General features: G+C 42.0%; 3 protein-coding genes across 3 annotated transcripts; 1 reads left to right on the plus strand and 2 right to left on the minus strand.

The window, feature by feature from the left end:
* Positions 1 to 665: 665 nt before the first annotated feature.
* On the plus strand, positions 666 to 39,812 carry tecpr2 (tectonin beta-propeller repeat containing 2). Its single transcript, XM_080751187.1, has 27 exons — positions 666 to 782; positions 1,664 to 1,770; positions 2,430 to 2,570; positions 6,001 to 6,129; positions 7,305 to 7,436; positions 8,165 to 8,322; positions 9,013 to 9,166; positions 10,852 to 11,004; positions 11,372 to 11,504; positions 11,849 to 12,081; positions 12,897 to 13,137; positions 13,692 to 13,914; positions 14,852 to 15,068; positions 15,483 to 15,704; positions 16,435 to 16,502; positions 18,015 to 18,130; positions 18,849 to 19,022; positions 23,451 to 23,631; positions 24,207 to 24,348; positions 25,677 to 25,917; positions 26,566 to 26,655; positions 26,750 to 26,847; positions 27,238 to 27,373; positions 36,068 to 36,216; positions 36,819 to 36,960; positions 37,621 to 37,770; positions 38,661 to 39,812. The coding sequence occupies exons 2-27, from the start codon at positions 1,690 to 1,692 to the stop codon at positions 38,807 to 38,809; spliced, it is 4,053 nt and encodes a 1,350-aa protein (XP_080607313.1). The 5' UTR covers positions 666 to 782; positions 1,664 to 1,689; the 3' UTR covers positions 38,810 to 39,812.
* An 8,471-nt stretch (positions 39,813 to 48,283) lies between these two features.
* Positions 48,284 to 50,452, minus strand: ankrd9 (ankyrin repeat domain 9; the record flags this gene model as incomplete). Its single annotated transcript, XM_080750853.1, has 2 exons — positions 48,284 to 49,319; positions 50,187 to 50,452. 2 exons carry the CDS (start codon positions 50,450 to 50,452, stop codon positions 48,683 to 48,685), a joined length of 903 nt encoding a protein of 300 aa, XP_080606979.1. The 3' UTR covers positions 48,284 to 48,682.
* A 19,729-nt stretch (positions 50,453 to 70,181) lies between these two features.
* Positions 70,182 to 71,018, minus strand: LOC308305649 (E3 ubiquitin-protein ligase MARCHF5-like; the record flags this gene model as incomplete). Its single annotated transcript, XM_080750481.1, has 1 exon — positions 70,182 to 71,018. The coding sequence occupies one exon, from the start codon at positions 71,016 to 71,018 to the stop codon at positions 70,182 to 70,184; it is 837 nt and encodes a 278-aa protein (XP_080606607.1).
* Positions 71,019 to 72,089: the final 1,071 nt, after the last annotated feature.

The following is a 72,089-nucleotide window of genomic DNA, read 5'->3' on the forward strand; positions in this document are numbered from 1 at the left end:
TGTTAATAATAACACAAATAAAAACTACTAAATACAGACTTTTATCCTGTTATCATAATTGTTCATATTAAAATCTATATTTTATATGGAGAGAATTGACAGAAACGCGTGGAGAAACCATGTCAAGTCAGTAGCAGTGGTGGAAAAAGTAGCCTGCTGCCTGCTCACAGACATTAGTGGAGTAAAAGTACAGTATTTGGCTCTCAGATTTTAGTGGGGTAGAACTTAGTAAAAGTATTGGAAATGGGAAATACTCAAGTAAAGTACAAATAACTTGTACTTTAGTAAATGTTACTTCCCACCACTGGTCAGTAGAGGTCAGTAGTGTGCGCCGTGGAAATTTGTTGACAACAATCGTCAGTGTGTACGTTCCTACAACATCCCTTTTAAAATAAAATACTCGCTGCTGTTGCATTTTAATGCTTCTTGTAAAAAGAAAGAGAGAGAAAATAGCTATTCGTCGACTTATTATAAGTATACGACATTGTCGCTATACTCGCTTGCCAAAAAAGAGAGTTTGCAATATTTTCTTTTTGGCAAATAAGCGACACCCTCTCGCCATGGAATGCAAATTCAGGTTTTATTTTCAAGTCCACAACCGGAAGTCGTATATACACCTAGCGTCGTGTGACTTGACAGCGTGAGCATCAGCATGAGAATGAGATGTTATTTATTTAATCCTCATAACAAAACGTCAAAAGGAGGCGATGTCGCCGACGGCCTTTTAAACGCGTGATATACATGCGTGTTGTGGCAACGGATAACTACAGACGACAGAAGCTGTGAGTCTGTTTATGTTTTATTTATGCAGTTACGACTGGTGATGGTTTCTAGCGTCAAATTCACCTGCTGATATTAAACCACAAAAAAACAAAACAAAGAAAACAAATACGTCTATGTTTTTGTACACTGCCCGTCCACAGCTATAATACACTTATTTAGTCATGCGAGGTAAACGTGGACAATAGGTCTGGTGGGCGTAACGTTTTGCTAACAAAAACAGCTGTTTGCCTTGGGCGTGTAGTAGAGAGATAGATCGAGAGAGAGCAGTCAATGTCACACTCGAACTGGAAACCTACAGAATTCTGTGACCCCCCCTGCTATTAAATCCTGATTATCCCATCAATATTATTCTTATGTATGACTATGAGAGATGCTGGTTTTATTGATTTTATATGACTTTGACATGAGAAATATACAATGCATGTCTATTAAAAGTAATGTCAGCCTTTTGAAACCCTCATCTAATTGAAAAATGTGATGTAATTAATAGTATAAAGATTATCAGGTGACGTGAGTGACCTGCTAGTACCATCATCTACGCATCTTTGTGCACAGTAAAGATGCAAAGTAAAAGTGACACCTCTGGAGTCACCGAATTGGACTAGTCACCATTTTCGGTGATACAGTTGAGCTGCCTACTTGACAGTACGTGACACTGCAGTGTAGAAAAGACTCAAGTGTGTATCTGTATTTAGACACATGTTAATCAATATATACTTCCATTGTGTTGCATCTTTTAAATTAACTGTTGACAGATGTAGCTAGGTGTATTCTTTTTTATCTTATAGATGATAATGACCTCATTCCATCTGTTAATGTTTTTTCCTCCCCATGAATCTATATTTATATATTTATTTATTTCCCTTGCTGAACCCACCAGTACAGATCCATTTGTCAACAGAACCAATGGCGACCCAGACCCCTCCTCCGTCGCTTCTGAGGGAGTTCTGTCCTCTGTACTACCTCCTCAATGCCATCCCTGCCAAGGTACCGGTGTCACTTGAAAGATAGAAGCGCTTCGCACAAACATTCGATCTCCCACATATAAACACATCACCAATCTCCTTTCAGTAGCATAGGCCTGTGTGCCTTCAGAGCTAAGGTGAAGCTAAAGAGTTGTGAATCTGTAATCACATTGCATGTAGTGTTAAATAAAGCTCAGGACGGTGATGAAGGTGAAATGGATAGCGTGAGGAATACTGCAGTGACATACAGGTTTCAGATGACTACATTTCAAATGACCATCTTGCACTTAGTACAGTACAGTGGCTTGAGTTATTTAGGGATTCAGAGCAAAGCCTTGAAACCTAATCTAATCTAACTGTATTTCTCTGTTGTCTGCAACCATGTCAATCCACTCTTGGGTTTTGAGCCGCTGATAGATGTGACTACATTAACAATAAAAGTAGTAGTAAAAATGTTATTACCAGTATAACAAGTTATTTGATGGTCTCATTACATTATTGAATGTGATGTTGTAATTGATTGTAATGTATTAGATTATCACGGTTCACATTCTATTTAGTGCAATGTAATTGATTTGAATATATGCTCTTTGTTGTATTGATTATGATATAATTGATTCTAATTTGGTTATTATGTTACTGATGATTGTTTGTTGTGTTGTGGTTTTGGGTCTGGATCAGATTCAGAGGGGGTTCAGGTCTGTGGTGGTCTATCTGACAGCACTGGACGTCACACCAGACTACATCGCTGTGGGAAGCAGCATTGGAATGCTGTACCTCTACTGCCGCAGACTGAGCACTATGAATAAATACAACCTGGAGGTGAGTTTGTTACTGAGGCACTGACTGAGGTGTCCTTGAGCAGGACACTCTCACATACTACGAGGGAGCTGCTCAGTGACCACCAGTAGAAGACTGTGGTTGTACTGGGCAGCTCACACACAGTGACCAGCAGTAGGAGACTGTGGTTGTACCAGCCGGGCAGGTCCTCATGGTCAACGGTAGAAAGTAACCTGCTGCAGCTCCTGGACTGGTTTGTCATCAGTAGAAGACTGAGGTTGTACAGTAGAAGCCTGCTGTTGTACTGGCGGCTACTGGTGGTCAACAGTAGAATACTGTGGTTGTGCTGTGGGCAGGTCTGAGGGGTCAAAAGTAGAAGACTGTAGGTACTACTGGACATCTTCCAGTGGTCAACAGCTCCCAGTGACCACCAGTAGAAGACTGTGGTTGTACTGGGCAGCTCCCGGGGGTCAACAGTAGAACACTCAACACTGGTTGTACTAACTAGTGGACAGGTCTCAGGGGTCACAAGACAGTGGTTGTAATGGACAAGTCTCTTTACCTTCCCCCTCACATCCCCTGTAACTAAGTAGGTGAAATTCTAAAGCCACTTATCCGTTTCCTAAGGACATTAGAGAAGACCCTGAACACATCACCTTCTGTCTGACAGCACCAGTACAGTGTCTAGATAATGTAGAAAGCAGCTCAGTGCTAATATGGATTAGAGATCTCGAATAGACATCGCCATGGTTTTCCATTTTAAGTGATACGAATATGCCCCACCCACTTTAAAATTATGATTTTGACTTTACTGCTTATTCTTTTTCTTTTGTATCCATTGTCTGTCTCACAGTGTACTGTAGGCGAGAAAGACTTTGGGACAGCTGAGAGGGAGACATAGTACTAGAGACAGAGAGTAGGACAGTTGAGAGGGAGACAGTGTGGTTCTTAATCACTCTACCATCAAAAGTATCATTGAAATCTTTTCAACCCTATCTCCATTAACTGTATGGGTCTTCACTAATGCTGACTGTTGGACGATAGGCCTACCATTTCTGTCTAGCCGCTCTGTGTCTCAGAGGTAGGCTGTAGATCAGGGATGTCAAACATACGGCCCGCGGGCCGGATCCGGCCTGCGAGATGATTCAATCCGGCCCCAGGCTTGTAGAGCATACATTTCTGAGCATTTAGGGAAACAAAGTAAGTCTCTAGCCCATTCCTGTCAAGAGTTATGATTGTTTTAAGAATTAACCTAACTAATGTCTCCCACCAGCTGGCAGTGATTGAGTTGATTGATTGGAATGTTAAGTGACCAGCTCTCTCTCTCTCTCTCTGAAGATGACAGCATTGCTAGGAATGGGGTGGGGGGTCTGGCTATGAATAATACCTGAACATACCTACAATATTCGAACTGTACTCAAAGATTACACATATTAGACATGGAAATTAATGTTGTTAAGAAAATAACTTATTTAAAAAAATATAATAATAATAAAATATAAAAGTTTTATTATTCAGATATTTTCTGAATATGCCATTATTGTTCATTACTTTTATTCTTTTTATTATAAAATACAATAAAAATTATTATTGTCCTGCATCAATAATATTTTTTTTAGCCATTTACAAATTATAGCAGAGACTATCAGGAATTGAATTATTCTATTATCAAATGGTTTATTCTTATTGGCACTTCTTAAAGGAGTAGTTCACCCCCAAAATGCCATGGAGCCAATGTAGACTCATTCCTAAAACAGAAATTTGATTACAATAAATGCATGTCTATTGATTCCGGATGGGGACCCAAATGCATTTGGGTCCCCATCCGGAATCAATGGGGGGAAGTGTACTATTATCACATTTTTGTCTTAGTAATGTGACAAATAAAATAAAAAAAATATATATTATTGAACTCAAGTCTCCATGGCGTGAGTAATCAAAGAAAAAAAAAGTCATTTTGGGGATGAACTCCTCCTTTAAACAAATAGCATCTCTCGTACCTAACTGCAACTGTATACCAATAATGAAAGTAGCTATTTTACTTAATAATGAACACAATTTGTAAAATTATATACTGCTAGCTATAGCAGTGGCTGAGACAACAGGAAGAAAAACAGAGCGAACATGTGAGCGAGTGTGCATGCCATCTTATCCGCGACTGGTTGCGGCCCTCATCAAGTCGCCTTTCATCCAATGCGGCCCTCACCCCAAAATGAGTTAGACACCCCTGCTGTAGATAGTAACAAAATGTAGCTGCTGATGACATATCCTGAAATGTAGTTTGGAATGTTCATTTTCAAGCTATCCACAGCAATATTTAAAGGACAACTTCACAATTTTTTGTTCATATAATTGGTCCTCAGTAATGTTCAAGATAAAATACCACGATTTCTTTCTACTCAGTCTGTGTCTTTTAGGAGAGCTGTGGGCAGTTCAAAAACCGGTCTGCCGGCGACATCATCGTTAGGCAGATGTATTTTATTTTTTATATTTAGATTTTTATTATCACGAGAACAATGGCTTCCATTATAACATTGCAACTTTTCAGTAATAGAAAGACTACAGTTTATATTAGCTTGGATTCCCCATCGATGATGTCACTGGCAGACGGGTAGTTTACCACGACACTAGCGCTGACTCCCATTGTAAGAATGGAATGCGGAAATGCTCATTCTATTCTATCTCAAAGTGATAGTTCCTCCTTTCGGTGCTTCGGCACCAATTGCTCCATGTGCTCCACCTTTCTTTGACTCTTTTTTTTAATGACATGCCCAACATCCGTGGCTCATATCAAGACGAACATTTGACGAAATAATTATAATTTCACTGTTATAATTATTAATCGTAATTATAATTTAAATGAGCTGGCTGCCATCAGTCAGTTTTAGGTGGCGTCCATACGAAAACGAATTTAGGTGATTCCGCACAAGTTCTTCATCGGTTAGACCTTTCTGCCACACAAAGCCGGCGTCTTGGGTGCCCGAATACGCACATCTTTGAAACCGTCTCCCAGAGTGAATCAATCTGAAGCCTGCGCCGTTGCGTCTTTGTATGTACAGCCAAATACACATAATTCCTGAAACTATGACGTTGCAGCACAACCTCTCTCTAACTGCATGCGCTGAGCCCCCCTCCCCTCCCAACAACAACATCAAACATGTTGCGTTTGTGCTACTGTATATGAAGAAGATGCTGCTACCTCTGTCCTTTACATAGAGATACGTTGTCATAGTTATAGGTTAGGTTGCTATTGTTAATTGCTTGTTAGGTTCATTGTTCTGTAAAATCAGTGTTTAGCCAATGTCACACGCATGAAGTATTTGTAACATATGTGCATTGTAGTGTTGTTCTTTACCTGCTTTCCTCTGTATGAATAAGTACTGTGTGTGTGTGTGTGTGTGTGTGTGTGTGTGTGTGTGTGTGTGTGTGTGTGTGTGCGTGTGCGTGTGCGTGTGCGTGTGCGCGCGCGCAGGGGAAATGTGAGGCGATCACTGCTGTGAAGCTCCTCAGTTGCTTTGACGACCTGGTTGCCGTGGGAACAGCATCGGGAAGGGTGGCTCTCTTCCAGCTGGTGTCTCAACTTCCTGGAAGGAACAAACAGGTGAATACAACTCAGTGAACTGGAACCGGGCCTGCTGCACAAGAGCTGGAATTCTAATACCACTGAGCCAATAAGGCTCTATTAGTATCAATTCCAGCCTGCTTGCTGAGCGGAGAAATGCAATTTTAATCTTTTAAAGGTTGTGACACAGGATAAAAATGCCTCAATATAGTCCGGCTGCCAACAGGGCTTTTTTGTCTTAAAGGGATATTTCACTTTAAAAATAAATAAATAACGTTAGTCATTTTATCGTCTAATCAGGCTTTTATGAACACCCTGAACGCATTTTAATTTGCTTGATTAAATATTTAGATATTTGATGTAAATGTTCCTTCCTCCTGCAGGACACCTCCCCATACACGCCCATTGTAACTTCAAACTCCATTTTAACCATGATAAATTCATCAAAAACACACATTATTTTTTCTTCTGACTCAGAATACCCTCCTAATACGTGAACAGGCCGTGTTTTTTCCATAACTTTTTTCATTTATTTTTAATAAATTCTTATTGTATTATTTATTTTCCATTTTCCCTAATAATTATTAAACGCCCCACACAAAATTGTGAAAAGTGATGACTCATCAATAAACCATAGTTTTGTGGGGCTGTTTTTAACCCAAGGAATGTTTTTCATGCCAAACAAATGCTTGTAATGGATTCAGAATAATAAAAAATCCCTAGTTTGACCCCTCAAATGCTACCTACAGCAGGTTTTTGGGGGTATTTCTTTCCTTTATAGTATAGTGTACTGTATAGTAAAGTGTATAGTAAGTACCCCGATAAAAGAAATTGCTCAATGCTGACAGGCGTTCAGCAGGTGGATTCATGACTGTATGTATATAGACAACATTTTAGGCCAATAAAAATAAATATATATACCAAATGTCACCACGTCAGCAGGACTAATATAAGGGAGACCAAATACATCCACCATAATAAGTTATATTGTCTACACACTACTACTACACATTACTGAAATGGAGTTCACTAAAAAAGTTACTTAATGTGGTTAACACTACTGTGTTTGTCTGTTTCATTAGATATTTGTCTCTCCATCTCTCTCTCTCTCTCTCTCTCTCTCTCTCTCTCTCTCTCTCTCTCTCTCTCTCTCTCTCTCTCTCTCTCCATCTGTCTTTGTCATGCTCTCGGTCTCTGTCTCTCCATCTCTCTAGTTGAGGCGTTTTGACGTGGTTGGTATTCATAAGAGCACAGTGACATCGTTAGCGTGGAGCACTAATGGTATGAAGCTCTTCTCTGGAGACGACAAAGGGAAGGTGGTGTTCTCTTCACTGGACCTTGACCAGGTAACCACAACACAATATTACACAGCACAACACCACACAACAGTACCACACCATGCCATGTTGTTGCTGTTGTCATCTTGAATTGACCAAACAAAAGCATAGTTATTTCCTACACAGCAGCAGAAAATAAATCCATGTTCAGATAGGATTGCTTTGGGTTACTTGTATGCACATTTTACCATGGAAAATTAGGGCAAATTAACGCCAACTAATGCATCTGTCATTACCGTGTTTATCTAATACCGAACAAGGAATCTCAATGAAGGCTCAATAAGGAATAATGCTGGGGCCTAGCGCCCGAAAACATTATGGAACTCATTATTATTATAATTGTATTCATTAACTCATTCGCTGCATTTTATAAATCTTTTTGAAGTGCCAGGATGCCCCCAGTCTCCATAGACTTCCATGTAATTCATAGTGCACGGATCATGCATGCCCATGCATAGATCATGCACCACGTGTGTGCATGCCGTTCACAGCTTTCAAACAAAAAAAATCTGGCATTTATGACCACCAGCCATTATGTTTTCTTCAAATGTAAACAAACATGGCTGCCATGTTTGAAAGATGAGGTTTGGATGGGGGTCAAACATGCAATTTCGCGATCGCGATCATGCCTAGTAGATAGAAGAAGAAAAAAACAACGTACGGGAATAACTCGGGAAACTCGGGAGGGGGCAGCAAATTAGTTAATATGTTGTATATACTGTATGTGTCCTCTCCAGGGAGTGTGTAACCCTGTATTGTTGCTGGAGGAGCCGTCGGGTGTGGTTCAGTTGGAGTACTCTCAGAAAGTTCTACTGGTCTCCACCCAGCAGAGATCACTGCTCTTCTTCACCCAGGAACACACGCAACAGCAGATAGGAACCAAGCCCAGGAAGAGGTGACATCATCATTAGACATCATCACCATATACATGTTAGGTTGTGAAGCAAACTTTCAGTAAATACCCTTAGTATACTATGTCTGTTTTTATATTTTGTTAGGATTTTGAATATATTTCAATATGATATTTATGATTTAGCAAATTACTGTCTACTTGAATTTCGTCTTGATTGTAAGGGTGAGCTGAAACGTATTTTCATAGCATTTAATTTCCGTACGGTGACATATTTCTTAGTGAAACATTAGCCGAACCTTATTGGTTAAACCACATGGAGCAATCTCCAGACCCTGACTGTATGCACGTCTTTTACCTGTCTATGAGAACTCACCCTTGTTGCACCAAGACTGTATAAGACTAAATATATCAATATTAAATTAGAAGTCTTAGTCAATCTTAGCACTGCTGCAATAATGTTCACAACCAAACTGCATGCAGGAGCTATTTGAACATAGAGTGAGTAAAACATATCTTGAAAACTACTGCCTGGATTGGCCTGGATTTATCTTCCACCTTCATGATCCCCACAAGATGATGACTACTTTTACTACATAATTTAGCACCACCATAGGCCAACATTTCTACTTGTAAACAAGATAGCTCAGTTTTGTTGTTGCACAGGTTCTCTCAGGTCTCAATCTCTCTTTGTGTGTGTGTGCGTGTGTGTGCGTGTGCGTGCATGCGCTGCAGTAGTGGACGGTTTGGAGTGTGCTTCCTGCCGGGTCTGTGTAAACAAAGTGACCTCCAGGTGTTTGCAGCCAGACCAGGACTGAGATTGTGGAGGACAGACATCAGAGGACTGGTGGAGGACACCAGACTGTTGAAACCACTCTTTAATATGGAGGTACTGTAGTAGATTGCTGTAGTTTAGTAGTTAGCAGCTGTTGTAGTAACAACAGTCAGAAATAAATAGTAGTAAATGGCATGAACCCTAGTCAACAAATATCATAAATAATCACTCTGTATACGTGGAGAACAAGAACAGTTAATATTAGTAGTACTTTACATCGACATGTGTCAACAAATTCAGATTTGTTGGTCTGCTCAAGCATTAGCATAAGCAGTATGCATTAATTACGAATCATCATCCAGTCACTCCATGGCATGGCTTTCCTATTCTACTACGAAGTTGAAACCCAAAGCCTGTCAATGTTTCTTGCCAAAAAGAAGCTAAAACATATTGCATCACAGCATGCTGTTAGCTTGCAGATTTGTTCTTTTTTTTTTGGCAAGAGACATTCTCATGCAGTGGAGTATAAATTAAAGATGGCAGTTTGTTTTTGAATGTAGTGTTCTCACTAGCTGTGTTCTGTGACTGCTGGTGGTACACTGTTTTCTGTCATTGTCTACTATACACAGCATGTAACGATACAAACGGTTTACTGTCAACCGACATGCACTGCATACTGTTAGTCGTTAATCCAACTTCTGAGTTTATCAAGTTAATAACCACTTTTATGGAATTGGCTTATTTTTTATTTATGATAGAAAATGAATGTCTACATTAAACTCCTGTTAAGAGCTGTATCAGATTGCATCATATCGCTTCGAATCACACTGAATCATTCTGTATTCCAATGTATTTCCCCCGAATCATATCGTATCATATCGTCAGATAAGGGAGACATTCCCACACCCTGCCCACACCCTGCCAGTCTAAATACATAAAACGCAGATGTGGAACTATACCATGGGGAGGATTGAGACATCCCTGGATAACTGCATCAGCTGAATGTCTATTCCATCCCATAATAGTCCTATAATGGCCTGATTGTGTTGTAAAGCACTTTGGATAAAAGGCTTAAAGGGTCTTTCTGTTTGGTGACACATTGATTCCTTCTGTATCACTGTCTGTCGAATGACACCCACCCTCTGTCTGTCAGTCTGTCTGTCTGTCTGTCTGTCTGTCTGTCTGTCTGTCTGTCTGTCTGTCTGTCTGTCTCACTGTTCTGTCAGTCTGTCTCACTGTTCTCTCTGTCTGTTTGTCGCTATATGTCTGCCTCACTGTTCTCTGTCCGTCCGTCTCACACTTGTCTGTCTGTCTGCCTTTCTGCCTGCCTGCCTATCTTTCTCACAAACACAGACAGAGAGAACAGTGAGACATACAGAGTTTATCGATTCCTGTGGAGAAATTCAGGCGTTGTAGCAGCTAACAGCAGTAAGGTTGAAAAACAGGATAGGTATTAGGTACAGGTACTGTATGAGTGGAGAGATGAGTATAATAAACAATCATAAAATAGTCCATGTGCAAATGCACCAGAGTCGAGCATGCACCAGAGTCGGTAATCCCAGATTGGGGACAGGGTTGGTTTTGCCTGATGTCTACTGGCACAAAGGAATGATCATGTTGCTGGGTTGAATGTGCTCGGTTCAGGATGAGAGCATTCACAGTCCTCCACACTACAGCCCCCTCCAGATTGTCCACTTAAACTCCCAACTACGGAGCTGGAATTCCTCTTTATCAGTCTTTATCGGTCTCTACCAAGGTATTTGACTGTCTGTCTTTTTTTTGTCCCCTTCTCTGTCCAGATCCCTCAGGTTGAGTTGTTCCCCAGACCAGGTCCAGTGGGGGGATACAGGCCCAGAGAGAGACAGCTGGGTCTCTTGTCTTGTTTTCTCAGAGACGGCTGGCTGCTCAGCTGGAACGAATACAGTGTTTATGTACTGGACTGTGTTAACCAGGTAATGATAATGATAATAACTACGCACATGCCTCAACTATGTCCATTGCTTAAACACTTAAAGCTGCAATCAGCAAATTTATTTAGTGACTGCACTTGACTAATCGTACGATAAAAGTAGATTTCATTGTGGTTTAAGGCCCCCTTTTGGCTAATTGGTGTGTGAAGTCAAGTTGATCAGTTCTTACCTTTCCCCATGACAAACCATTCAACAACAGCAGAACCAAACACCATCGGTAGAGGTAATAACAGTGGGCTGCTGGATGTAACACTTACAGGGTTATGTGTATGTATTGTATATTTGTCATATACAGTACCTTAAAATCAAAGAATGTGTTGTATTTGTAATATGCTGTGTTGTGCTGTAGGTGATCATCGGGGCATTGGAGAGCTGTGGTGACATCGTCTCAGTGTCCTGCTGTGAAAATGAAATCTTCATCCTGAAAGGAGATAGAGACATCGTTAGAATCTCCAACAGCCCTGAAGGATTGGCATCAAACTGTACGTACTAGCACTACTAACACTAGTAGTAATACTAGTACTGTCCCTATTAGCCCCAAAGAACCAGTGAAAAGCCTAGAGGAAAGGTCCTACAATAGTGCTAATACTACTGTTGTACTGTTGCTGTTGGCCTAGAAGGAGTAGTATCAAACTACCTTCACTGTCTACCACTATTATTATTAGTACAAATTCTAGCATTGTTGAAGGACTAGTAGTACTAATAGGAAGTATTAATACCAGTGCAACTATTATGGCTATTTATGATTAATGCTACCGCTACTGCTACTCTTCTTTGCAAAGTATCTCTTTCACCTCTCTCCGTGTGTCTCTCTGTCTCTCTCTAGTGTCTGATCTCTCTCTCCGCCTCTCCTCCCCGTCCACACCCACGCTCGTCCCACCCACGGGGTCTGTGGAAATGGCTCAGCCAATCAGAACCATGGCCATCATCGTGGAGCAGGGGGTAGGGGGGAGACGGGTGGTCGAGGGAGAAGAGGAGGATGATGATGAAGAGGAGGACGAGGAGGGACCGGTGGAGGAGGTAGAGGAGGCAGGGGAAGAGGAGGATGAGCAGGTGGAGGTGAGTGATGTGATGGAAGGGCGTCTGGATGGAGGAGAGATGGACCAGTAGTTCGATATGCATACCCCCATTTGATAAGATTATTGTTTATAAAAGCTTTATGACACTGAAAATCTCCACCTATAATAAGGACCCCAGGTTAAAACACTTGAATGGTTAATCTTTCTGGAAGAAAACATAACTTTCACATTCCCTGCCAGGAATCAGAATCAAGACTTATGTAGCAGAATGCCAGACTTTTCTTACCTTATAACGTGGGCGCGTGCGTGTCCATTGTGCACGATCGTGCATGGATCATGCACCACACATGTGCACGCCGTTCACAGCTTCCTAACAAAAAAAGAATTGTTTGCAAATCGGTGCCTCTGTTCCAGAGTTAGCCGCAACTGTGCAAACAGGATCAGGAAGTTGATAATCGCTTATGTCCCACCTCCGCCGGAAACGGAAATGTGTCAGTTTCCGCTGGAAATCGGAAGCACTTTTTTAGGGCGCTTAGGAGCCAAAAATCTGAAAATAAAAACTCTGGAGTCTGGACCATAGGCCAAATCTCTGGAAACTCGTGATCGTTCCGACACATAGTTTGTCAGAAAGAATGTTAATGATCAATGACCTGCTTGATTCTCGATCCCAATACTGTTAAGTTAGGCCAGGGGTGCTGATATGAGTGACATATGGGTAAAGTACGTCGTGTAGTGCATCCGGCTTGCTGTATTTGGGGGAGGGAAGCCGGGTAGCGAGGGAGATATTTGTCGCTGTGGCTCTTATGGGCTGGGGCGTGTTCAGCCATGTTGACCAATGTATGTCTGTTCCTCCAGGCCTCAGAGCGTCTCTACCACAGACCTAGTCTGGCCACCACCGACTCCCGTAGTCGCAGCAGCTCCGTCACTTCCTGGGATAGCGTCCACGGCCATGCACTGATGACCGCTTCCTCTACCACCGAGCAGTCGGAAATGACGGCCAGTCGCTACAGCGCCCCCCTGGGACACGAGGAGCTACAGCAGGAGCTGGTGGTCAAAGCCATTAAAGTCAGGAAGAAAGCCAAGAGGAGACGACAAGGTGGGAGACAGTCGTTTAACCAGTCAGTCAGCCAAGTAGTCTACTAGTTAGACAGTTAACCTGCCAGTCACTAAATCAATTATTCAACTTCTTTGGCTGTTTAACATTCCAGTCACTCATCAACCAGTTACCAAGTCAGTCGATTCCTCAACTAGTTAAGCAGTTAACCTGCCGTCTCTAAGCAGTTATTCAGTTATTTAGTTAGCCTTTAGCTTAGTTAGGCTTTAAACTGCCTGTCACTCAGTCAGTTATTTAAACAGTCAGTTATACAATTAACCAGCCACAGTCAATCACCTAACCATATTATGTTGCCATTCAACTAGTCAGCCAGTTGGTCATTTAGTTGTATAATCAATTAGCCCCTCTATGAATCTCCTTTCATGTTGATAAAATGTTCCTTGTGAATATAAAGATGACATCTTCATATCTCATCAAGATTACAATGATTTCAGGTCATATGTGCGTATCAGACATTATAATGATCAGGTTATATACAGTACTGTATGTAGTATCTGACTTTATAATGATTATTAGGTCATGAATGTATTTGACAGACAGTTCCAGCGGTAACCGACTGTCAGAGAGCAGCTGGTCGGAGTCCAACTTCGGCCTCCAAGATGGCGGCTGCTACAGCGATGGAGGGTGTAGCGGTGGAACCCCACAGAGTGACCAGACGCTGTCCGACCTGCATGGCCAGGACTCGCCGGACCTGGACCAGAACCGGAACCAAGACGGCTCGGACCAACAGGCCCTGGACCACCCGGCAGAATCCTTAAGGTCTTTGCACACTGCTGCGTTTTTCGGGCCGAATATTGGAGTGAATTTCGGATTGCGTGAATAAAAAAATCAACCTCAGGTTATGTCAATCACGTTTGCACACTGCCGCCCGTTTCTTTTTTATTTTCGGACCAGGGTTGACTTTTTCCGATTTTCGCAGCTGTTGCACTGAGTCCCTTGCTCTCTCTCTCTTTCCTCTCTCTCTCCCTGGCTTACGGCTTTTGGATTTCCAAAACGCAACGAAAACACGCAGTGCAGTGTGCAACCACCTTTAGACCTAGTAAGGGGCAAGGAAGAAATTCCACTTGAACAATTGTTTTGATATTACTCCTTCAGATTTTATCCCAAAAATCACGCAAATAAGTACAAAGTATCTCTATAATATGCATGTGATCAAGTCTGATCTGTCTGGTATTTCATTTTCCATCCTGATTGGCTAACATTGGCTTCCAAAGTTTACAGGATTGGTCCGTTTTGAACAAAATGCTTCAAATCATGAATGCTGCGTGCGATTTCCGTGAAATGGTGCACACGCATTCCCACATTGGCAAGTTATAGCACCATCAGCAGGTTGACTTTTGCAAAACACATTTTTGGCCTCTAATCATCAATGCAGAGTCCGATTGCCGTGCAAGGGTGAAAAAGACATGGCACCCTTTTCACATTGGCCTATTATAGTGCCACCAGGAGAGGAGGCCACACTAACCTACCTGACCTGGCGGAGACCTGTGCTCGAAGAACACTGCTTCTAGTTGTTTGATTTAATACTGAAAAAGGTCCTCAGTGACCAAAACCTTGCTTCTCTCTCAATATATGTGCTCCTGGACATATTTAATAATATTAATAATATGAATTTAATATTACAATGATCCCTGATATTCTAAGTACTAATCCTATTCTGTGCGCATGTATGTGCGTGTGCGTGCGTGTTATGCAGCTCTGAGACCTCTCCCCCTTCCCTCCTCTTGTCATCGGACCCCATGGCGGACAGCAGGGCGGAGCCCCCCACCCCAGACGTGGACCTCCTGTTGGAGTGCACCTTCTCCTACATGCACAACTCAGAGGAGACGCATGACGGACAGGAGCTGCAGCCAATGGAAGAGCAGGAAGATGAGTTCCTGAGCCCTCTCATTGGTCCAGAGGAAGAGGATGAGGTGCGTGCGTGCGTGTCTGTGTGTGTGTTGACAAGTATGTCAACTGTAATTGCGACTGTCAGGTTGCAGTTAGTATGAAAACGAAGAAAGAAGTTATCCTGCGCATTTTCCCTCAGATCAATTGTGCCAACTGCGACGACGACAAGTTTGTGCCGTATTTAGAAGCTCTGTTGACCTGACGGTCGCTAATCGCCATTGTTTACTTGTGTATTTAACAATGTTCTGCCTTATAGGCACATTGTAATTGGCTGTTTTCCTATTGTCTGACTGCACTGGCAGTGTTCATATCCTTTTGTACAAGGTATTCTTGTACTTCTGTTTAGGTGGACATAAATATGAAGTCTGTGTGTGCGTGTGCGTGCGCGTGCGTGTAAGTCAGTACGAAAGTTAACTGACACTGTTTTTTGTGTCCAGGATGAGGACATGGTGCCCCCCAGTGGAGTGGCTGACCAGATGTTCTACTCCACTGTGTCCTGTCTGGACAGACAGCCCAGTAATGTGTCCAGTGATGAGGAGGACATATACGGGCACGCTGCAGTGCCAACTAGTGTCAGCGTAGGAGACGGCCTGAGCTCCCTGTCCCTCCAGGCAGACAGACAAACGGACGAGGACAAGACAAGACACAAAGCAGACCAGGTCAGAAGAATTATATGTAGCATAGCAGTGTAGTGTGGAGAAAACAGCACAAAACACTCGCCCACAAAACACACTTCACCCTATTTCTGCAGACCACTCGCCCCCCAGCAGTTCTTGTACTAGAAAATAGAAATAAGTTTAGGGTTACGCATAGTTTTACTCAGGTTAAGTTTATAGAGTAAGGTTCTGTTTTGGCACAGTTTTTACTGTGGTTCTTTTTAGGAATAAGGTTGGTTAGTTTGACCGAAACTAGAAGAGATCTGAAGGGTCAGGAAGTGAAGAGAGAAGAGAGAAGTGCTGTGAGATCGATAATCTCACAGCACTTTGTGACACGTGATTGTTTTTTAAATCTCCGTCATGAGCAGACAATGAGTTGCACAACAATGTGCGAACACAGCAGCAAGATTTGTGAACTTGTGTGATAAAAGAAGGTTAGCCAATGGAATACAACAGCCATAAGGACTACTAACCATTGAGTATCCCCAGTAGACCTCTAGACCCACTGCACATACAGTATAAACAGAGCTGCTACCTTTAAACACATTAAATCTAAGGCCTTTTTTTGGTTATACTATTTAAATAGTTTTGAGAAAAATGATGCTATTTGTCTCAAAGTGACTTGCTTTGGCAATATAAACATTTGTTTTCTCATGCCAATGAAGCTCCTTTTAATTTGAGTTGACAAATGCATGAATTATGCAGTGATACCATCTGTCCTCTCCTCTCCTAGATGGCTGAGAGTTGGATGGGTTATTCAGGTCCAGGTTGTGGTATTCTGAGTCTACAGGTGACAGACCGGTAAGTTGGTTATTATCCTCGTTAATGAAACTAGTTTGATTGGTCAAATTGGCAAGTACGGGTCATGTTCTACTTGCCAACGGTCATGTTTACTTACGTATGTTTGCATACAGTATGTACAACCCTGGGTTGGGTACAGTGTAGCGACGTGGGCATGAAATGAGTTAGGGCAACCAGACTATAGTACTTTCTTCTTCCATCCATGCTGTTACATGATGTTACTCGCATTTACAAATTCCTTTTAATCCCTCCCTCGCTTACGTTGCTCAGCTGGTGCATTCAGAATCAGTGACGGAGAGAGAGAAGCAAGAGGTATCTAGAGAGAGCCCTTTGAACAGAGCGTGAGAATGTTCAGTCGTGACAGATGGGCTTTGTCTCATTCTGTGTGAACAGTGAACAAAACAAGGCTGTTTGCTTCCCAGTCCTTAATGTCACACCAAAAAGTAAAGCAAACCCGGTTCTAGGACACGGAAAGCTAAACCCACTTGCCCAGATATTGTTTTATACTTCCCTCTGAAATCAGGCAACTGTTAGTGCCAACCTCTGGCATTTATACATAAATGATGACCAGCTCAGTGTCCTTGTGGTTAGAGTGTCCGCCCTGAGACGTGGAAGGTCGGGGGATCGATCCTCGGTCGGGTCATATCAAAGACTGTAAAAATGTGACCCTGCTTGGCACTCAGAATCAAGGGTTGTATTGGGGGGGTTGATCACCACTACTGATTCCCGAGCACGGCACGGCTGCATCTCACCACTCCAAGAGATGGGTCAAATGCAGACAACAAATTTTGCTTACAGCAATGTATGTGACAATAAATATTGTTATTATTAATTATTATGATTTGATTTTGATTTTATTAAGGATCCCCATTAGCTGTTGCCGTAGCAGCCAGCTAGTCTTCCTGGGGTCCACACATAAAAAACATACAAGATTTTTACAGTTACAAATGCAATATTATTAAAAGTCAGTACTCAACACAATACATAATGAGACTAACAAATAATATAAATGAAGTTACATTTTAGAAAAGAAACAGAAAAAAAATAACAATCAAAAAGAAGCAAACAAAAATTACATTGTTAAATAAACTTTAAGATTCCTTTTAAAAGCGAATTTACTGTAAATACAGCAAAGGTTTGGAGGCAAGTTATTCCACAGTGTCAGTGATCTAAAAATAAAAGTCCTCCTTAGAGCATTGTTTTTTGGACTTGGTAATTCAAGCTGCCTATTACTGGCACCTCTAGTGTAATGATTATGTATAGTATTAGTTAAAATGATCTGTTTATGTATAAACACTGGAGTTTTAATGCTCATAACTGACTTGAACAGCACAAGTGTATTACAAGTCAGCCTATTTTTTAACAGTAACAGTACAAGGTACTGTCCAGGTTTTATTTACAGTAGTATAGTGACTGTACAGTGTTTTATGTCTGGCTTAATGGTTTTACGGTGTGTCCAGTATAGTTACTGGTTTTATATCCAGTACAGTGACTGGTTTCTCTGTGTTCCAGGTATGTGTGGTGTCTGGACTTTAAAGGAGGTTTGTTCTGCAGTTCTCTGTCTGATGGAGGCCTCAACTGGCAGAGATTTGAAGACAACGTTCACCAGATGGCACTGTCCCCCTCAGGTGACACAGATACCATGCTACATTATCAATGCATTAACCTGATATTTGGTGTAGAGCATGAGTCTTCAACAGGGGTCTCCTAGGGGGCCCACAGAGTTATATGCAGGGGGGCTAGAAAAAGTTTGTAAATATACATCAACAAGTATCTGTCATTTTAGTAAAGATTATGTGTAAGAAAAACTATACAAAAAACTAAAACATTGAACGTTCATAACACTGATGATTGTGCTGTCAAACAAATCTATGAAGACATCAAAGCCTCAGCATCACTTGGAGGAAACCCATTGTCACTTAAAAGAAAAACCTGTGAAATATGTCCAAGCTGGTCTCAAATCTCTCCTGTATTAGACATTAGACATTATTGATGAGACAATCAGATGGATATATGGTTGAGCTAGCCTCAACCCTAGCTAGTAAGCCCTATCTGCCTTAATACGGTACATTATAATTTCCCTCTATAACAAAGATGTAAAATTAAAAACACCTCAAAAATACAAGGGGAACAGCACCTGTCGCAAGTTGATGTAATTTGACCATGACATGTACAGTATACATCTGCTGCTATGCTCTCGCACCTTTATATATTACAGGTACCTCAAGTACTGTGTAAATATATAGATATTTCATTTGTTTCTTTGATTGATCTCTCTACCCCCTTGCCAACATTTTCATTTTACTGTAAACCTGTGATTTGACAATAAATCTGTCTCCCACCCAGGCCAGCTGCTGTGGAAGGTGGAGCAGAGGTCCATGACGGCGTATGCCTGTGGGAAGGTGACCATCAAAGGGAAGAGGCACTGGTACAAGGCCATGGAGCACACCGCCTTCGTCGCCCTCAGCGATGACACTGCCTGGATCGTGAGGACCAATGGGGACCTCTACCTACAGACTGGTACGACTGTGTGTGTGTGTGTGTGTGTGTGTGCGTGTGTGTGTGTGTGTGTGTGTGTGTGTGTGTGTGTGTGTGTGTGTGTGTGTGTGTGTGTGTGTGTGTGTGTGGGAGATAGGGGTGGGCGATATGGTGATAAATATCACTGAGATGATACAATGTCACCACGATATGCCTTTTCGAGATATCGTATATATATCGTGATACAATGAGAGAGCCTTATAAATAATCCTGTTGAATTGTTAATACAGAGATTCATTGCAGAATTAATTTAAACCTGCATTTGTCTAAATCAGTAGTTCTCAAACCTTCAAATATCATATATCTGACAGTATACAAATGAAACCAAATGGACAAGGAACCCTGAGAGTCCCTGGACCCCACATTGAGGACCACTGGTCTAAATGGTCTGTTGCTCCTTTTTCTTTTAGTCTTTGTTACGTTGTACTGTAGGTGGTTGTACTGTTAAATAACTTGGAAAAATAACCATAAAAACCAACATGAAAAAGAATCGTGATAAGGTATTGTGAAACAGCATATTTTGTATTTGTATTTTTAATAACAAAATATTGTATTTTTCCATATCGCCCACCCCTATTATGGGAGAGGGGATGGTTGTTGAAACGTGTCTTTGCGACCAGCAGGGGTCCTCAGAGCTCTCCTCTGGTCCACAACAAAAGCTGGAGGACCTTGGGTGGCCACTAGCTAGGGAAGTGGTAGAAAAACACAAACTCAATGAATTCAACTGAAATACATTCAATCTACACGTCGTGTTGCTGGAAATCCAATAATTGTACCCTCCTATATAATGTAACCATCACAATCTTGAGTCTATAGTTTAACTTGTAACTTCTTCTACTACTATTGCCATTGCTATTATTACTACTACTACTACTACTACTACTACTACTGTATATCTATTACTATTACCACAACTGCTACTATTACCACTACACCTAGTATTATTAACAATGATAATTGCATAGCAATTTCACAACCAAAGTTAAAATAATTAAATCTGCTATTTTCTCAGCTATTTCAGCATCTGTATATGTACATTTAGTGCTGACAATATATACAAATTATGAAAACCAAGCTAAATCAAGTTACGTCCAACCTACATTTTGCACGTTTCGGTTACTTCATAAAGTCCTTATTCTATTTTTGACAACTTTTTCACATTCACATTATGAGCTTGTAGATCGTCTATTTTCGCCAAAGATATCTAGGGTAGAGCCCTTGGGAATCCAGTCAACCAAATACAGGGCGGGAATCCGGTCAACTAAGTATAGGGTTTAATATGGTAGCTTTGTCAGCAGGTCGCATACTAATATGTCATTATATTTTGGATGTAACTCCCAGATATATCCGTTGTAAATCAGGTTTCATAATCAGTCAACTGCTGTCACCATGAAAGGTTGTGTTTGGGTTTGGCACTGATATTATAGTACTGCTTGTATAAGGAGGGGTGTGTGTGTGTGCGTGTGCGTGTGTGTGTGTGTGTGTGTGACTGTGTGTGTGTGACTGTGTGTGTGTGTGTGTGTGTGTGTGTGTGTGTGTGTGTGTGTGTGTGTGTGTGTGTGTGTGTATTACATAACTAATAAAGGCAGGGTGACTTGGAGCAGCTGTCTTGATCCACCCTGTACACACACACACACACACACACACACACACACACACACACACACACACACACACACACACACACACGTAAATAAAGCACACAGTGTGCTCTCCACTGACTTATAAGTTTGTTGTATGTTATGTTGTGTACAGTATGATCTTTCTTTATGTTAATCTTCAGATACGATATGAAGTAATTTCTGTGACACCGTGTTTGTTTGGTCACAGAGGTGAAACGGGTCACATTAAACAATTCTGGCTCGTGACCAAAGAATCTGACTTTGACGTTATTATGGAACAAAATGTAGATTGGCTTGGCACCAGGCAACACACACACACACACACACACACACACACACACACACACACACTGGCATTTACGTGTGAGTGTGTCTTTGTGTGCTTGGTGTCTGTGTCTCCAGGGGATTCACAGCAGTTACATCAAAACAAACTGTCTCTACTGCCTAACGCTCAAACCGAGTCTCTGGCACGCATGCACGCGCGCGCGCGCGCACACACACACACACACACACACACACACACACACACACACACACACACACACACACACATACACACTCGCTCTCTCTCTGAGGGCACAGATGCATGCATACTGTACACACAAAAATGAACTACTCATGATATCTACCCTAGACATAAACACACTCAAAGGTTATGCTAAAAGGGTAACGCAAAAAAAAACAGGTACAGTACATGTTTCCATTGTGGTCCATTGTACTCAATTCATCAGTAATAATCAGTAAAAACAGAGCGGACCAAGTAATGACTCCTGAGGGCCCACCTAGTCAATGAAGTCTATAGGGTTTAAGTGGTCAAAGAGCAATAAAGAATAGAAGGAATAAAATGTCAGTTCCAACGTTGTGTACTCGTTCGAGTTGCACACCATCAGCAATGAATTGTATGTCGTCATTTGTGTTGAAGCTTTTATATGTCTCAATACACATTCATAATGTGTCTATTGTCATGGCTTTACTCATCTAAAACAAATGTCTTCATTTTATTTTATTTATCCTTTATATAACCAGTGTAAAACTGCATTAACATTGACATCTCTTTTTCAAGTGGTCCCGTGGCCAAGAATGCAGCATATAGTAGTTTCACATAAAATGTCACTGTAATAATAATAATAATTGTGACAATTTAAAAACATGATCATTGCAAGCAGGCAAGCAGGATTCCCGATTTATAAAGCAATATTGGAAAGATCTTCTAACCTTTTACAAATCAAGTCTTAATTCAAATAGTGTCACAACAATTATGCATCACGTAGCTTTGCCATGTGAGCTATTTTCACATTGTCATATGTTGGTGTATACATTGGTCTTAAGTGCCTTATCTTACATTATGTGCAAACTTGCAGTACCAATGTTTTTGTGCCCTTCTGTACACCCATGGGTGTATTCTATTCTAATCTGGGGTGTGGTCTGGTGAATTGTTGATGAAATCTTGGGTGGAGTGAGAAAAGTCAGAAGGCAATTGCGTCTTTGACTGTTCTGACCTTGACTAACGACTAAAACCCAGGCCCCCAGTGCAGTATTGCCCCCTGCTATTTATAGGGTACTATTAGATAATAGAGTGAGTGACGTAAATCACTATATTGTGATCGTATAGTAATTGCTATAGTCCAGGGATACTCAAACTTCTGAACCGGTGGGCCACATTACAAAAATGACAAGGGGAGTTGATAAAATGACATTACTTGATAACTTTTTACTTTATTTCCATATAACTCGAGACAAGTGCAATGCGCATTATTTTATGGCTTGGAATTCCATTTATATTCTGTCAATGACAACACTTGTAATCAAAGTAATTTGCTAAATTTTCTCTCTTTTTAATAATTCTGTGAAATTAGCATATTCCACAAAAACACCAAAACAAACTAGTGTACGTTTGTCTGCTATTTGTCTTGGTTGATATCTGTCTGCCTGCTATCGAGTGGGATAACATTAAAGATAGCTGAGCACAACTCTCTTTCATTTGCTTCACAATGTTATTTATGATGTTGCCACATTCAGCACAAATGGCTTTTTACAGAAAATAAACTTGTGAAAATTGATAGCTAAGGAAAATATAAAAAAATAAAAAAATCTACTTAAAATAGATTACCCAGACTGTTTAGCTACCAAATGGCTAATGATGCAGTTGTTAAGTAGAGGGTCTCTTCATTTGAATTAGGCCTACAATAACATTTTGGGTATGCTAATTAGTCTGGCACTGACGGGCAGAGGCAGAGCCACTGGTAAAAAAAAGAGAGAGAGAGAAAGAAAACGGCGAAAATCTGCGTTTGGCCATTATCTCAATAGATGAGCAGGGAAACAAAATACAACCACCCCAAATTAATGATTGTATTATATTGTATTAACATACTCTACCATACAGATTGGACAAAATTAAGATGTATTCTTAAAAAAAGTTACATATGTGCCGCTTTAATGATTACTATCAGAATATAGAGCTATTTAACAGTTTTTCAATAACAAATGACTTACTCTACCTTTAATATAGCCACCCTTTATAGTCAATTCAGTATCAATATGGCAATGACACGGATGTATTAGAACAGTTGAATTCATTATTTACGTTTCGTCACTGTCCGGCAGAAACCTTGTATCTCCAAGTTTCAGATTTGCACATTTTTGATTTTGCACGTTGTGTGCATGTAGATCGGCTATTTTCTTTATTTTAAATCGTTTTGAAAATAACAAAGGAAGGTTTTGGACATACATGGTTTGCACCCGTCAACAACGATTTTCTCTCTTGTCTCTCTCTGTCTCTCTGGTGTAGGTCTGTCAGTAGACCGCCCGTGCGCTCGCTCAGTGAAGGTGGAGTGTCCTTGTGCGTTCTCTCAGGTGTGTGCGGTCGGGGGGGTGGTGTGGGCTCTGAGTGAGCAGAGATCCGTGTTCTACAGAGAAGGACTGACCAGTTACTGCAGCGAAGGAGAGATGTGGAAGTACGACAAGATCAGGTACAAACATGACTTGGCATAAATGTATCCACGGGTTTCCAACGCCCCATAGTGCATTGCGCAGACGTTGTACCGAGCTTCCGGCGCCGCAGCCGAGTGTGATTTACAAGCTCACAACGGGCTGCATCTGCGACGCGACGTGAGCTTGTATGTCTGCTGTTAAACCGGAAGTGTGGTCCAAATAATCTCCAGTAAACTCCCGCGGAAACAGTTGGATCTAACAGGCAATACGTCATGATATACAGTATGGCTCCGGTCAGTCGGTCTCACATACTGTATGTGTCTGAAACGGACTCATCCTGTTCCCTACCGTTCTGTGTGAGAAAAGGCCTAGAGTTTGATGCTGCACCATGACCATCTAATTGTATTGGCGGCATTGGGTCACATATATCACCATAGTATGTATTGTGTGTCACAACATACGTATAAACAAGGTCATATAATACTTTATATCACAATATCTATGGACAAACCTTGATGTTGATATCTGACAATACTGTAAACAAAGTGTGTGTGTGTGTGTGTGTGTGTGTGTGTGTGTGTGTGTGTGTGTGTGTGTGTGTGTGTGTGTCCAGTGAGGCTCAGGGATTAGAACCTATCTGTATCTCTCTGGGTGAGAACGAAACAGCCTGGGCCCTGGACACCAGTGGCAGTCTGTGGTTTAGAACCGGCATCTCCCCCATGAAGCCACAGGGTCAGGATGACCACTGGTGGCAGGTAGGCTGCTCTGTCTGTCTGTCGGTCTGTATCTCTGTCCGCTCGTGGACTTGTCTGAGTGTCTACCTATCTGTCTTTATACGTTCTACCTGTCTCTATCTGACTGTAAGCCTTGCCGAGCCATGAGGCCCATATGATTCGGCCGAGCCATGAGTCTCATAGGGCAGGAGCCTATCTCCTGTTTCTGTAGCGTGAGGCAGCTTGATGTACTGTACAAGTACACCCCCTGGACGTGACGCTAGTATGTCGCAGGGATTTACCCCCAATCCAACCCTTGATGCCAAGCAGGGAGGCGCTGGGTCCCATTTTTTAGAGTCTTTGGTATGACCCGACCGGGGTTTGAACCCCGATCTCCCAGTCTCAGGGCAGACACTCAAACCACTAGGCCACTGAGCTCTATCTGACTGTAGATCACTATAGCTGTCGCTCTACGTGTCCACCTCTCTGTCACTCTGGTCCATCAATATATTTTGACTGGTCGTTTTCTCTATCTGTCTGTCTGACTGTATAACAGGTACTATGGATGGGACGATAAGTGATATTATCGTGATAAAAAAACACTCAAGATAAATCGTATTGTGGAGATTTAATTTATTGTGAAATCGTCCTCCATCATACACTGGGATCAATTTACCTTTTATTTGCCGAGCTGCATATCCGGTACCACTTAAACCCTCTATTGGTAAAACGTACTTATAATAAACATACTTGATACAATCTTTTTTTCACTCTCTACCAAATCTCTTTGTCAAAAAATAGCCGCTCTACAAGCTCACACCGCTTCGTAGATCTTTTATTTTTGAGCGGTGGTCACACCGTCTCCATAGCGTGGCCGTGTGTGTAGGTATGTTTGTTTGTTAGTTTGTTTGTATGTATGTGGGTGGGTCTGTATGTAGCCTCAAGCCTGTGTAGTACCTTTTCTGACCACACATGTTAAGGGAGGGGCGCTGTTGTCCAGGCCACACACACACACACACACACACACACGGGGGGGGGGGGGGGGGGGAACCACCGCTCAGTTCACACGGGTGTGATTTTTGGCAAATGTTCCACCCCAGGATAATGGATATTGGGGATATTTTGATTATCGCGATAATATCGTAAATCACAATTTCTTTGTTCACAATAATCGTGATATGAAATTTTCATATCGTCCCATCCCTAATAACGGTATGACTGTATCTCTGTCTGACCGAAGATCAGGATAACTGTCTTCACTGTAAATCAGTATGATTTTGTCTGACTGTCTCTGTACCAGTTTCCGTTTTGTGGTGACCGACCTTCCCTTGTGGGATCAATAAACATCTGTATATCTTGTGTGACTGTAGGTCAGTATCACGGACTACGTGGTGTTTGACCAGGGCAGTCTGTTCCAGACGTTACTGGCGGCGACGCAGAGCGTTGCCACGGTCACGCGTGCGCCCGTGGAGCGCGTGGCGGAGTGCCTACGCGTGGCCTTCCTCTCCCAGCATGCCCAGTGCCAGCCCAGTCTGCTCGCCACCAACAGCACCGGAGTGTGGATCGCATCAGGACGGAACCACTTGCACGTTGCCAAGGGCAACCTCATAGGTGTGTGTGTGTGTGTGTGTGTGTACTGTATGTGTGCACATGCGACATTGCCAGGTTATTAGGATAACATATTAGTTCATCTCCATTGGTTGAAGTTGATCTCCCTTGTCTAATATTAGATATTATTGTCCCTAGTGTCAACCTTTAGGTAGGACGTCTACAGGTTGACAACACCGTCAAATTTAGATTATAATTACCCAAAGAGATATTAAAAATAAATTAAAAAAGCCAGCTCACGTATTAGGGAGTAGTATGAGTCAACAGAAAAAAAGAATGGGTGTTTTCAATGAATCTATAATGGTTAAAATGTAGTTTGAAGTTAGAATGGGTTTGTATACTGTAGGAAGGGAGCGTGTCTGATAAAAATGTATATTAAATATTGAAATACTGAATCAAGCAACTTAAAATCTGTCCAGTGTGGTCACAAAAGCCTGATTAGACGATAAAATGACAAAGGTGAAATATCCCTTTAATTGCTCTTAAATCGCTCAATGGGTTGGCCCCCCTTTATCTGTCACTATAACCCAGTTAGAGCTTTAATTGGACACCTAAAACCATTAAACAGTTGGACCTCTGCACTTTAGGCTGAGTAATTGAATTGATGGATTCAAGTAAAGCATTCCTGTGTGTATGGTTTGTGTGTGTTAGGTACATTCTGGCAGAACGTGGTTCCCAGGGGAACGGTGTCAGCCACTAGATGGGTCTTTATCACTTCATCATCAGTACCTCATAAAGAAGGTAATACGCACACTCGCACACATTCAGAAAGTGTCATTATTTGGTATATAGAATGTCGAATGACTTGTGTACGCTTGCATGCGTGCTTGTGTAGGTACATTCCTGTGGCTCGCTCAAAGCAGGAAAGATCTGTTCTGTGTTTGGGACCAGGATGGACAACTAAGACCAACTACTGTACAGCTACCCCCTGAGGTACACGCACGCACGCACGCACGCACGCACGCACGCACGCACGCACACACACACACACACACACACACACACACACACACACACACACTACTAAAGTTGAACTCCATAGACAATGCTTTGAACCTGCTGTTTTCTCGTCACACAGAAGAGGCATATTGCTGCTTATCTGAATTCAGCGCAACACATTGAATGGCATTGGTGCTATACAACAGTCATATAGCACCCCCAGTTTAGGAACCAACATTTCACCTTTGAACCTTGTTTTAATACGAAATTGGGCAAACTAAATTTAATGCCTGCAATTTGGGGGGTCATGGCTTGAATGCTAGGTATACAGCACATCAACCACCCCAAATAATTACTCATGAACCAAAATGTCTTTGTGTATAGGTGGAGTTGGTTCAGTTGGCATCCTGTGCTGACGCATTGTGGGGTTTGGACACACACGGTAGAGTCCACATCCGCACCCTGTCGCCTACCTGTCCTACAGGCCTCCAGTGGACCCTACTGGACCTCAACCAGCTAGGTAGGAGTCTGTCTGACACACAACTGCACAACACTACACTACAGTACAATACACACCAGTACAATACAATGCAATACAATACAATACACACCAGTACAATACAATACAATACAATACAATACAATACAATACAATACAACATGTCCTATGATGGTGTCTTATTGAAAAGTTTCAGCTGCAACAACATGCCCAAAATATGTACACCAAGGTTAATGTGATTAACGTGGACGCGAAAGTGGTACACTTTTGACAAAGAGTCAGTTGGGCGATATTTTTGGTTTTAAAGACAACGAAAAGGGGGCGAGTTGAGACGGTACACTTCAGTTGTTTTGTTTAGTAAAAATCTATTTTGCTGCCAAACTTCCTTGAGAGTTGTTTGGACAAAGAAACTTCATCCGTGTTTGGACTGACCTGTATCTGCGAGAGCTAGCCTTCATGTCTGACCTACTTAAACAGAACATAGTGTCCAGTTCCCCTCTGACAGCTGTGTTCCTAAGACCGGACCGGTTCTAGGCCACTTGCCAATCTGCATGTTTGTTTGTCTGTCTGTCTGGTACAGGATCACTTACGCCAGTTCTGTAGCATTCAGTATCTCCACCGGCTGTACCGGTAGCTTCGAAAACTAGGACTAAAGGTCCTGGTAAGAAAACCAGAGGTCCTGGTAGGATAGACAACCAGCAGTTCTACAGGACCTGGGAGGACAGAAAACTATCATTCTAGAGCAGGGGTCTTCAACGTTTTCAGGCCAAGGACCCCTTAATTGAGAGACGGATCAAGCAGGGAACCCCACAACCTTTTCATAGATTCCATATAGTTTCATTGTTTGACAGCTCAATCATCAGTGTATTTTGGATTCATGTCAATTGGTGTTTCAGATATTTAACCACTTGAACCGTCGAAACTTAATAAACTTGACCTTTCACTCTATACTTAGTCTGCTATTTTTCCTTTTCCCCTCTACACCAAAGCTCTTTGTATATAAAATGTATATATAAATAGCTGATCTACAAGCTCACAACGCCTAGCAGTGTGAGGCGTTGTGAGCTTGTAGATCTGCTATTTTTGGCTAAAGTTCTCTGAATATGGACGCTAGGGTTCAAGTGGTTAATATAAAAAAAGAGAAAAAAAGTTTCTATCACTCAAAGATTTGGAGGACCCCCTGTAGTAACTCTGGTGACCCCCTAGGGGTCCCGGACCCCCTGTTGAAGACCCCTGTTCTAGAGGTCCTGATGAGATAGAAAACCAGCAGTCTGGTCTCGGTCAGTGAACTTATCGTTTTGTTTTTAGAGCATCTTTGTATGTAGGACGCACACAGAAAGCTGCTCTTCCTAACATTAGCGTGGACTTTTGGCAGATGTAGGTTGAGCCATGTCTGTGAATGAGTACAATGACTACCATCATTCCAAGAAAGCACAGCTGTCAGAGGAGTGGAGAATTATATGTAAAATAACATTTTAATTACAGGTAAATAACAATAAATGCTGATCCTTCACTGTCATCACTGATAGAGCACTGAGCAGGCAGGCCGGTTTATTTGTAAAGTAGGCAATGGTATGTGTCCCATACCTGCATTCAGCCGCCTTCTTCTTCTTCTTCTTCTTCTTCTTCTTCTTCTTCTTCTTCTTCTTCTTCTTCTTCTTCTTCTTCTTCTTCTTCTTCTTATTATTATTCAGTGATAGCACTGGACTTTTAACCACTTTCAACCTGCCATCCCTATTTTGGGCATGCCATTATGGTCGGAAATGTTTCAAACATTTTCACAAATGGCAGCTCTATAAGCTCTTTGCTTGTTGTAGTGTTTTCTTTTGTTCCTGAGTTCTCCTACTATGTATTCTATGTATTCTTAACATACTTTTATCACATTGTAACTGTTGAAAATTGAAAAGTGCAACATTAAGTTAAAGCTGTACAGTACTTCCTTAAAGAGCAGTCCCTCTAAAGTCTACACGCTGAGGGTTGCGACTATAAACTGACAGAATAGGAACATTCCCAGTTCTCCAGTGATGTCATACTAGTATGTAGTGCACAAACTGGCCTACATACTGAATGGACAGGAGCCCTATTTACGCACACTGCTAGAGCATGGACCTGTATGAGCTTCTCCTCCTGATTGGCTGAAATGTTGCAACCCACCTGAAAATGTATTTTCTGATTTATTAAAGAGCTACTGTAGAGAGAAAGAGAGACTTCTGTTACTACACACACACTCTATGCTGTAACTATGATTATGATTGATCAGAAATAGTGTATTTCCCTTTTAACCAAAAACCTTTTGTTTTATCCAAAAAAATATTACTTACTTACACATAATGAATACATAGACTTTTGATGCCATTACTTTGTTTATTTTCTCAGGCTTATGTTTCCGGTCTGCCCCTGCCAGGCCAGACTGTAAAATATTATAACATTGTAACTTAATGTTTGTCCTAGTGACTGTTATGGGAAGAAATATATTGTCCAGATGAAGATGAAGATGAAATGTCCAGTTTTATTTAGAGGCATAGCAAGTTAGCATATGACAATGACAAAATGTCATGTGTCCTGCACCATAATGATGTCATGTGTTTGTTCACTACAGCTGGTCACTCTGGCTGCACCATAACGATGTAATAACATTCCTTTATTATATCCCTTCCCCCGTGGCCATGTGCCTTTTTATACACACGCACACACACACACACACGCACGCACGCACGCACGCACGCACGCACGCACACACACACACACACACACACAAACACAACCCAACAATGTTGTGATGATAACATGATCCAGAGGAATACAAGAACTCTGGTCTAATCCGGGACCTTGGAACGGGTCGCCACCAGGGGTGTTCCTAGACTTAACCTCTGTAAAACTAACCTTATTCCTAAACTTAACCTCGGTGAAACTATTCCTAACCCTAAACGTATTCCTAACCTTAACCTCTGTAATACGAGACGGGCAGGCAGTCCACGAATAAAATGGAGTGTGTTTCAGGGTGAGCGTTCCGGTTACCATCCAGAGAGGCCGAGAGAGGTAGGGTGTGTCTCCTGGTGGAGATTTGCACTCTACTGAGCACAGCTTTCTTGTTAATCGTGGAGTCGCAGTGGTGTCGCATTTAGAATGAAACCCTGCAGATCATGTCCGTCCGCCCGTCACGCTCCTTATATGACCAAGACATCTCCATATATGGAGCTGGCCAATACCTCTACATCTGACCTCACGGACTCCGGATATGGATATATTCAATTCAATTTCAATTCAAAGGGCTTTATTGGCATGAGAAAACATACGTTTACATTGCCAAAGCAGAAGTGTACACAATACAATCCAATCAGAACAAAATATGTACATGATATGTACATAATATGATATAGCTGACCTGTTCTGACATCACTATGATGACTCGACCAGCCAGATTAATAGTTTAACTCCTGCTTCTTAACTGTGCCGTATTAAGAAGCTCTGATGTTTTCAGCGTCTTACTGGTGTAGTCGCAGTGTTGTGTTGTGTAGGTTTGTGTTGCTGTTTGTGTAGCGTAGTCTGGTTCTGTCGGGTCAGAGTGTTTATGTTTAGATCGGTTGACCTAGAAGACGCAAAGTACTGGAGTCAGCACAACTCTGTGTGTGTGTGTGTGTGTGTGTGTGTGTGTGTGTGTGTGTGTGTGTGTGTGTGTGTGCGTGTGCGTGTGCGTGATGTATTAATGCCTATGGGGGGCAGGGGTTATTTAAGTTGGATTGACAGCGGGTCCTTGCATAAGAGTCCAAGATTGTCCTCTGCTTGAAGTAAGATGTCAGGGGTCAAAGCAGGCAGAGGGTGTGTGTGTGTGTGTGTGTGTGTGTGTGTGTGTGTGTGTGTGTGTGTGTGTGTGTGTGTGTGTGTGTGTGTGTGTGTGTGTGTGTGTGTGTGTGTGTGTGTGTGTGTGTGTGTGTGTGTGTGTGTGTGTGTGTGTGTGGAGTCACAAGACCAGAGTTTCCACAACAGATGACCTGTGCAAAATGCACTTATGCACTTATACAATGTGACAGCGTTGTTGTGTGTGTGTATCTTTATCCACTTTCCTGATAAAAGAAGTCCTTGAATACTTGCGTCAATGCCTTTGAGTGTGCACGCGTGTGTGTGTGTGTGCGCGGGCAGTGGGCACGCACATTTTTTAACTGTTGCTGTATGCAAATGATAAGCAAAGTTTGCCATGCCTTCGGCTATACATAGCACGCATTACATCAGTAAGTGACACATGACACCACTTGATTGACAGAAACTTCAATATAACTATGGGAATTGGGAAGCAACAAATACTGATAAAAGGTTTTAAACTATAGGTTTGAAATGTTTAGCATAGTATTTCTCCTCACCTAAAATGAAAATTTACAGACTAGCCTCTCCTACGCAGAGGGTTGGAGCGACACACCCACCAGCTGCAACCATTTAGAGGTGAAGGCAATCCACTGCTTCCAGTCCCGAAAAGAAACCAGAAAGACTGCTATTGGCCGCAAACGCAGTGAGGGCAGGTCTTCACTCGGTAGAACCAATAGCCCAAAGCCCTATAGAAGCAATAAGCATACCCTACTTTCATTATTGTAAAATGAATGGGACCATAATTACCGCATATCATGATTATGTAATAAATACTATTAACTAGCATGTTGTTTACTAAGGAAATAAATTCAAGTGTAAAGTGCAGCCAAAAGCTTGTTCACTTGTTTTAATGGGAACTGCACTCTTAAGAGATTCTGAAAATGGGCTTCAAATACAGATGAGATTTCTTGCCGCCGGAACTGCACCTTAAGGCCTCTCCATACTTAGACCGAAATGTTCGGTGAGTTGTGTTTTTTTCCGACGTGCCAATTTCCGAACTCTCGTTCGGTCCAATGCTTGAAACGGCGGTTTCGGTCGAAGTATGGAGAGGCCTTTACACCTAACCGGACCAACATTGCTTTAACCGACCAACATTGCTGTGCTCTCACTACTGGGGTGAAAAAAGGAATTCTGTTGCTTGCAGCCCATCTGCCTCAACGTATGGCGTGGTTTGCGTTCAGACGTGCTGTTCTGCACACCTACAGTAGTTTGTAACGGGTGGTTATTTGAGTTACGGTTGCCTTTCATTAATTTTTCCTACAGAACTGCTCTTCGTGTCTTTTTCTGCAGCATTCTCTGTAAACTCTAGAATGGTTGTGTGTACCAGTAGATCAACAGATTATGAAATGCTCCTACCAGACTGTTTGGCACAAGCAAACATCACACATTCAAAGTCACTTAAATCACCCTGAGTATGAACAACAGCAGATTGTATTGATCATGTGTTCATGCCTAAATACATTGAGTTGCTGCAAGGTAATTCGCTGATTAGAAATCTGCGTTGACGGGGCATATCACATATATGCTCTAATGCAGAGCGCTGCAGGTTCGAATCCCAATCCCGACGCATTGAAGTGAAATAAAATAAAGTGCCTTTATTAAAAGCTTCAAACTGCATTTCACATTTCAGATTTACTGTAGAGATTTTTGAGTGGCACTAGACTAGAGGAAAGGCCATGGGGTCACCAGGGTCAATACAATACACGCTACAATCAGTAGGATGAACCCTAACCCTTAGATTATGAGATCTGTTATGTTGGATCATTTGACCGACAGTCCATCCAACTGAGTGACTAATACTAGTTGTATGGCAGCTAAAAAACTAATTTGAATTCCACTACATCTCGTGCACAAATAAACCTTTATTATTGTTGATATTGACAATGAGGGAAGGTGACATGCCGCAAAGACTCTCAGGTCAGATTTGAACCCGGGCTAGCTGCAGGAAGGACTATAGACATATTTATTTGGTGCTGTATTCGCTCTTACCAGGTGAGCCACCAGGCGGCACTCCACACAATTTCAGTTTAGATTTTTAGGTGAATGATAGATAAGCATTTGAGGATTCTAAATCAGCATATTTTCTTTTTCACCTAAGCCAGTCAGATGTTTGTTTTAGCTCTGCTGTTGCTCCAAGATGGACCCCACTCTTGCACTGGGTCACATATTAGCCACTGTAGTGCCTCATGTCAACTAGACTAAATGTTTTTCATTGTTGCATGACACCTTACACTACAACCATTAAAGCCCAATTAAAACATTCGACAAGAGCCAGTGTACAAGTTAACAATGGACCTGTCCAACCTGTCCCTCTAGGAGGAGACCAGACATGACATCCCTGCTACTGCACAGTGCACACACTTCTATAGTGTACAGCTGTGTGTACAACACATGGGGGGAAAAGTGGGACTGAGTTACCAGGGGCCTTAATTATTTTATACTTTAGCTATTGAAAAATAGCAGATGTACAAGCTCACAGCTTGGCACCGAGTGCCACGCTGCGAGCTTGTAGATCTGCTATTTCTTTTAAAGTTGTGAAAATGTGTGCAAATCTTTGAATATATGTATCTTTCAAGCGAACAATTTTGCTTCTGGGGGGTCCCTGGCTGGAACTAAATCATTTGAGATGGGGGTCCGTGGCCAAATACATATCCTTTTGGGGGGCCTTCTCATGAAAAAGTTTGAGCAACACTGACATAAAAACATAGGTTTTTCAAAAAAGAAAATAGCAGATCTACACTACAAGCTTGCAGCGCGACACTCGGTGCCGCGCTGCGAGCTTGTATATCTGCTATTTTTCAATAGTTAAAGCACATAATGTGTTCCCTGTCTAAATGCTTTAAACCCCCTCCTCCCCCCATGAAGAACATTCATGGGGGGGCCCGCAGTGAATCCTTGTACCCAGGGCCCAGAATTTGGTGCGACGCCCCTGGTACCGGTACAACGTGTTCTTGGATGTTCCCCTCTGGGACATGTATGAGTTACATTTTACATACTGTACATGCATACACAAACGGACACTCGGTGTATGTACAGTACTTATGTGTACACCCACATGCGCACACACACACACACACACACACACACACACACACACACACACACACACACACACACAAACTCCATGTGCTCGTTCTCCATGTGCTCGTTTAGCCTCTTTACTACTGACGTTTGACTACAAGTGGTAACACTCGCCTACGTGCATTCCTGCCTCCTGTGCGTGTGTGTGTGCGTGCGCGTGTGTGTGAGCGAGTGTGTGTGTGTGCGTCATAGTGTGATATGATACAGGGTAGTGAGGGCCTGGTTGAGGGACAAGAGCTGTTTTTAACCACAACTCATGACTGACCTACACACTGGTCAGCTGTCTGTCTGTCTATCTTATCTGTCTGTCTGTCTGTTATCAGTGTAAACATGGGTCATCCAGTTTAGCAGATTGTCCATTTTCTCCAGAAGGTTGTCGGTTCTAATCCCCTAACAACTCCCTGATGCTACTGTGTACTGTGCTGTAAAGTAACTAGGTACATTTACTTAAGTACTGTACTTAAGTACAATTTTGAGGTATTTGTAGTTTCGCAGAAGTATTTCCAATTTACATTGCTTTTACTTTACCACTACATCTCAGATCCAAATATTGTACTTTTACTCCACTACATTTATTTGAAAACTTTACTTACTAGTTACTTTGCAGATATACATTATTATTATAATGCGTCGTTGTGAGCTTGTAGAACTGCTATTTTCAAACAGTTTGTAAGTACATTTTGATGCCAACACTTTCATACATTTACTCAAGTACATTTTGAATTCCGGACTTTTACTTGTAACAGACTATTTCTATATTGCAGTATTGATACTTTTACTTCAGTAAAATATGCAAGTACTTTTACAGTATATCATCATGTTAACCTCTTAAACCCCACCAAATGACAGTAGCCAAAAATCTACTAGCTCACAACAACACTCTGCATTGTGGCGTGTTGTGAGCTTGTAGATCTGCTATAATTAGCTGCTTTTGAAAATAGGGACGCCAGGGTTAATGTGGTTAGCTTAATAACTTGTACCCATTCATATGATGGTGTCGTGCACCGAAAATAGACGGCCTGCATTAAGCTCACAGGTGAAATGTGAGCTTGTTGATCGCTATTTTTGGTAGTATAAATCAAGCTTGAAGTAGTTTGTCATTTTGTTTACATAATAAGGGGATCCAGATTCAGAATCAATCGTTTTTCAGCCTACTTTTAAAATGAATAGAGGTGTAAAACATCTTATCTCTGCCATACGTTAATATTGACTGTTTGTTTTCAGTAATTCCACTATTAATACATGTGTTATTTAATTGTTCAGGTGGAGTCTGGTTGCAATGTTTTTCCACTTGCTAAATGGGCTTCAACGTGGTTGCTAGCAAAACATTTCCAATCTAGTCAATGAACATTATAATATCTCACCAGAGCCTTGTCTCCTTTGTCTCTCCTACACTAATCGTGACTTCGCTACCCATTCAGAGTGTCCAAAGCTGAATAGGAGGCCTGCTAGTAATCGGAAGGTTCCCTTCCGGGTCAGAAGTGTCCCTGAGCAAGCATTTAACCGCTCCCCAGGCGCTGTATTAATGGCACCTGCCCACTGCTCCTAAATAGTTAGGATGGGTTAAATGTGCGAATGTCCTGTGACAAAAAATACCCCAAAAGAGTGGGGACCATATTATTACAGTCTGTCTCTCTCTTACACTGTCTCCCTCTCAGCTGTCCTACTGTCTGTCTAGACAGGGAGGTGGAAGATGAACTGTTGTTCTTTGTTGCTTATAACCCACATTCTAACAACACATGTTCTGTTGTATACTCTCCTCTCCTCTGCTAGGTCCAGTCCGTCTGGTCAGTCTTTCGTGTGGCAGTCAGAACGTGTGGGCCGTGGATGCACAAGGAATGGTCTACTTCCGGGTCGGAACCCAACCGTTTAACCCCAGCATGATGCTGCCTGCGTGGATCTGCATAGAACCCCCAGAACAGGTATCAACACACACACACACACACACACACAGGGGGGCACGGTGGCGCAGTCGCCTCACAGCTATAAGGTCCTGGGTTTGATTCCCGCCGGGGGAATGCTGTGGGGGCTGGGGGCGTGTTCTCTCTTCCGCGTCATCAGCGCCCACACCATAGGTATTCTCCCCGTGTCTCGTAGGGTAGGTACCCTCACAAAAAACATGCTGTAATCCTGGTCTCTATAATGCCTCCACTGGCCAGCCGGGGCACCTGATGGAGGGTAAAGGAACTGGTTTGAATAACGTGTTCCTTCCACGCGCTACGTCCAGCTGGGGAAGCTCCCCCCTGTCAGGTGTTAAGAAGCGGTATGCTCACTCCTCATGCTCTGAAGGAAGCATGAGCTCAGTTCGGGGGCCTTCCCAGGTTGGCAGAGGGAGAGCAGCGCCCAGGATTACAGCTTAGGCAATTGGCACTCTAAAAATGGGTTACAACATTATGGGATAAAAATGTAAAACACACACAGTAATGTCTAATTTATGCCTCGTCACGACGTGTCACGCCCGCAAACTATAACTCTGGCTTAACTGTGACTTTACTGGTATTTTCTTTGTCTTTTTTTTGTTCAGCCGGTGGGCATCCATTTTGTGAGTGTCCACACCAGTCCTAATGACCGTCTCCTGTGGGGGGTGGACAACAGAGGCAGCGTCCACGTCAGGACGGCAATCAGCGACGAGATGCCTGTAGGGACAGACTGGGAGCACGTACCAGGTACTGATACTGCTATACTACTGCTACCACACGAAAAAACATGGAGATACTTGGAGATACAAGGTTTCTGCCCGACAGTGATGATATATATATATATACAGTATATATCTATGTGCAGTCTATCAGCCAGTCAGCTGGTGGTCAGTGTTCTACCCGTATAATATATATCTATATCTACAGTATGTTCAGGTTTATTAGCCAGTCAGTTGGTAGCCAGTGTTCTATCTCTATAATATACTGATCAAAAAACAAATATAATATTGTGTAAAAGTACATTTTCTTGAAATGTTCATATATTCCAGATACAAGGCACATTCAGTGAATCATTCCAAACCTTTTTTGTTAAAAGTTAGATTTTTTAGGCCATACAGCTCATGAATATCAAAAGTCCATATTTCAAAATATTACAATATTACACAAGACCACTCAAAACAAGGATTTATAATAGAGAAATGTCAACCTTCTGAAGTCAGAGTTGCTTGAAGTCCAGAGGGAAGTTCCTGCAGTCAGTTATTATTTGGGGTACTATGGCATCTGCAATGCTTTTTTACACAATATTATTTTTTTATTTTTTTAGATGGATCTGTGTATCTATGTGCAGTCTATCAGCCTGGTGATCAGTGTATAATCTGTATAATATATATCTATATCTATGTGCAGGTCTATCAGCCAGTCAGCTGGTGGTCAGTGTTCGGACGGTTTGGGTTCGTTGTCCCAGTGGGGAGATCGCTCGTCGCTATGGCATCACTGACAAAAACCCTGCAGGAGATTACTGGAAGAAGATCCCCGGAACAGCTCACTGGCTGACTGGTAAGAAGCCCTCCAAGAAGGAAACACCTTACTTTTTACATAATGAACACATGCCTGTCTATGACCTTTTGTACGGAGAGTCTGAAACTGCTCACAACACAACGCTGTATTACATTTTACGTTTGTTTTTGTGTTAAAAAAAGGTCAGTGACCAATCAGATATCTAAATGCATTCACATGATTACGTAGCTGTTGATACAATGCACGCCAAGGTAAAGAAAAATTGCTTCCAAAGGTTCCAAGAAACGCTTGTCAGAGAATAAATAAAGGTAAAGACAAACGACAGAGAGAGGCCTACTGTACATTTCTGAAATATAAGATGATGACATCTTGTTTGCTCTGAGGATTAACTTCACCTATTCAAATTCAGTGACTATCACAATCTTGATGTTGTTCTTCTCAAAGAACATATACTGTAGGTGTGAGCTGCTTCTGCATACGATTGTCCACTAAATGTCAAACTGTTCTGTTCAGTTAACAGGCATTGTAGTACAGTGTGTGATAAATGTGTTTCTTGTTTACTGGATTTGCATCTGTGTCACCACTTTAACCATTATTTCATGTTTAACTATTAGAAAATAGCAGATCTACAAGCTCACGAGCTTGTAGATCTGCTATTTTTGAAAAATCTTGAAAATGTGTGCACATTTTTGTATGTATATATTATATATAAAGCAGACATTTGTAACACAAATCCCTCTTTCTCTTGGTCCCTGGAATTAAATATTTTCAGAAGGGGGTCCGTGGTCAAATACATATAATTCTAGGCGGTCCTACCACTGACAGAGAAACAGGTTTTTGAGAAAACTGTTGTGTGCATTGTCGTTTGTTACGGCGTGTGTAGAGCGTTGCTGGGGTTACAGTGTCTTGTTGTGTGTCTGCCACCGCAGTGACTCCCGACGACGAGCTGTGGGCGGTGACCGTGTCGGGCGGCCTGTCTCACCGCCTCACCAAGTCCCTCCCCCACACTGCCAAGCCCCTCCCCTCCACCTCCTCCCTCAGCGCGGACGACTTCGACGACGAATGGGAGGTCATCTAAGCATGGGAAACAACGGCGACGTCCCTGCCTGCCAACACCCACCCCCCCTCCTCCCACCTCCTCTATGGATTAGAGGATTTATAACGTTACTGTTTTGACAGTGTTAATAAGTTGAACGAACAAAGCCAACGCGTCTGGGAGTGACCGGCCAGATCATCATCTGTCTACCAGTGACATCACATCATCCTCTAACCTCCCCGCAAACACAATGTCCTGCTGTACTGTCCTTACCATTTTGGATCCCCCCCGGTTGAATTAAGCTGAACAAAGTGAAAGGTCAGTAGTAGAAGGAAACCGTGTTGAATTGAATCGCTGTTTCTCAACGACCAGAGGTCCAAATGGACCCTTATAAATCTGTAGGTCTGTAACTCAGAGAGTGTACAATTGGAACCAAATCGAATCCATTTGTACACTCTCTAAATGGGGTTCCTTGGCGTAATGCGTATCAAACTGGGGGTCCTTGAAATAAATAAAAAAGTTAGTGTGAATCACTGAATTAAATCACCCCTCTCAACAGCCAGCGACATCACTTCCCATATTGGAAAACAAGGTCAATTCCGTGATATGGAAAAGTTTCCATGTTCCAACAAACGCAGGATACTGTAGCACTAGGACCAGTCCACTCTATTTGGGAACTAGTGGACACGTGTGGGACTGCAGAGACAGCGACAGGAGGTGTCGGTGGTCGCTCAGACCGATCTACAAGCTCACAACGCCGTAGCGTATTGAGCCGCATCATTGAGCTAGCCGTGTTTATTTTAAGAACGCTGTATTGACTCATGCTGTTTCGTTTACGTCGTCGCTTCGCTGTTTGACATCTTCTACTTCTGACCGAAGTGGACATCGCCTCTCACCCCCCACTCTTTGCATTGCTGTTGCTGTGACAAGTGTTTGTCACATCGTCCCAATTACCCCTCAGACTGGGATCAGTTCGCTTTCCCTTGTTCTATAGAGCATCGCAGCGGAAGTTGATTCCTGGGGTCACTACGTCATTCCCCATTCATTTTCGCCATAGACATTTACAAAAATATTTATAACAATTATGTTAAGCCTCGAACCAAGCCATCCAGGATGGAGGTGAATCATGGTCATAACCTTTTTTTCTATGAAAAGAACATTTTGAAAATCGCTAAACAAAGGGTAGTTATTAAATGTAGTATATCAAATAATGTAATATTAAAATATGTTTTCACATAGGATCAAAGGTTATATGGTCATGATTCACCTCCATCCTGGATGGCTTGGTTCGAGGCTTAACATAATTGTTATAAATATTTTTGTAAAAGTCTATGGCGAAAATGAATGGGGAATGACGTAGTGACCCCAGGAATCCACTTCCGCTGCGACGCTCTATAGCCCACCTACTCCTTCTGCGTAGATGTAGTATTCGACCTAGGCCGTGGTTCTCAAAGTGGGTTCCTGACTCCTGTGCAAAATGAATACATACTTTAAGTTTAACCACATTGGCGCTGCTATTTTTTAACATTTCTTTATACATTTTGAAAGTATTATGCTTTTTTTTTAAACAAATCTTCTCTTCTGGTGGTTCCTGCCAGGAGCGTCCGCGGCCAAATACATATCAATTTGGGGGCAATGTTATAATAATTTTGGATTTTTCACTATAGTTTAGTTTTAGTTAGTTTTGACAAAAAAAAATCTAATTCAGTTCGTTATAATTCGGATTTTGCTCGTTTTTATTTGTTTTTATTTTTTTGACAACTAAAGTTAGTTTAGTTTTTATTAGTTTTAGTGTTTGTTTTTTCATACTTTGTGTTATTAGTTGAAAATGTTTTTTTCAATTTTAGTTTTCGTTATTTTGTTAGTTTTCGTTAACTGTAATAACCTGTTTGGGGGTCCTTGACATGAAAACGTTTGAGAACCACTGAGCTTAGGAATCCGGCTACTACTTCTTGGAATAATTCATTTGATATGTCTATATTATAAATTGTAGCGACTGGCAAGATTAGGCTACTTCATTTGGCATTTATGTGGGGGAACAAAAAAGGTATTAACACACCCCCCTTACAAATAATACATTTTTGGAGCAGGCAACCTGACAACACTAGACGCTAGCTAGGCTTACACAGGTGCTGCGGAAAACCTGGTGATTTGAGATGAATTATCCCCCTTTATTGTTTCTTGGCGTCGCACGTGGGATCCCCATTTGGATTACTATATACTGATTAGAAGGGAAACAAAATGGACAGCAGATTGAAACTCTGGGATTTTAAATGACAAGAAGAAGGGATGTAGGTTTTATTAGGGTGCACTTTACTCCTTTTAAATGGATAGGAGCTGTATATAGTGAAAGGCGGGACCAATGTATGGTACATGATTGTTTCTGCTGGTGTATGAGTTTGTACAGGAGTGTGTGTATGTGTGCATGTACGTGCACTCAAGTTGTGAAATTCAAACCACTGACCTCGGTGCCATCTCTGTTTTATCCTTTTTTGTTTTTAAATATCGATTACTCCTTCACCTGATAACCTCATTAGTTGTAAAGGCGGTTTTCTTTTTTATTTTCATCTTGTTGGAGCAAATTATTGTTCATAATTTCTGTTTAGCACTTTAGCAGTTTTAATTGAGACGTCAGCTGACTGGCTGCAGAATGGTCTGAAGCTGGTCTGAACACTAGGAAAATAGGGATCCGATCTACATGCTCACAACATGTGTGAACTTGTAGATCTGCTTTTTGGTGCGCAACGCCAGTGTGCAAACAAAGCCTTTCTCTTCCACAATCTTTGAATGCCGCAAAGATAATTCCAGAGAGGAAAGTTATCTTCTGACATGTTCCTCTTTCAGAATTTTGCAAAGTTCATAAAGAGTTGAAATAAAAAATAACTTTAGGAATTTCGATCTCTGCTAAGAAGCTTGCCAACTAACTAGGTTTAAGCTCATTTGTTTTCAAGTCGGGTTATTTGCGAGAATGCACAAGGCGAAACGGAAGTTGGGAAATTACTTATTTTCAGAGCTTGTGAATTACAGACGGGTCGGCAGAAGCATTTGAAAGTTGTGGCAGTGCCAACCTGTCTGTCTTGAGAGACTACTGTAGCAGGGACAGGACCTTTTAACTTCAGAATTAGTTTTTTCAAGTCATTTTCTTTCTTAATTTCATTATTTTTACCATGTAGTTCATGTCATGTTCTCTCCCTCTCTCACCTTTACTTGACTTAATCCCGCACAGTTCTGGTTATATAATTTGTGCTGTGGTTCTGTGCTACCTCCAGTGCTAGCTACACTAACTAACCACTGGCATAACAACCAGAGACAGCCAATGTCTCTTCATATCAGGAATCTTTGTACAATAACAACATACAGTAAAACTCCTTATAGGACAGAATATGTACAGTACAGTACAGTTGCACTCCCAGTGTGAATAGATTGTGGTTAGTGCGTTTGCTTTGCGAGAGCAGGAATAGATGTGGTGGTAGAGAAAAGATTGCATTTGGTCATATATCCATTATCATATATCCCAGGTTGTTTTTGTAAATGAGAAATGGTTCTCAATTAACTGGTTAACCACTTAAAACCTGTTTTATAGTAAATGTATCGATGGTATACTGTCAGTATGAATCTGTTGTATACTGTAGGTATAACAGAATTACATAATATGGCATACTGTAGTTAAGAACATATGGTATAGGCCTACTGTAGGTAAGGACATATGGTATACTGTAGTTATATACAGCAGTAGCTACTTTTGGCACAGGTCACCGTTAGGGTTTAGAGAGTTTGTTTCAGTAAAAATAACAGCTGTAGGGGGACCTGGTGGCTCAGCCAGTTTAGTGCAAATACCATATGCTTCTAGTGAGCGCCAGGACCCGGAGTTTGACCCCCACCTTGTTGTCTTAAGTGTCTTTCCTCTGTCTCTGTACGCACTGTCCTATCTGAATTAAATCATAGAAATGCAACCAAAAGAAATAACAGCCTTAAATGAAAGAGATATGAGAGATATACTGATGTACCAAAAATACAGAACATCAAATTAACTCAGTCAGTCACTTAGTATTATTTGTCTTTTTATTGATGTGCTTTGTGCTCTGATTGTAGATCAGTACAGTAGCTGTTGTTTGACCCTCTCCTGACCTGTTTAGGTCAGTGTCTGTGTCACCGTTGGGTAAGGCCTGATTTATACTTAAGAGCACGTCCACACAAAGATGATTTTAGGTGAATCGTTTAGCCCTTTCGGCCACACGGGTGCGAATACGCAATTTTTTAAAAACGGGTCCCAGAGTGAATAAATCTGAAGACGCCACCCTGGCGTCTCTGTGTGTACAACCGAATACACAAACATTCATCACTCTCCTCTTCTCTCTTTTTGGTGCTTTGTGGCAGTTTTACAGCACCACTCACTGGCCTGGCATACTGTATTTACTACAGTGGTTTTGTTGCGTTCTCAGTGGGTTCATGTGGACACATGCATTTCCTGAGACGATTCTGTGTCTACGGTAAATGTTTTGAAAACGACTCAGTGAATCGTCTTTGTGTGGACGCAATCTTAGTTTCACCGCCGATGCTGTGCATTCGAAAATAGCCAGTCTACAAGCTAACAACGTGTAGCAATTGTGCACTGAGCATGTAAATCAACGTAAATGTGGCGCGCAACCAAGTTCAAATCAGGCATAACCGACCTGAGGCAACATCTTGGAGAGAATTGTCAATTTATTTGATCACAGATGTGTATTTGGCTTCACTGGTCTTATCTACTTTGCTACAAAACATTGTCCAAGTTGACTGATCAATACGAAAGATTATTCATATCACTCATCAGTTTGATTGTACGTTTGTATTACCTAACGTTAAGATCGATCCATAATATGATTGATCAACAGATCAACATACTGTAAGTGATCATCAGATCAATATCTGATGATTATTGGTTACACTCACCGGCCACTTTATATATTTGCCTGTCCAACTGCACGTTAACACACATTTCTCATCACCCAATTACATTGTAGCAACTCTTAAATGCATTTAGGCCTGTAGACATGATCTGCTGCAGTTCAAACCTAGCATCAGAACGGGGAAGAGAAATTATTTACGTGACTTTGAATGTGGCCTAAAACTTTGATACAAGGCAGGATGGATAAATTCCTTCATGTTGTACGCTCCAAATTCTGACCCTACGATCTGAATGTCAAGACAGAAACAGAGACTCATCAGACCAGCCAACATTATTCCGATCTTTAAATTCCTTAGCTTGGTGAGCCTGTGTGAATTGTAGTCTCAGTTTGCAGTTCTGTGCTAACAGAGTGGCACCTGGTGTGGTCTTCTGCTACTGTAGACCATCTGCCTCTAGGTTTGACGTATTGTGCCTTCAGGGATACTGTACTGCATACCTCGGTTGTAACAGGTTACTGTTGCCCTCCTGTCAGCTCAAATCAGTCTGGCCATTCTCCTCTCACCTCTGCTATCAACACGGCATTTTAGGCCACACAATATAGAGGGTATGCACGTGACATCATCATCATACCCGGAAGTTATGCGAGAACACCTACTGAGTGGCAAAAATCTACTTTCTGGTCTTGACAGCCCATTCATCCAAACAGAAAAGTCCTATCTGAGTGCATTAAATAACATTAAGCGACGTTAAACTCCCTTTGCCGCTCACTTTGCCACTCGATTTGCCACTCACTTTATGCATGCACATATTGCTGCTCACTGGAAATGTCGCAACATTCTCTGCAAAACCTGAACTGAAAATCCTTTTCAGTTTCTGATATACTCAGACCAACGTGTTTGGCACCAAAACCCATGCCATATTCAAAGTCACTTAAACTTCTGCCCCATTCTTCTGATGCTCAGTTTAAACTAGCAGGTGGTCTTAACAATTTCCCTCACGGTACTTGTCCGCTATCGGTCTCGTGCCGGTATTTACCCTTAGATGGAGTTTACCACCAGCTTTGGGCTGCATTCACAAACAACCCGACTCCTCCCTTGATGCTCTCCAGTTCCATGCGGAGTGTATTGTTGTCTGAGAGTAGCTCCTTATTCAGCCCTTTGTTGGTGTCTCTCCACCTGCTCCTTCCAGAAATGTACTTCTTCTCCTAAAGACGCAAATGTGTGCGTCCTTTGCTCTCCACACACAGTTGGACAGGTGTATCTGACAAAGTGGCCGCTGTGTGTATCTGATCATCTGTGTGACTGGTTGTTGGCATATCTGATCAGTAATTGATTATATGTATATGTAATGATTGATTATTGGTATTGGTACTGATCTGATCAGTGTGATGAGTGTTGGTATACTGTATGTGATCAGTGGTGATTGATTATTGGTATCTCAGATCACTAGATCTATACTCTTGTTTGATGGTTCCTCTATATGACGGTGCATCAGCAGCGAACAGACCTAAACTCAAAAACACGTCATGTTGTTTCAGAATATACAAAAAAAACGTCCAGATTTTTTATTTTAATAAAATATATATCGAGAAAATATTTTGAGTGGCAAAGAAACTAAATTATATTGTTTGCGTCCAGAATATACAAACTTTAGTATATGTATTTGTTTTTGTATATTTTGAAACACATAATGTACATTTCAGCATTGGAAAGCTGCTGAATATTGTCTTGCATTTTGACGTTCTAGAGTGGTTCTGTAAAAAACTGGATGCAGTCAGCTTGTGGGAACTCCTTCCAGTCAAGAACCATTCTGCTACTGTATAAGATGACAAGGAAAACCGACCCGTAAACTGTAAATATTGTATCAATCACTGTACAAATGGAACTACTGTAAATGTTTGACGTGAACCTACTGTTACTGTACCTTCTGTGAGCGTCCACAACTCACAGACCTGCCTGAGGAAAGGAGCTGATAGGAATATCTGGCATTAAAACCATTTGTACTGAAGGTATAGATAAGATGCTTTGTTCATGTGACCACAGGCTGGAAAAACCTTTCATGTAAAATAAAAGAAACAAGTAATTCAAGCACTTATAAGTACTTTAAAGATATTTTAACAACTACCAGTTTTAGTTCCAATTTACCCTTCCTTTCGTGTTCTCTTCAGAATCTAACATAGTGAGTATGTGGGCCTGTGATGGTTGACATGTCGATGGTACAAAGAAATAACTCCTTTGTAATTAAACTGTACGTTTTAACGTTCATTGACTCCTAGCTTTCAGCTCGTGTTTCCTCCAGGTCTGTTGACAATTGACATTGACCTTGTTAACCATTTACGCGTTATTCAAAACGTCTAAGAAATGGCTGATCTACAAGCTCACAACGTGTTGCTTGTATATCTGCCGTTTTTGAAAATGCTTGCCTATACTGACATGCTCAAAATAGGGACACCGGGTTGAAGGTGGTTAATCATAGAAACCAGGCTCAACTTGGAGTGGAGTTAATTCACATCAATTAATTTGTCCCACACAGTAATTTATCATTGTTATCGTTCCCCCTCTTGGGGAAATGGAGGGATGTTTTGAAACAACAGACTTCCCTATCTCCTTTTAGTGACGCCTGTGTAAATATGCCTCCAATACAGCCTCCATAGTCCATACTGCTACTGCTGTCTGGCTGCTCCCATAGACAAGCTCTCATGTTATCTGTAAGCTGTAATTGGTTAAGACGCTGGTCATGCTGACCAATAAGGACGTGTCGCTACTAGTGTACGTTGCCTGGGTAACTCAGGAGGAGGGGGCTGTATTTATCGAACAACACAACTGATAAAAGATTATCTCAAACGTAATCAAAACAAACCTGTCCACGGATAAATCACGGCAAATACATTACATGAAGCTATCGCTGATCTAATGTCAGTTGTTTTGGGCAGGAGGGGTTTGGTCAATACGGTCTCCGACTTCTGCTGTTGTTTTAAACTCTTCTATGCCTTTCTCCCACTCTCGGTAACAACTTCCTTAAATAAAGGTCTTTACAGAACGCTACTCTCTCCGATTGGCTCCTGTCTCATAGAGAAAGAATGTGACTTCCTGTGTACAAGGTTATCTCTGTAAGGACATGGCTCTCATTTATGGTCCTGATTACTGCTGCTGGTCTGTATTCTAGTGGCTGTCTAATAGTATACACATTGGACACCAAGTGAACATAACGTTGTTGACGGTTGGAAGCCTCATACTGTATGTCCAAAACTCTTACTTTTCAGGAAACGCGAAAAAATGAATGTGTTCCGAACTTCCGATAGATCCAATGTAATTATTATTTAGTCAAGTTCTTGTTAATATTTTCATCAGTTCATAATTTATAAAACCTGACAAGACTTTTCCCTTTTTTTTTTAAATAGCAGATCTACACGTTCACAACACATGATTTTTGGGTGATACTGTAGCATACCCAAGTGGGGCATTAATTAGGGCAAAGGTTGACCTATGGCGATGCAAGGTAACTGCCCGTCAGCAACGATAAGTAATAAGTAAAAGTGTTATTTTATTAATTTGTAACTCTGATGTTGTGGAAAGACTGAACCAAACTAACAGGATTTAACTGTGTAGATGTTAGAATCTAAAGTGAACCATCATCATCATTCTGGTTCACCAGAACCAGAGCTGGGGTCAAACTGTCACAACATGGAACACCAAACAACTTTACTCGTTCACTAAACAGTTTATTTACAATACATGATCAACAAAACATGCTACACAGCTTTATACACACGCACGCACACACACACGCACACACACACACACACACACACACTCACAGTAATTAGTCTAAAGTGCATAAACCCTTCAGAGGTTGTTGTTGGTATTTACAGTACATTTTCATGCTACATTCATACAGTAACTATCTATCTCACCCAGGCAGGCACACACCGGGATGTCCCAGAATGCACCTGTTTAACCAGGTGGTGACAGCTGTCACATGATGGCTGCCTGACACAGTGGCTGGTTGGCTAACTTTCCAGACGAATATGACAGAAATGAGGAGGATGACGACGTGTTGTCATGGTGGTACGTGCACACATATGTGCACACAGTCTCCTTCAGTTCTGTTAGGATTTGGGAGCTGCCATTTCTTCAAAAACTTCAAATACTATTACAGTGCATACAACTTTTTCATGCTAAAAGGTTGATCATATTCAAATATATTACAACATAACTGACATTTAGTGGTTTGTTATTCGCAAGTGACTCATTTTCTGTTGATATTTTGTTCTGTTTGAAGTTTTATTGATCCAGTGATCAATAAATAGATTGGCACCTTACAGCTGTCTGTCAGTCAGTTTGTCTTAACAGTCTGTCTTTCTGTCTGCTCAGATCAGTCTGCTGTGGCTACACTAAGGAGATTATGGTAAATGAATAATAGCAGCTTGTATCAAGATTCAAGATGGGTTACAGAAGGCTGTGAAAAAATATCTTCTTAGTTCGTCTCCTCTCCTTCTGACCATAGTGACGCACATTCATTAGGGATTCAAACCCCTTTGATGACATCTGAACCCGCTGTCTGTCATCTCAAATATCCCCCCCCCCCCCCCCCCAAATAGCTGATCTAAAAGCTCACAAAGTGGCGATAGGACACATTGTGAGCTTGTCGGACGGTAATCATTTTGTCATACAACAAAGTACATGTATAGGGCTTGAGTGGTTAACCCCCCAAACTGTGACAACCCACAGTCCAGAAGTCCAGTTCCTGAACAGTCTTGTGCAGTTTCCCTGAGTGTGTATGTGTGTGAGAGTGTGTGTTTGCGCGTGCGTGCGTATGTGTGTGTTTGCGCACGTATGTGTGTGTGTGTGTGTGTGTGTGTGTGTGTGTGTGTGTGTGTGTGTTAGCGTGTGTGTGTGTGGAAGTGACCCGTAAAAAAAACAGAACAACACTCCTCCCATGCTGTGTTTGATGTTCAGACTAATGGCTGTAGCCAAGTTCTTGCTGTTTACATCTGTAAAGGCAGAATGTTTAGGCCTCCAGGAGCTTTACACCTGCTGGAGTCTGAAGTCCAGAGGCTTGAGGAAGTCCGGCATGGCGTCCATCTGCTCCGCCGGGATGGACCGAACGAGGGTCTGCATGGCCTGGACGAACAAGGAGGGCGGAGTCAGACCCGCCAGCCAATTAAAAGCCCCCTCTCCGACCAGCCGCTGCCAGAGCTGCGGGTTTTTCAGCAGCTCGTCTTTGAGCTGGAAGTGCGGCTTGGGCATGAAGAGCAGCAGGTAGCCGAGACACTCGCGCGTGGCGTGCGCGTCGGCGGCCATGTTGGCCGGGGCGTGGCACAGGTGGTGCAGCAGGCAGTCCAGGGGGTTGAGCCCCGTGCGGTCGGCCATGTAGGGACACGCCCCGTGGCCCAGCAGCAGCAGGAGGCACTCGGGGCGCGCCAGGTCACACGCCAGGTGCACGGGGGTCTTCCCGGCATCGGCGTCGTGCACGCACCCACCGCGGCTGTTGAGGTAGAGGCGGCGCTCCGCCACCGTGGAGAAGTCCTTCACCTGGGCCATCATCATCCTCAGGATGGAGGTGCGGTTGTAGCGCACCGCCACGGACAGGTGGGGCGGAGCCGCGTGCGTCTGGCAGCAGCAGAAGCTGCGGCTGGGCATCTCCAGCGCCCTCACCGAGTACCTGGATCACATACGCCACGTGTTGAGTATTGTTAATGTCAAGGGTTGTAAGTTCACAGGTTTACATCACATGTGCGAATTGAACATCTGCGGGGCAATGTCAGCATCTGATTCATACAGGTTTCGCTCAGATTCAAGCATGTTTAAAGCGCCTTAAAGTTCCCCTCCAGGCACCTTTTAAATTTGTTAAAAGAAATACTCTACTATGATATACTGTACTGTTTAATCTGGTTCTCCTACATAAATAATATTAAACATAAATAACATAAAACATAAACATTTAATAACATAAAAACTCTGAAAAAGAGGTTGGAAACACATCTACTCATTCTCCCTCATTTAGGAATTCGGGATCAATGAATATTCAAATATGCAAATATATCACCGGCCTCATAGTCCCCCCCCCCCCCCCTGCCCAAACCAATACAAAGTGGTTTCAAGTTTCGGCAAGTGGCTAATTTGCATATTGGACAATGATAGGTTTGTGGGATTGGTGACGTCGCACAGAGAGTCTCCACACCTCCAGTGCCTCTAAGGAGGAATTAAAGCTGCAGTCTGTAACATTTTCATTGTCTACCCATAATTTGAACCTAGATCCCCTGGACCGGACGAGCACCAAAATTTCAACTGTTGAACTATAACAGAAAGCCCATTAGTAGAGAGCTACAGGTTCTGTTGACAACAACTACAACCGTTGCAGTTGTATTAGTCGTATTGTATTAGCATACTCTGCCATACACCTCTGTCAAAATACTATATTTACAAACAAATCATACAGACTGCACCTTTAACTGTGGATTAAAGGTGTGAAAAAAAACAGTGGATGGGGACTTTTAAAGGCGGAGCCCAGCCCCATGATGAGACCTACCTGTCGAGCAGGTAGCGCGCGTACTGCTGGTGGTCGTGCACAAGCGCGTACAGCAGGGCCTCGGACGGCGTGAAGGAGCAGGCGCGGCCATCGTCCTCCCAGTGGAACACCTCCATGGTGCGCATGTCCTCCAGGGCCCAGACGGGCAGCAGGTCCCGCACCGCGCAGTAGAAGGCATACGAGCTCCTCTGGCACTGCTTCTCCGAGCGGTAGTCGGCGTGCCGCTCCCACGACTGCTGCTGCTCCACGCCCACATCCCACGGCATGGCTCCGCCCCTTTCTGAATGTCTCACTCCTGGTGTCGTTTTAAAAAGTCCTGGTCGTTTTAGAATGTCAGTTTTAAAATGGCTTGGGTCTGGGTTTTTAGGCAGAAAATACAAATCCTGTTTTTGTTTGTGTTTTGTTTTTTTGTTTAAATGCTTGAACCGTGCACCATTTGTTTTGTTTGTTTGGTATTCAAAAAAATATATATAAAATTGGTATCCTCACTGCTCAGATGTCATGGAGAGGAGGCGAGGAGAGGAGAGGAGAGCGAACCCATCAGCTGCCGGCTTACAGTCACAACAGAGGGGTTGCATAACAACATCACATGAAAGTTTAAAGGTATGAGAGAAAAACAAACAGCTAGGAGGGTAAAAAAAAAGACTCCTGCTCCTGTCTTCTTGTCTTCAGTGTGTCTCTGTCTGTTTGTCTGTCCCTAGGGACTCCCCAGTACTGTTATTGACAGCACAGGTTCAAACCCCTTCCTCCTACTCCATGAGAGCATTTTATACCCCCTGCGCCCCGCCCACCAGCCACCACCCCGCCCCCGGCTGCTCCTCATTGGCTGAGGGCGCAGCTCGTTTTCCAGAGCCAGTCAGCGTGACGTCACAGCTCCCCCCGCTCAAAGTCCTCTGGCTGTGAGCCGCGTGCTGTGACTGCTGTCCTAACTTTGACCATATTTGCAGCGCAAGGGAGGTGTGTGTGTGTGTGTGTGTGTGTGTGTGTGTGTGTGTGTGTGTGTGTGTGTGTGTGTGTGTGTGTGTGTGTGTGTGTGTGTGTGTGTGTGTGTGTGTGTGTGTGTGTGTGTGTGTGTGTGTGTGTGTGTACACGCGCACACACACTTTAATAATATCAACAGGGGGTGTAGAATTGCACTCAACAAACAAAGGTTAGCCTACTACTACTATATCAAACAACATGATTAAAGACCATGGCATAGCCTATTATGGCGAAACATAAATAGTCTTAATTGCTTTATGCTGGTCTGGTTACATAACCTTATTATTTGCTGTATTTAGACCGCCATGTGAGCTATTTGTTTACTCATCGGCGACAGGACTGTCGGTAAACTCGATATTTGTGGTGCCATGCAGAAACATGTGATATATGATATATTGTTATTATTTTGGTATTTGGGCGACGACGAGATGTTCTCATCATCATGCCCATCCGTGTCCCCGTGCCCCGCATATTGAACATACCATGCAGGACAGGACAGGTCCCCTTGGCTGTGTGTGTGTGTGTGTGTGTGTGTGTGTGTGTGTGTGTGTGTGTGTGTGTGTGTGTGTGTGTGTGTGTGTGTGTGTGTGTGTGTGTGTGTGTGTGTGTGTGTGTGTGTGTGTGTGTGTGTGTGTGTGTGTGTGTGTGTGTGTGTGTGTGTGTGTGTGTGTGTGCGTGCACGTGCGCGCGCACATTGCTGCAGCGACGCGGGAGGGAGGGAGGCGCATGTTGCTGCCAGTTCATGTTATGTAACTGAGACCGCTGCACTGCGCTGTGGAACCCTGCAGAGAGAGAGTGAGACACAGCCTGTTTACACATTTCTTTACAGCAGTGTTGTTTTCGTCGACTAAAACTATGACGAAAAATGTTTGTCGACTGCGTTTTTTTCACTGACGAAAACGAAATAAAAACGAAATAAAAAATAAGCTGTGATGACTAAAACTAAGACTACATTTATTGACAATTTCGTCAACAAAATAAAAACTAGACTAAAATGTTAGGGAGGGACTAGTGGAGAAGAGAGTCATTTTTATGTTCGGTTGCTCTCAGGTGTTGCGTGCTGAAAATAACCGATCTACAAGCTCACAACGCGTCGCAGCTGTGAGCTTGTAGATCTGCTATTTTCAGCACGCAACCAAGTGTAAAATCAGTCATTACAATGTCATCAAGGCCTGCCAAAATACATTTTAGTTGACTAAATCAACAGTAGATTTAGTCGCCTAAAAACATAATGATATTTAGTCGACTAAAATTAGACTAAAACTAAAACTTTTCAGGTGGCTAAATTATGACTAAAACTAAATGACATTTTATTCAAAAGACTATACTAAAACTAAATCAAATTTTGCTGTCAAAAACAACAATGCTTTACAGATTTCTTTATTCGCAACGTCTTAAGTTGTTGTAGCTTACATAGGCAACATTATTTAGTTCAGGGGTCTTCAATGTTTTCAGGCCAGGGACCCCCAAACTGATGGGGAGATGGAGCAGGGACCGCCTACCTCGTAGGGTGGGGGTGGGGCTACATCATTATTTATGTATTGTTTCAAGTGTATAAACATAGGATGTTATTGTGCATTCAATACTATGCTATTAAAATAATAATAGATTGATATATTCATGTTTTTATTTTAAACATGCATGTACAAGTGGCCGTACCACTGCCATTTATAAACATAGGCCTTATTAACTGAGAACTAATGTCAATACTATCAATCTGTCACTAACAATCTGTTAAAGAGGTGGTGCCATGATTCCCCCCCCCCCCCCCCCCCCCCCCCCCCCCCCTCTAAAACATGATTATCAGTTATTATGATTATACTAGGAGGAAGATTTTTTCCAAAAAACTATACAGAAAGAGTTAAAATTGGGTTTTTATGTGGCCACACCCCCAGTTCATTAAGTATGCATGGATGTCATGGTGGGTGGTGCCCCGCTGAGTTAGCCACACCCCACAGTGTTGGGTGAATGGTAAAAGGGGAGGGGTTGATTATATGATGTCATTTAATCTGTGTTTTCTGACTGGGCCTTTTGAGGCCCAGTCTTTCAGCTTTCAGGAAGAAACCAAAAATACACAGGGAAGACAAATCTTCACATTATAACCACGCCAGTGGGTCTATTAGAGTAATGTCAACTCCATAGACACATACAAAACAGAAAAAGTACAAAACTATGGCACCACCTCTTTAATTGCACAATAATCATGCATACAAGCTATTCAAAAGAGACAGAATCATGTTTTTTTAATATTTAAAGACAATTTACATTTTGTCTTTCTTTTTTAAAATAAGAATAAAACATATAAAAAGTTTTTTGTTTTTAGTTTGTTGTTTTCTCATGCCCAATAAAGCCCATTTGAATTGGAGAGGGAGAGAGAGAATTACATTAAAAGAAATTGAATTTAATTGAATCGAACATTTAGAGAGAAAAGCCCCGTTTGGGGAGTGAGGTTCCAAACGGGACAGACAGATCAGATGTGACATTCAGACCTTCAGTCTTTCATAAATATCAAGAAAAAAACTTTCAACTCATTGATTGATTGATTGATTGATTGATGATGGATTGATTGATTGAATACATTATTAGAAGTTCGCATAGGAAACAAAACAGAAATAGAAATGATTTACAGTAAAGTAAACAGGTCAGGGTGGGTATCCTAGGTCTTTAGTGGTGTAGGCTGCGGCCTATCTTAAGTTGTACACCAGGCCAGGCCCATTGAAAGATGTTGTAGCCTACTCTATCAACTCTGATTACTAACGCTGATGAAGACCTCACCTGAATGGTCGAAACGCGTCCGTGTTGAGCCTGTATGAGGTAAATAAACTTTTTTTAAATGAGATTCCTTGAGTGCTGGCAACTTCTTCACTTCGCATGTTCTTTTGAGCCGTGCACCGAAAAGAATGTATCTAAAGTGCTGCGGGCTTTCTGCTTTGTTGCAGGCGTCTCTCTACTCTATCAACTACCCTGAGGCCTGAGCCATTGATGAATTGAATACCCCAATGGAAACAAGACCGCAAGCTCTTTTTTTGGTGTATTATCCCTTTTACACTTAGTATCAATTTTAGACTAGGTGTTTTGACTATACTCGTGCTGCTCTTTAACATTTCTGTCTGATAAAATATTCAATCAATCAAAAAATCTAATTCAAGGATCCATAATGGCTTCACCACTGAGCTGATACTGAGTAAACAGTGATTTAATAGGCCTACTACTGACTGATCTTTGGTCTACAGAGCCACCTGGTGGTCACACGATGTAATTACACTGAAATAAATGTCTCCAAGCACACATTTGAATACTTTACTTTATTTGTCGAAATGTAAACAACACGTGGACATGGTACGGTGAGACATTAAGGCTAAAAGGATAACACATAACTTGTTTCCGTTGTGGTCCTATTATGTGTTCAATTCATCAACATAGCATAGCCTAAAGATAGAATAATTAACACAACTAGAAAGTTACATTAGAGTACTAGTTGTATGTAGGAAGGTGTTAGTTTGAGCAATGAGTATGATTGAAATTGGGTAAAAATGCATATGGGCAGTTGTTGATTGAAATTAGAAAGCATTTGTTGTTAGATGTTAAGGTTTATTGCCATGTTGTAATATAGGACAGTGTTTGGAGCAACATATACTTACTGTATAATAGAAAGGAAACAGTACTAAAATGAAATTATATCCATAATGACAGTATGTCAGTATGTATGAACATTAACAGTGTAAGTAATTAGGACCATATGTGTTTTTTCTTTTTTCAGGGGGGAAATGGCAAAGATCTGTTGAAGAATGAAGGTCATTTGTCAGTAATGCATCCAGATAGTTGCAAATGCAAAGTGTGTGAGGTAGGCAAAATAGAATGATAGTCTGCGAAGTGTCTCTATAGCCGTAGTAACAGCATTTTTAATGTAAAAAAGGCTGTTTGAATGATTGTCTTTGGGTAGTTAAAGGAGTTCGCAATAAACAATGTTGTCAGTAATGCGTAATGCCTTATTATTCACAATGAAAAGTTTACGGTGCTGTGCTCTTTCCCCTGAGAAGACTGTGTAGAGTTGGCCATGAGCGAACACAGGTTGAGGCAAGTAGATGTCAACTTGTTCATTCTCTTTGCCCTGACCATTAATGATGGTAATAACAGAGACTAGAGAAACCGCTGACCGGGCACAATACCGTCTACATCTCTCAAAATTAAGAAAGATTATGTCACGTGCATATCATTTTAATAACATTAGTTATTTTTTTGTTGATATAAAAGCAAACCCTAGTCATGACCTGTTGACCTGTAAGACAGCTTGCTGCAGTAAACACTGCAAAACAGTGAAGATGGGAGGTGAAGGGGCAGCTAGATGGCTTTATGTTCTGTCATTTTGTCCCACAATGACAAAAAATCACACCCGTGTGAACTGAGCGGTGGTTTACCCACCAACCCTGTACTGTACTGTACATATTCTGTGTTCTATATCTATGAATTCTATGTGTTCTAGATCTATGAATTCTGTCTCCCCCCCCCCCCCCTCCCCCTCCCCCCTTACCCCCCTGTGTGTGTGTGTGCGTGTGCGTGTGCCTGGCCTGAAAACAGCGCCCCTCCCTTAACATGTGTGGTCATAAAAGGTACTGTAGGGCAGGCTACATACAGACAGACAGACAGACATACCCACACGTATAGGAGCGTTGTGACCACCGCTCAAAAAGGAAGTAGAGAAGAGAAAAAGAGGATTCCAGCGTCGTTGTCAGCCCTTTTCGCTTCTGCTTTTCTTCATTTTCACCTCCGTGTGTGTGTGTGTGTGTGTTGGGGTGGTGATTAGCCTCTACAATGAGTCATAGATTGTAGAGGCCTACAATCTATGACTCATCTCAATTTGGGAAAATATTTTAAACATTTGGGCATTATGAGAATTAGAGACACATCTGAAGGTGATAAAGTTGATGTTGGGCAAGGTACATGCGTTATTGATTGTGTGTGTGTGTGTGTGTGTGTGTTACAGGCCCTTCGATTGGCTCAAACCAAAGGTCAAACAACATAATAACAGGACGTAGTCAGGTCGAAAGTACATTGACGTTTTATTTAAATTCCTGAACAATACATCAAATACTTTACTTTTTCAGTTGCAGTAGTAAGGGTTACAAACAGGAATGCAAAGAGGCGACCGGACGATAAGTCCTAACTTAAACTAAGTAAACTAACAAAGAAAAACCTGATGGCTGGCCAACTAAAGAAAAGAGGGGAGCTGGGTGAGCCAGCCACTATGTGGCCGCCGACCCACCACAGCTCCCATAAACTGCCAAAACAAAAGAACAAACTAAACTAACAAAGAAAACGCCAAAACCATACTCACGGCCAGCACATCAGAACTGATAAGGAATCAAGCAAACAATACAGAACTCAGGGGAAACAACAACTATTCAGGTTGGGCTGGGGAAGACAAACAGTGTGTGTAGACTGCTCCCTTCCCTTTTATAGGTCTGGCCCCAATCGGTCATGAGCCCCAGCTGAGCCAGGGCAGAGCAGGCACAGGTGAGCACAGTTCTCCCAACGAGCCCACAGCCAACCAGCATAGACACATGTAGTCACTATACAGAGAGAGAACAACACATATTAGTGACCACCCTAAACATAGACCTTAATGACATAACACCACACTAAGTTAATGAATGGAGGGTTCTAACACATCATTCAGTAACACATAACAGGGCTAGATACGCGACAGTGCATCAGCTATAACATTGTCTTTACCCCGGATGTGGCAAATTTCCAAATTATAACTTTGTAGAAACAGACTCCAACCCATTAAGTGTCTTTTTCCAAATCAATATACATAAACCATAACAGTATTGTGGTCAAAACCTATGAAAACGCATGTAGCCTGTAAAAGTGTAAAAGTGTAGCCTACATTTGACTTTCAGACTGATACACCCACTTGATGTTCAACTGCTTTTCCACCTGGGTCGAACACCTTCCAAGTCACTGGCAAGCCAAACAATGAGAAAACCTGAGTGAGAGCCTTAACAATATCTGTTGCTGTAATTTTGATCCCCTCGACTTGCTCCCCCACCGGAATCACTAACAAAGGGGCAGAAGCAATAGTTTCTCACCATAAGCCAGATTCAGAACTTCATACTTATCCCGACGTGGTACTACAATTTGACTACTCTGGTCATACAGACCAGAAGTAAGTGGAGAACCTTCATGCAGACACAGGTCGTCACTCAGACAGTCCCCCTCTGACATGGACAACACGTCCTCGGTGACTGCACTGTCAAGCAGCTCTGCCACCTCCACATCGTTCTGCTCCACAATGAGCTTCTCTTTAGACAGGGCCACGTCTCCTGGCTCAACAGACAGGGACACCTCTGTCTCACATGGGGGACTAACCTGCTGCGACTCCACCAACACCACGTCGGTCCCACCCACAACAGCATCATTAGCCCCACCCTCATCCCACTCTACAAGGAAACTCTCACTCAAATCAATCTCATCATTAAAGCCTGGCAGCTTCTCAGCCACTGAACAGGTGACAACACTGGAGGTAAAAACAGTGGGCCCAGTCATGTGTACATCAGATTCACGGTGTGCCATGGAAACCTCAGGGGTCCCCAACATCATTCCACCAGGCACATTGGACTCATTACAGGTGTCTTCTGAACACATTGGAACCACACTCATCTCTTTGCCCAAATAAACCTCTCCAAATTGAGGAGCTAAACCCAGCTCTATTTCCCGTAAGCGAATGGCCTTCTGGGTCTCCTCCCTAATTCGGATCATCTCACACTTAGCATTTGCACGGACTCTCTCTAGATTAATGCGCTTCCTTTCAAGCTCCAACTCTAATTGTTGAATGCGATTCTGAACCTCCATGATTGAAGCAAAATAAACCCAGCCTTTACCAAAAACCCAGGCCCAATGAACTTACGGTCCAACAAAACACAAGTTACTGCAACTTAGATAACCTCCAACTAGGTTAACACCAAAGCAGTCAACTTCCACTTCGAATATGTACTTGACAAAACACATGGGATGCCACCACAGAAAACAAAAAACAGTGTTTGTATTTCTTTTCCCCACAAACTCATCAAGGTTAAACTCAAATCCAGAGTAAATCACAGCCTTACAAAGAACAGTCTACCAACACCACTTAACGTTCCAACAGAAAGGTTACTGCAAATAGGTTACCCCAACCCAAATTACACCTTCCTATAAGTAGGCACTTTACAAAACACGAGGGATGTCACAGAACACAGGTAACTGTAGACACACGGTTACCAAAACCACCAAACAGAACCTGGCAAACCCTTTCCAACTAGAGACTCCTGCCACTGGAGCTCTACTAGTTCCAATTTAACCAAACTGCACCTTACTACACAAACATAAAATGTTTCACAATGCCCCCATCTACCATGGGCATTACTGTTTGTGCAGACCAATTAGCTTTGACGAGCCCCCAATTATGTTACAGGCCCTTCGATTGGCTCAAACCAAAGGTCAAACAACATAATAACAGGACGTAGTCAGGTCGAAAGTACATTGAAGTTTTATTTAAATTCCTGAACAATACATCAAATACTTTACTTTTTCAGTTGCAGTAGTAAGGGTTACAAACAGGAATGCAAAGAGGCGACCTGACGATAAGTCCTAACTTAAACTAAGTAAACTAACAAAGAAAAACCTGATGGCTGGCCAACTAAAGAAAAGAGGGGAGCTGGGTGAGCCAGCCACTATGTGGCCGCCGACCCACCACAGCTCCCATAAACTGCCAAAACAAAAGAACAAACTAAACTAACAAAGAAAACGCCAAAACCATACTCACGGCCAGCACATCAGAACTGATAAGGAATCAAGCAAACAATACAGAACTCAGGGGAAACAACAACTATTCAGGTTGGGCTGGGGAAGACAAACAGTGTGTGTAGACTGCTCCCTTTTATAGGTCTGGCCCCAATCGGTCATGAGCCCCAGCTGAGCCAGGGCGGAGCAGGCACAGGTGAGCACAGTTCTCCCAACGAGCCCACAGCCAACCAGCATAGACACATGTAGTCACTATACAGAGAGAGAACAACACATATTAGTGACCACCCTAAACATAGACCTTAATGACATATGTGCAAGCACATAACAGTGTGTGTTGGGGTGGTGATTAGCCTCTACAATGAGTCATAGTCTACAATCTATGACTCATCTCAATTTGGGAAAATATTTTAAACATTTGGGGATTATGAGAAGTAGAGACACATCTGAAGGTGATAAAGTTGATGTTGGGCAAGGTACATGCGTTATTGATTTTTGTATTATGTTTTTTAGACAATTGAACAACTGCTGAACGTGGAGTTACAGATGGAAACACACACACAAACACACTATTTTTTGGGGCGATTCTAATTAAGGTTGTGGGATAGTTACATGTAAGCGGATAGGGAACTGCCATCTAATGAAGGTGAAGGAAGCTCATCACTTCTGTCACTGTGAGGTATTCTTGGGGGGAAGATTTGTGTTAACCCTGTTTCTGCCTACTGCAATCTCAGTCTCACACTCAATGACTTTGTCCTTGAGAGTGTGGTCGGGACCTGCTTGCAGGTTTCTAATCAGCATGGCTGGCGTGCCTGCTTTCAACTTGAGGTTATGATAAGGGATTCCAGAGGGTGTCAGTGATCCTGATGACATCAATAGGACTAAGTCTGTGAGTGTCAATGTGATGTAAATTGCATATGTGCCCATATACAGTATGGAGATCTATATCTGTCCTTGTCCCTTTGGGCATGTTGGTTGGATCAGCGGTTCTACTAAAAATGTTGTTTCGTCCAACTGTACATCATTCATGCAAGTACAAACAGCAGGGGAAGCAGCTAAGAACATAATAGGCAAGTCTGAGCTATCCATGTGCAAAAGTTGGAGTCTTTTGCACACATGTTTTTTTTTTTTACATTGTGTGTCCTAATTTTTCCATCCATAAACGGCCATTTATGTGAAAGTCCATATATGGAGTACCCTGATGCAGGGCCGGCGGAAGGACGCAATGGCCGAGACTGCCTTTGCTTTAAGTGAAGGATGCTGATGGGGAGATGGGGAGATAGACTGACAGGCGCGCACTGGCTTTGGGACAGAATGCACTCTCTGTAGTCAGCTGCGCACAGAAAGTGTTTATCAGCTGGCGAACACTTTGTAAAAGTAGGCCTACTACCTCAAAATTGTACTCAAGTAGGCTATTAAAGGTACTTGAGTAGGCTACATTTACTTTCTTACTTTACACCACTGGTCAGAGAGAGAGAGAGAGAGAGAGAGACCAAAATGCCGCCCCCTGCACGCAAAGGTTGAGCATGATCGGTCATCGATATTTAGCCTATACTGTATGCATTCATTCATTAAAATGTGTGTCCTTGAGATGAAAACGTTTTCCCTGCAGTTAGTAGAACGTGGCTGCTATAGGCTCTTATTGACACGCTCACTTCTCTGTAACTTTGTAAATAACCTTATACTGCTGTGCTGCCTCTGGGCAACAAATTTTCCCCCTTGGGATAATAAAGGTATCTATCTATCTATCTATGCAGCGTCCGATTGCATCAGTAACATCAAAGAGAGCACTGCCTGTGATGTTAACATTTTGTACTTTTATAGCCATTGTTTTTTGGCTTGAAGCAAGCCCACAATTGTTTCGAAGGAACAATATTCTCTAGTTGTATTTTATTGTTTGTTTCAGTTCTTACGGCATTAAATGTCTGTACATTAAAAGAACACCTTATCTATCAACCAGAGGGAACAACAGGGGAAATGGCACTTCCTGTTTCACTCAAAAACCTTGTCATTGTCATCGATTTGCAGTATAGAAATACTCTGCTACAAATAGAAGTACGGAATTCAAAATGTACTTGAGTAAAAGTATACAAGTATTGGCATCAAAATGTACTTAAAGTACCAAAAATAAAAGTACAACATGTTTGAAAATAGCAGATCTACAAGCTTGTAGATCAGCTATTTTCAGATAGCCAACGTATAAAATAGGGCTAAAGTGGTTTATGTGTGTTTTATAATATTATAATGCAAAGTAAAGTACAGTACAGTAAAAGTACAATTTTAGGATTCAAGATGTAGTGGAGTAGGTAAGTAAAAGTATTGGAAATTGGAAATACTGAAGTAAAGTACAAATACCTCCAACAGTAGGCCTACAGTACAGTACAGTGCTACAGAGTAAATGTACTTTACTTTACACCACTTGTTGACAGCCAGGATATGAATCAGTCTCTGTCCCGCAACGCCTCCGTCTCATTGACGAAACTGCTTCAATACCCCATTGACGTTTATCTCGTTTATGCAGCTCCTCCCCCCCGCCCCCACCTCAAACCCTGCCTATATATTCACGATATTCCTGGCCCCGCCCCCAGCTTCCTGTTCATATCCTGAAAGAAAATAAAAAACATCATTTGGTTTCCTGTGTCCTTGCATTAAAGTGTCAGTAGAGGCGCTCTGGGCTCTTGGCTCTGAATGAACCGGTGTTGCCATGTCTGCTTATAATAAGCAATTGGTGTCGTTGTTTATTGGGCTTACTTTCTAATATTTTTTAAACCAGTGGTTCCCAAATCTTTTCATATCAAGGACCCCAGATTAACAGATTTGTCCACAGTCGCAGACCCCCATCTGAAAATATGTGGTGCCAGGGACCGCCACACAGATTTGTGTTGTTAAAATGTTTCAAAAATATTCAAATTATTTTCGTTTTTTCTTTCCTCTATATTTTTTAAATAGCAAATATACAAGCTCACAATGTGTCACAATGTGACACATTGTGAGCTTGCTGATCTGCTATTTTCAAATGTAAATGTAAAGTAGTAAAACTGAACCTAGTTAATTCTATTGGGCTTATTATTCATAGACCTGGCCGCTTGTCTCTGGCAATATCTGGCAACAGACAATTCCCTGTCACTTCCTTGGGATCTCTTGTTCTTCGACTTGGGAGGAAGTGAAAAGATGTTTAAAAATGCTCCAGCGCCCTCTGTAAAAGGAAAATGGCAGCCTCCATAGAATGGCCAGGAATATCGTGAATAGGCTATAAAACTGAGCTCGGGCACACAAAACCCACACAGAGTAGACCTACATCAAACTAATTGTTGCCAAGAACATGGCACAGAGTTTGATTTTGATAGATGATCAGGGCGATCAGAATGTGCAGGACAAAGTTTGACAAGAGATTCATCTGGTGCGGGACGGCCCTGCTATCAGGTAGGTCTACATATAAGCAAATATAACTTTTTTTTTGTATTTCGTGCTTTTTAATATAGTAGCCTATGTATACATGTTTTTCTCACAAATTCTACATTGATTTAATTTAATTTAATGTCATTGAATTTACAAATGTTGGAGCAATAATACTATTATAATAGGCTACAACAAAAGTAAAAACAATAATGACCTGTAATAAAAATAACAGAATAACACTTAATACAACAAAATACTGACGAAACAAGTGTGTTTTTAACAATCTCTTAAAACCATCCACTGACTCAGCATTTTTTATCGTCAGCGGTAGAGCGTTCCATCATCACTGGCAAACCAATATTATTTTTGAAGTTATTTTTACCGACAGCAACTGTTTGCCTGTCTATCAGTAAGATTCGGAAGGCATGGCTCAAGAAAACTCACATCAGGAGTGACAGGTTGGCCACAATGTTGGCGCTGGGCAATATTAATATATTCTGATACAAGACTAAAGATACCAGATGATATTGTTACATTATTATTTTTTTCTCACTGTGTAAATATGTTTTGATACAAGACCAAATATGTAGATTCTAGATGATTTTGATGTGTAAATATTTTGTGAAAGCACCATTAGTTATCCCTCAAATATTGTCACAATATTGATTGTGACGTAGCCTACAGCATTTTGTCAAAGATATTGTGATAGGCCTTTTTGATTTCGTCCAGATTCCCCTGCCCTATGCTTGCTTTATTGATCCATTGATTGATTGCCATTTCTCTGCCAGCAGCTGGGACATGGCTGTAGAGACTGAATGGTCTATGGCTAACTTCAATATAAACACCAGGATCCCAGAAAGCAGGTTGGAACAGCTATTTAGTCTGATTTATGTCCCACATTATTCACTTGGTAGGCTATACAGTATGTGTCAATGTACAGTAAATGAGTGCGAAGAGTGATTGGTCCATGGATCAAAAGTTTATTAGAGCTGGGTGGTTGCATTTGTCTTTTGTGTGATTCACAGGATGGAGCAGGACCGAGTGGAGTCCCCTGCTGTCTGCTATTTGTCTCTGCAAAGCGACAGGTCCATTGATACCCTTATTAACTTTAAAGGAGAGGTCCCATATCCAGACTCATCATGGTGAGAATGAACAGAAATAGATAATGTTGAAGAAACTAGACAATTACTTAAAGTATACTATACACATTACAGTCATAATAATAATAATATAAAATAATAACAAAAAGTATGCTCCTCAGGCTACCCAGGCCAGGGCTGTGTCAGTTGTGGGGTGCAACTGTCAGTTGCCCTGTTTAATGGTCATTGTCACATGACTCATATGAGATCATTTGTACCTAATTTGGTGAAAAACTCATGTTCCTGCAACAAAGCAAGGGGCTTTTGTCTCATTGTTGTTTAGAGGCCCCTCATTGTGTGATTCTATACATTTAAATGGGGAAATCGAATATATTTTTGGAAAAGGGTTAAGGTTATTTTTGGAAAGTATTCATAGCCAATGGAATGTGGGAAATCTGAATGTCCCATAGGTATCAAATTACTCCCAAGATGATTTGTACTGATTTGTGAGGTTTGGACAAAATGTGTGTTGTGAACTTGTGACTATCTTGAACGATCATTTTCCACTTGGCTGGGCACAGGGAAACTGTTTTTGACGCGCTCAATAATCAAATATCCAGACTTAAAGGGATATTCCACTTTCAACAGGGAGCAGTGGAAGGGCCTCTCTCCACATACACACCCATTGTAACTTCAAACTCCATTTTAACTAGGGATGCCCCGATCAGGGTTTTTTTGCTCCCGATCCGATACCGATCAAATATTATTGCTTCCGATTCGATCCCGATCTTTCCCGATCCGATCTTTTGGCAAGGCATTAAGAAAAAAAAATTCTATTCATTCTATCACTTAGTGCAGCACTGAATCAACAAATTAAAAACAAAGCTTATGAGTAGTGATATAGGCCTACTAGTGCAGTGTTTCTCAATCATTGTGCAGCGGACCTTTGGTGTGGCCTTTGAAATTTGGCAGTGAAGTCACGATTTAAGGACTTTTAAAACCTGTTTAATATCTCAAAAAATAAAATAAAATAGACCATTACAGCATCAAAAATAATCAACAAACTATATAAAAACTGGTAAAACATTGGCCATTTTTAAAGTTGAAACAAAATAAGTTAAGAACCAATTAACCAGTCTGCTTGGGCCAATTACTACTTATTGGCATCAGCTGCCAGCTGGACACAGAGTCTGACACAATCACCTTCCCTCTGAGTCTGCAGTGCTCTGTCTGTCTCATTTCTCCAAAAGCCCTTGAATATGATTGAAAATGATTAAGGATTACTGTGATTATGGTAAGCTTACATTTCATATCGCATTCACCTTACCTGTAACATTCAGTACTCCCAGAAAATATTTTTTTGGAAAAAAAAAAAAAAAAAAAAAAAAAAATCCGATATTTTTTTCCTGATCTCCGATCTTATAAAAACGGCCATATCGGCGGCCGATCCGATCACGTGATCGGGATCGGGCAACACTAATTTTAACCATGATAGATTCATTAAAAACACCAGTTATTTTTTTCAGGTGACTCATACTACCCTCCTAATACGTGAGCAGGCCGTGTTTTTTCGATAACTTCTTTTCATTTATTTTTAATAATTATTTGGGAAAATGGAAAAAATGAAATACAAAAAAATAATTATAAAAAATAAATGAAAAAGGTTATCGAAAAAACACGGCCTGCTCACATATTAGGAGGGCAGTATGAGTCACCAGAAAAAATAATGGGTGTTTTTAATGGATCTATCATGGTTAAAATGAAGTTTGAAGTTACAATGGGTGTGTGTGGGGAGAGGCCCTGGGCCTGGAGGGCCTGGTAACATTTACATCAAATATCTAAATATTCAATCAAGCTAATTAAAAACTGTTCAGGGTATTCATAAAAGCCTGATTAGATGATAAAATTACCAAAAGTTCTTTTGAAAGTGAAATATACCTTTAAACTGTTCCCATTGAGTTATGTCATGATCTGAGGCACCTAGGAATTTCTATTATTATAGGACCTATGGTTCAAGAGTTATATTCCAAAACGTATTGTGGCCTGTTATAGCTCCACCATGAAGACAATTAAAACTATTCGGGGTGGAGGTTATTCCTTGGCCTACTGAGTGTGCGCCTCCCAGTGTAAATGTGTGCTTTGTTTCAGTGTGTCCCCTGCACGCAGCTGTCTGTCTATGAAGAGTCACACGTCCATGGGTATGCCTTTGGACTTCAAAGAAGGCCAATGGTGAGATTATAAAAAACACTTAATCGATTCTTGTTTCGTTATGTATTACTTATTAATGTTTTATACATACGTAATGGGGATGCCAGTATGTGATATTGTTGCATATTTATTCATAATTCATCACATACTGAGTGAAGACTTTAAATTATTATTAATTACATTCAAATAATTATAATAATGACATTTTGAAGCCATTATACATTGTAACATACCTGTCAAAAATTTAAAAAGAAACTGATAAGGGCTTCTGCACCACTGTCTTACTCTCTCTGCCACTCCCATCTCTCTTTCTCTCCCTCCCAGTGAATTAAGTTCCAAACCACTGTATACAGTCCATGTGAGATGCTGTGAGTGTGCCGACATCCTGACGGACCCTGTCTCCATTCCCTGTGGACACAGTTACTGCAAGCCTTGCATCGATAAGTACTGGTCCCAGCCAGGTCCTACAGGAGACTATGTGTGCCGTCAGTGTGAGAAGAGTTACCCAGTCCGTCCTGAGCTCGGAGTTAACATAGCCTTGACCTGGCTGCTGCAGGTTCTCCAGCAGACAGGCTTTACACCTAGAGATGTAGCTTGTGATATTTGCTCCAGCCGCATACGCCAAGCAGTCAAGACCTGTGTGACGTGTAGCGCCTCCTACTGTGAGAAACATGTCAGGAAACACTACACTGTCCCAGCACTGCAGAAACACACCCTGGCCCGGGTCAATGAAGACACAAGACTCTCAGAGAGGGAGGGGAACTGAGTGAGAGGGAAGTTTATAGACCTGTGCTTATTGGGGCATTCATGTCTGCTGTGAAACGGGTTGCATTTTTGCATGGAAACCAAACTGTGGTTAGGAAGTAGAACTTTACACTGATATCTGGACAACAGACCCCCATAACTCAGAAACTGTAAAAATGGAACCAAATGGACCCGGTTCCCTTAAAGAAGCAAGTGTCATAAAAGTTATCATTGTTGATAAATGTATGTCATAACATGCAGGAATCATAAGATGCAATGACAATAATGTGATCTACACTATAAGTAATCATGATGTTAGAATCCCAGTGGCAGTACATTTTATACAAGCATCCCACAGCCACTGTGGCACAGTGTTTAGTCTCTTAGATATTGGTGTTGGAGTTGAACTGGCCAAACCTCCGTTATGGGGGTGATAGCAAACAAACCCCCTGATAAAAAGGTTTTAGTTAAACATTGTGCATTTTGCTTTAATATATACTGTGACCCGGTACTGAGTCATGTTGATTGTTCCAGGATCTGCATGAAGTCGCATGCTCCTGTGAGCGGTTGGTTACCAAGCTGATTCCCGTGCCTTTGCTGTTGAGGCCCTCATGACAGTTGGCTCTGAGGTGACAGACTTCCTGGGGATTTCTCACCTACTACTAGTTGATCAGGATGCCAACCGTGTTATCAATGTCTGTCATTTGATGTACCAAACTGTTTGGAAGGAAGTCCCTGAACCAATCCGACCTATCCTTTCTTTGTAGGGAGTGTCTTAAATCCAGAAGCCTACAGTATATGACCTGTTGTATTGTGAGATGCGACAGAACTTCTTTGAATAAACCATGGAAGGAACACGTTTTACCCTCCTGATATCTGGCCTTGCGTCTTTTCCTTTTTAAATAATGTTTGTAATATAAAGGGTTAAATCCTTATAGCGATCACCTCCACCTTCACCCCACCCCCAACTGTTTACTGTACATATCTTTCTTTCATATGATGTTTTTTGCCAGACCCATGAAATGGGTAGGCCTACATAAGCAAATGTCGGTCTGTCCGGGTTTTCTATATAAAGGGTATATATGATGATGACATGATGATGACATGCCTACAAAAGGCATGATGTCATAAATGATGATGACAGACAGGGGGTTGGCAGAACCCGGACAGACAGCCTATAAAGGGACAGACAGCCTATAAATGTACCATTAAATTTATAGGCCCAGAGGGTTGGCAGAACCGGGGTCTGGCACAACCAGATTGACCTGGTCTAGTTTGAATACACAGGTCCTTAATTTAATGGAACCAATGAGAATTTCCCATGTTTGTTCTAAATTTGGGTGGTACCACAGATGGTTGACCCTCTACTAGTGCTGTGGCTATGGGTGTCACTATGGGTGTGTTAAGGACGTCCACAATTACAACACCAGAGGCAGGGCCACAGATCACGTTCAACCCAAAGTCGACTCAAACAAAGGGTCAAACTCGTTCTTCTGCTATACAACCAAAATGTGGAATGCCCTACCGAAGTCCCTAGCATCATTTAAAATCGCCCTGAAAAACCACTTGCAGGCGGCAGCCATTCACAACTGGCAATAACAAACCCAGCCTCCCCTGACCCTTCTTTGTATTTACCTACTGTATATATTTTTTGCACTGTTTATTTTATTTTTATTTACTTTTTTTGTTTAACTATATCTACTGCATAGTACTGTGTTCTATCCGTCTGTCATTCAATGCTATATGAGATATTTCAATGGTTTTCTGTGTAAATAAGCCAAGTGCTTTCCCAGGATCTCCTTTTAGTTGACCGTGTACCAGTGAACTGTACCGTTATGAAACTGTACTTTTTTCTATACAAACTTCTAATAAAGTCTTAAACAAATTTGGACTAATGAACCTTCGGACTAATGAACCTTCGGACCAATGCCATGGCACCGAATGTCTAATATTAGTGAACAATGTGCAGCGAAATGATGTCTGTATATATGTCTGTATATGAATATAAATATCTCAGCTAATTCCAACACAATTTGCTAGTTTGGGATAGGGTAGAAGACGGGGGTTAATCCCAAACTAGCAAATTGTGTTGGAATTAGCTGAGACATGATATGCAATATATTCATATATATTTATATTCATATATAAATACAGACATCATTTTGCTGCACATTGTTCACTAATATTAGACATTGTCTAATATTGTGTGATCAATTGCAGAGGTAGAATTCATTAATAAACGTTATTGTTGCCCTGTGTATTTCCATCATGCCACAGATGACACAAAAAAATAATTATGATCTCATGTCCTTTAGAAAGCATGGTGCTACATTCTGTTCTGATATTAATTATAAAATAATTATTATTAAAGCCTCCATAAGGTCATCAAATTAGATTAGCTTAGGAATGTGACAAAAGCTAAAATAAATATGAAATCAAGGCTTCACGGAGTGTGTAATTGATTGCGACCACTTGCACTCCTATACTATCCAAACCTCCACCGGCTGTCAGTTTTTCCCTGCTCATATCTCTGCAACCGTTGCCCCGATCCATGCCAAATTTTGCACACACACTCCGTGCCTGCCAAACCACAACCTAACCCTAACCCATCAATTCTCACATTCCCCTCTTCTAGCGCCACCATGAGGCCGATTCTTGCAAAACACATTTTGGGACACTGCTCCTACAAATGCTCCACTGCTCCTAAAATCACGCAAATCGGTACACAGTATGTCTACACTCATCTCATCAACATGGATCTGTCCCATTTAGCGCCACCTTCTGGCCGATTTTTTAAAACACATTTTTGGACACTACTCCTACAGATTTTGCCCTAAAATCACGCAAATCGCTACACAGTATGTCTACACTCATATCATCAACATGGATCTGTCCCTTACAGCGCCACCATCAGGCCGAATTTTTCAAACACATTTTTGGACACTGCTCCAACAAATTTTGCCCTAAAATCATGCAAATCGGTACACACTTTCTCTACACGTCATCAACATGGATCTGTCCCATATAGCGCCACCATCAGGCCGATTTTTTCAAACACATTTTTGGACACTGCTCCTACAGATTTTGCCCTAAAATCACGCAAATCAGTACACACTCTGTCTACACTCATCTCATCAACATGGATCTGTCCCATATAGTGCCACCATCAGGCCGATTTTTTTAAACACATTTTTGGACACTGCTCCTACAGATTTTGCCCTAAAATCACGCAAATCGGTACACAGTCTGTCTACACTCATCTCATCAACATGGATCTGTCCCATATAGCGCCACCATCAGGCCGATTTTTTCAAACACATTTCTGGACACTGCTCCTACACATTTTGGCCTAAAATCACGCTGCGACCTGACGGTCGCTTATCTCCCGATTAGGGAGTCTTACTGGTTTATATCCGGCCACACTTGTTGGTGGTGACATCACCAAGAACGATGCTCTCTCATTGGCTAAAGGCCGTGCCTTTGTGCTGTCGGCCGGAAACAGACAGCAACGAACACAGTACCTGCGTGCTTTGCTGGTGCAAGTAACAAGAACCACAAGAACTGGGTGAAAAATCACGCAATGGCTGGGGGTGTGGGCTGGGGGGACACAAGTTCCTACTTGGAGTCAGTGTGTCCAGTAGGCCATAGCAGTGGGTGTGGTTTATTGGTGACACAAAAAACAACCATTCATTTTTACGAGAGACTTGTGAAAAGAAAAAAGAAAAAAATTACCGCTAAACAAAGGGTATTTATTAAATGTAGTATATATCTCATATCATATATTATTTTTTCTTTTATTTTTTCATGCCTCCTCCGGCTCAGAGAAGTTGAGGATCTTGCGGTGGGCTTGCCTCAGGTACTGCTGCTGTTTGAAATACACATTAAATGCACCCTTTATGGCCACAAAGGCGATGCCTCCCAGGATGGTCCTCTTCAGGTTAGAGTCGACACTGCTGAACAGGAGCTTGCCCACGATGGTGGAAATGGTGGGGAAAAACAACGCACCGCACAGGTCACGGCACATTCTTGTATCCGACACGTGGTCTGCCGGAGGGATGACCTCTGCCGGGATGCGAGGAACTGGACGGCCCAGCGCTGGGAAGATGCTATTGAGGATCTGCAGCTTGTTGGAGTACCTCCTCCATTGCCGAAGCACATAGTCTTCCCAGCAGATCATCTTGCCTAGAATCAGCATAACAGGGATTGCAGGAAAGCCAATGAACACTAACAAGCGGTTTGGACGAACAACATCTTCGGCTTCTTCGCCCAGCACCTGTAGGAAGGTGAGAACTCCATATATGTAAGCAGTAATGTAGATCCCAGACACGATGCCGACAACAGACAACACAGAGATGATTCGATCAGTTAGGTCCAGGATATACACCACATGACCCATTTTGGGTAAGACAATGAGGTACTCTGCATTGCAGTGTGGGCAGGCCAAACATGCCGTATTGCCGTCACGCTGCTTCTCGTCCACCCAGTACTGTAGGCACTCCTGGTGGACCCACTTGAAGGAGCCACGACAGCGGCAGGGATGTACCCACTCTGCCGTGCCGTCATCCTCGTCTGTGGCAAAGCACACCCAGCAGCTCCTGTCCAACTTCTGCTGCATTACCACTGCATCCCTTTCCGCCATTGTAAAAGATAGGTGTGGAGTACTGTTTATACGGGAGTATAACTGTTTACATCTGAGAGCTCAATAGGTGATGACACTTGTCTTTATATAGTGCTCAGCAGATAGATATCTTGACGGTTCCATATATGGAGTTATAGGTCACCTGTAAAGTCAGACTTAGCAAGATGCACGGTGGCGCAGTGGTTAGCGCTTCAAATATGATTCTTTTGGGGGTCACAGACTTTTTACGGTGTTGTGACAAGAGTTTCAAGGTGTCATCTGAAGAGACACAAGCGTATGCACACTGGGAGAAACCTTTCCATTGTAAACAGCATGACAAGTCATTAGGTCACTAGTTCAAATATGATTATTTTTGGGGTCACAGACTGAAAAGGTTGAGAACTGCTGACCTAACTGACTGAAAATTGATAATTAAAGGAGTTCGCTATATACAATGTTGTCAGTAAAGCCCTCGCCATTATCCACCCTTTCAGGAGGCCAGAGGCAGAGGTAGTTATCACTTCTCCCATAGACAGGCGAGAAGTGAGCACCCACCACCACCTTAGCCCCACCCTCTTGTTTCCCCTCTGTATAGGGTTTTTATAACTGCAATGATATTTGAATGTTTTTCTTTTGTTGCTATTTGTTATGTCCATGAATTGAATACCAAGGACCTCCGACGTCAACAAGACCGTAAAAGGACTTATTTGGGGTGTTCCTTTTAGGCAGGGTGTTTAGCTGTACTTGTACTGTACTACATTGTTATTGTATTTTGACTATAATTGTACTGTTCTCCATTTTTTGACGAATAAAATATTCAATCAATCAAACAATGAAAAGCTTTACATCACTGGCTCTCTTTCCCCTGGAGAAGGCTTTGTAGAGTTGGCCATGAGCGAACACAGGATGAGGCAAGTAGATGCCAACTCATTCTCTTGGCCTTGACAATGATACACAACCAGTTTAAAAAGCAAATAGCCAAGAGTCATGGAAGAACAAGCCCTCTACAGGATACATGGAGCATTACTTCTTCGACATGACCAATCCTGAGGTGTTAGCAGCTGGTGGGAAGGCGGCTGTCATACAGATTGG

This window comes from Nannobrachium achirus (genome assembly GCF_963921795.1).
Source record: "Nannobrachium achirus genome assembly, chromosome: 20".
NCBI classification, from domain to species: Eukaryota; Metazoa; Chordata; class Actinopteri; order Myctophiformes; family Myctophidae; genus Nannobrachium; species Nannobrachium achirus.

What these genes read in the sequence shown, in the direction of transcription:
- tecpr2 (XM_080751187.1), top strand. Translation starts at nt 1,690, where the DNA reads ATGGCGACCCAGACCCCTCCTCCGTCGCTTCTGAGGGAGTTCTGTCCT. An exon ending in ATCAGTACCTCATAAAGAAG is followed by an intron (nt 26,656 to 26,749) that starts GTAATACGCACA and finishes GTGCTTGTGTAG; the next exon opens with GTACATTCCTGTGGCTCGCT. An exon ending in GCATAGAACCCCCAGAACAG is followed by an intron (nt 36,217 to 36,818) that starts GTATCAACACAC and finishes TTTTTTGTTCAG; the next exon opens with CCGGTGGGCATCCATTTTGT.